The sequence below is a fragment of the Argiope bruennichi genome, chromosome 6 (genome assembly GCF_947563725.1).
Source record: "Argiope bruennichi chromosome 6, qqArgBrue1.1, whole genome shotgun sequence".
NCBI lineage: Eukaryota > Metazoa > Arthropoda > Arachnida > Araneae > Araneidae > Argiope > Argiope bruennichi.
This window is the reverse complement of record NC_079156.1, coordinates 103,505,365-103,561,076: the sequence shown is the minus strand read 5'-3', so window position 1 is coordinate 103,561,076 and position 55,712 is coordinate 103,505,365. Positions and strand designations below refer to the sequence as shown.

General features: G+C 28.9%; 1 protein-coding gene and 1 long non-coding RNA gene across 2 annotated transcripts; one reads left to right on the top strand and one right to left on the bottom strand.

Annotated features, from left to right (window-relative positions):
* The first annotated feature begins 15,885 nt into the window (after window positions 1–15,885).
* Window positions 15,886–20,485, top strand: LOC129973057 (uncharacterized). Its single transcript, XR_008784931.1, has 3 exons — window positions 15,886–16,275; window positions 17,409–17,663; window positions 20,038–20,485. It is a non-coding gene; the product is annotated as an uncharacterized LOC129973057 (long non-coding RNA).
* Window positions 20,486–27,550: 7,065 nt separating this feature from the next.
* Window positions 27,551–43,644, bottom strand: LOC129971882 (homeobox protein ceh-36-like). Its single transcript, XM_056085859.1, has 7 exons — window positions 43,636–43,644; window positions 42,584–42,743; window positions 40,531–40,703; window positions 37,002–37,242; window positions 34,819–34,893; window positions 30,845–30,979; window positions 27,551–27,882 (listed from the first exon to the last, which is right to left on the bottom strand). The coding sequence occupies exons 1-7, from the start codon at window positions 43,642–43,644 to the stop codon at window positions 27,551–27,553; spliced, it is 1,125 nt and encodes a 374-aa protein (XP_055941834.1).
* Window positions 43,645–55,712: the final 12,068 nt, after the last annotated feature.

The window sequence follows — 55,712 nt, the reverse complement described above, 5'->3', positions numbered from 1 at the left end:
AAGATTAATTCCTTCCTGTTACAGAATTACAAAATGAAGAATTTCTAAATATTAACTGCCGAGAGGAAAATTTAAAAAAAAAAAAATTCAAAGATTCAATAGCTAGTACAAAAAAAATAATAAAAATAATTTCCTCTGATTTTTATTCTTCTTTTTAATTCATTCACTTTTTGTGGATTAAGTTGTTATTCAAATACTGTGTAATAAACATTAGGAAATTCGTTCCTGAATGATGTTTACAATTCTGTTGCATCATTTTCCCTCTATTTTTAAAAAGAAAAATAAATGTGCCTTTACATAGGTGAATTTATATTATTCTGTTTGGTAAGACATTTATTCTTAGTAAAGCGAGTAATAAATATTGAAACTGATGTCCATTTTATCTTACTTTTGTGGTAAATGTATGTATTGGTTTTTTGAATGGGTCTTTAAAACGTCGAGTCATGGCCATTCATACAGTAATTTAAAGGATTTCTCCAAATATTACACCTATCTCGGAGTGAAATTATAGGCTAGTATTAGCTGACAGTAATGATGTTCTAATGTAATATTCAAGGTCGTATGCCAATAAAGGCGTGACAATCGCTGCATATTTACGTTCAGCCGACATCACGTGAGCTATGCTTATCGCCATAAATTTCGAACTTCTCATTATTCGCACTTTTCAGGGGATATGAGTTATCAGATTCGTGCTTTTAGCAAGAACCGAGTACACATGTTTCAAATTCAATCAAAGTGTGTGACTTAGGTTGAATTATGAAAGCAATATTTTGAAATATCATTTAAATTCTCTTTATTTTAAAAGGGATTTAAGACTAAATTATTGTTAAAAAGAACATCAAAATGATTTATCGTAATTAGAATTCTGATTTCCGACACACACAAAAAATATATATCGTTTGCATAATGAAATTGGGCAATTAATTTTTTTTTCTGCTTTCCTTTCGTTTTTCTTCTTTTTTTTTTAATTCCCGTAGGATTACGATATAAAATAATTTGTCTGGGAATATTGCAAATGTGAGAAAAATGGGCTAGAATATCATTATTATGAGATGATAGGTTCATTGTTATGAAAAAATAGTAGAGAATCCCATCAATTAAAATTTTTGATATTAGATGGACATAAAGTTTTAAAATGGATTTTTCTTGTAAGGATTATATTGTTAACGACATTTGTCTTCCATGAAGAATGGAATTCACTATGCTAACTTTTCTTTTAAAATGAATTTTAATAATAAAGACAAAAAAAAATCAATAATTCTATGACATTTTTTTTTCTGGGAACAATTTGCTCTGAAAATTGCCATTAGTTTGAACTAAATGTTTAATGCTCATTCAATTAGATGAAATATTTATTTACTCTGTGTAAATAATTTTCCCTCAATTCCTTTCCTGATTTTTAAAATTATATAACTAAATATTCTTCTTAAAGATGCTATACTTTGTTGAAAAGGGTGCATATATTTTCATATTTGAGGAATTTCTCATTTTTTATTGCATATTGATACCTTCCTTTGTATGATTTAAAGAGCAACAACAACAAATTAACACATAAGCAATTCCATTTCCAAAAGCGTTTGATAGCTTAGCCTTATGAAATTTATACTTTCTCTGTAGAATTATTTAAAATGAAACAAAAGAAATTGAATTTACAAATAAGATTTTTTTTTTTTTAAGTCAGAGAGAAATAAAAGTTAGAAATTGAATTTAAATTAAAGCGAGTGAAATATAAATATAAATTTTTTATTGAAAAAAAATGTTAGAGACAAAATAGTTTTACTAGAAAAAAGCATCAGAAATTTTTTAAGAGAAATTAAGAATATCTTAATTTTCAGAAATAAATATATTTTGAAAACAATATTAAAGATTATTGGATACATATGGATTTTATTATATAATTTCTTTTAGATGAATTTTTTAAATATAAATTTAAAAAGTGAATAAAGGGTAGTTTAAATGTTGATATCAAAGTTAATTTGTTTTCGAAATTGCATTACATTTTAATGAAAATTTCCCATTCTTTGATGCTTGAGGTGGCGCCATCTACAAACCAGACATGGTACTACAAAGATGAAGTAAGAGTATGATTCTTTTTAAAGGCATTTTTCATTCTTTTAATAGCAATTCCTTTATCTGCAAATTTTCGCCAAATGTACTGATTATATTATTGATCATAAAGAAATTTTTAAAATAATTTTTTATATCACTTGGTGCTCTATTTTTTTTCAAAGATGAAATAGTTATATTTTATATTGTTTAATATCTTTTATATATATTGTTTTATATTGTTTTTATATTGTTTAATATATATTAATAATTTGTTAAAAGAATCCACACTTTTTATCACAATAACATATTACATTATTGCCTTAAAATAAATTGGAATCTTTTCATTGAACTATAGAATCAGTACTTATATACTAAAATTTGTAAAACAATGTCTATAAGTAGAATTGATAATACAATAAAGCAGCGATTTCCAGACTTTTATAATTTTCGGCGTAATTACAGAATCTAGATTTTTCCAAGAAGCGCTATGCAGAACTCCAGTTAGGACATTTATTCAAAATATCCATCAATTTTTAAATATATTGAAGAATAAATACACAATTTAGGACTATAAGAGTAATGAACACATTCCAATAATATTATAATTAAAGGAATGCATGAGTCTGATGAGGAAAGTCTGATGAAATATCATTCAAATTAGAAATAAAGCTTTTTATGCTTATATGATTAGATAACAAAAATACCATTTCCTTACTTAATTGATCCCATAATAGAAGAATTAAAGTAACTTATAATTATTGCTGCCAATAATGTTTGGCGCTGTGCTTACTTTTGGCAATAGAATTTTTGTACGCCGAGGAGCACTGGAAATTCAAAAAATGGGCAAACCGAAATCAAACTATTTCATAACCATTTATTTTTGATAAAAAAGCATAACGAATGACATTGAATAAAAAATAAATAAAATAATGAAAATTATTTAATATCTCATGACTTTTTTCATGAAAAACTCGACACACTTCCAGATATCGCCGAGGAACTTTAGATTTTTTTAACGCCAGTAAAAGACAAAAGAGATTCTACGGCAGGTAAGTTTTATTTCAGATTTTTGATTATGAAAATTAAAGATTTAGATATTATTCGCTAACGTTGTATTTTTAATATGTAAACTTTGAAAAAAATCGATTAGTTAAGCTGTAAAATGAAATGGTTGGAAAAAAGTTATTCTATTAAGTAAATGTATGTACACTTCAGTAAGCACAGTAAATAGAGTTTCTAATAGTGTTAAGCAAACATACCAACATTATGAGAAAAAAAAGACCAAAAGTTTCCTTTCTAATACTCATAATTAAAAAGAACATATACAAAAACGAAACAATAATAGTTATTTTCTCCACGAAATTTTTTATTTCTGGAAACCTTATTTACACCGGATTTTTTCCAACACTGACGCAGACGTAATTGAGTAATTTTTATTCTTACAAAACTTTTATTTCTTTTTATATGAACTAAAAACATTGTTCGAGTTAAAAGTATTTCCAAAAAGAAAATAAATTCATAATGAAATTTTGGCTTTCTACCTTCTTGGCAAATATTATATATATAGACAAATCTATATATACACATATAGGCATTCCCAAAAATATAATTAATAAATTCGGCTTAAAGTGTTTTCCACATACTTTTGATGCAATACTTGATACTTTGTTATTAAAAACTTTGAGGTATTAAAGTTTTGCAGTTTTGCTTGTCTCCAATAGATGGCAGCACAATCAAGAAAAATTGGTAAGTGATGGAATTTTGAGTTGAAAATTGCTAAGAAAATTACTTCATTTCAAAGTCACTGCTTATTTTAGATATTGCTTTTCGTAATCTCATTTATATTAAAACATTCCTTTCAATGAAATTTCAGACAAAAATTTCTGCTCTTTTTTTTAAGATTAATATTATTTCTTAAAGAAAATCACAGAAGATACAAGGGCAAACAGAGCTTGGAATATAGAAATAATGCATCGTTTTCCATTGATCACATTTGTCTTTCATCATTAAAAAGTAAATAAATACTTTATATTACCCTCTTACCATTTTCTGAATACTTTTTACTTTCCCGCTGCTACATTTTTTTTCTTTTTAAATCATAATCTTCGCTTTCATGGAAAGGGCGCACAATGAGAAGTTGTTGTTCTAGTGCATTCCATCGAAGCAAGCGATGTAGCATATTGTTAATAATGAAGCAGATCAGTATTCAGAATCCTGCATATGAGCGTTTTGTACTTCGTAGTGAAGCCCATTATGTTAAAGTAAGTATTTTTGTCGCCCAATTGAAGCAGACTTTGACACAGAGGTACAATTTTAATTGTGAGACAAAAACTAAAACTCAGTGGCACGACAGTCCCATGTGAGTCAAGACCTGCTGCTTTCTTGACCGAGGGTCCTGGGGTGCAAGGCATATGTCCCGATTACGAAGCCAGCTTAACGCGGAACCCCCAATGTTTAGTTCTCAAGCATGCTTGATCCTCAGTTTATCAATCCAGTGAAGGGCTGAAAGGCTGAGTCGGCCTTGCCCAGTCGAGGATCGAACCTCATACCTGTGCGTAGGGACTACGTCACCGGGCTAATTGTAAGACCACAGACGTAATTTCCTTTATCGAAGTCACATTTTTCAGTTATTTCCTTTACATGTATGCGATTGTACAAAACGACAGACAGCAAACCCCTTTACATATCTGGTTCAAAATTTGGTACAGATTTACATTTTAGTTGCTTAAACTGTATATCGAATTTCCTTTGTATAGCTTTTAAGCTTTGTAGCTATAGTATTCGGATTGGCAGGTAATTTTACTCCAAAGAGATTTCGTTCAAAAACTAATAGAATTTAACACAAATTTAGGATAAAATTCATTCACTAAATTTCATCTTTCTAGCTCAAATCGTTTTTGATTTATCGTATTCATAATCAGTCAGATATATTTTCAAAAATGTGCTTTTGGAACTGAGAAGTTCTGTAACTTGGGGATTTGTCAAAATCTCGAGTTCAAATTTTTTGACGATTACAATACTTTATAAATACTCCATATGCCAAAAAGTAGCAAACTGGAAGAATATCAATCAAGAAAAAAAAATAATAAATAAATAAAGCAAAATTTAGATAATGATAGCAATTAAAAGTGCGTGATATATAAGTATTTGATTATTGACGGAAACATAAATGATAAAAATCAAGAAGTTTGTAAAGATTAGTGAATAAATAAAAATATTCAAGATGCATGTTTCATAACTTTATGGAAGAACTCAAACCGTCCCAATATCTTTTGTGAACTAAAAAAAGTATCAATTATAAAAGCCAATTATTATTAATAAAGATATAGTTATTATGACTAAAAGGATGCGAAATTATTATATATCAAAACTTTAAAATAAAAAAAAAACGAAATTTATGCGTATAATGCTTCCAGAAAGCCCTAAGCGTTTGAGCCCCCAATAAATTTAATCCACCCCTGTTCCCCATTCTTCTATTTCACTTTGAAAACTTGAAACTCGGTTTAGTTTAGTTTAGTTATACTAACGTACAGTTTGTAAGCAACACGAGGACTATTTTGGGACAGACCTCATAAATTTGAACCTCGGTCTGTTGATGAGGACTATATTCTAGCTGGCATCTCCTTTCCAAATTTCCGAACCGACATTGCATTTGGTCCACGTTGTCAGATTTAATGTGTATCAGATCTGCATTCCCGTCAGAACTTTAGAGGAAGTGGGTGGGACTTTAGAAAACTTGGGAGCCTCCATCCAGCTCCGAAGCCGTGAACTTACCACACGAGAAGGCCACAGCAGTTCTTGAAACTCGGAAATCCATTAGAAATGTTGACTGAATTCAGTTATTTTAACTTCCCATTTTAAAACAACATTAGGGCTTTTTTGAGACGGATCTCTAATTTCGAATCGTGGTCAGATGACAAGGACGATACCTGTGCCCCCCCTACAAACTTCCACACAACACCAGCAGTAGAACGTTTGGTCCGGACGGATTTAACGTGCATAAAACCCGCTTAGGCAACAATTCTGCAGTGGAATCAGGTCTGGGACCTGCAACCCTCCGGTTCCGAAGCCGAGACCTTATCACCAGGAAATGTTGAGGTAGAATATTTTGATTATTATTATGCTTTGCATCTTTGGTATATGAGTAAAATGACTCAAGGTGACCTGGAGTTTGATTCCAGCTGTTTGTTCATATTCTTTCATTAACTTCTACGATTCTGAAGTACTTTTAACCTCTAGCAGAAAATCAGATGATAATATTTAGGGTCATCACTGCGTCTGCTGCATTGCTAAAACGGATGCATTGTAGATAACCTGATTCTCCATTCTCCTGTCTCTCTTTAAAAAAAGAAAGATTTATTTTTTATTTTATCACTAAAAATAAATTTTAACATTTTTTTCATGTTATGCCCAATAAAACAAGATCTCTCAGAGTTAAAACATACATATCTTCCTGATTCGAATCTGGATGTTTAGTTTTGTTTAACCATCCCGCCCTTCAAGCTGCTTCTTTGCATAAATCTTTCGAAAAAGAGATTGAAGGTTATTTGCAATCACACGGAACGATACGATTAATCGATTTTAATTCTAAACTTATATAAGTAACTTGGATGACATAATCCGTACTTTTCTTTCTATGTTTAAACTTGGTGTTGTGGGCCATTTATTAATTCGTACATCGACATTTTGAATTATCTTTGCAAAACCGCGTTTGTCTACTTGCGTTTGCTGGGTTTTAGAAAACTAACAGCCTTCATATTAAAACTAGGTAAGCTATTTTGCTATTTCGTTTAGTTTAATATCTTGATAATTTTTTATTGGAGAATTAATTTCACTTGAAGGTAGCAGTAATTTTTTATATGAACTGTTAATTTTTTTTTTTTTTCAAACAAAGTTTTGCTTTGCAGAACTTGGAAGTGCGAAGTTTTTAATGAAACCTCGAGTACATATTTTAGAACTTTTCTTATTTTCTTTCTTTGAATATGTCAGAGATTTAATTTTTTTTTTTTTTTTGGTTCCTTGAACTTATCTACAATATAATGTTAAACTCTAACTTATTTGAGTTCTACCGGGAAGCTGTAAATTCGTTCTTCTATTGGTTTGTTCTCGTTAAAGTTTTTTTTAAACTTTTGCCCATGGCAATAGAAAAACTTTAATATTTTAGGATTTTACTGCAATGCAACATAAGCTTCAAAAAGTCAACAAAAATTTTCGAATTAAAAAAAAATCTTTCGTCATGAAGAGATTGTATAAGTTGTACTGTTCATTTTTGAAGTTGCAACGCAGTCGTTGCATTTAAATTGCTAAATATTTTACTAAAGTTATTTGCTTTTTGAAATTATAATTTCATTAAAATTATTTATCCCTTATTTATTGATAAATTGACAAACTTTAACTTGTTGTATAAAGAAATCTTTACTTCTATATTAATTTAAAAAAATTTTACGTATTTAAGTTTAGACCGAATGATTAGTTTTTAGATAAATTTTATTGTTATAAGCTTTGACTTGGCAATCTTTCACTACATTTGAAAATTGTTTACTGAACAAAGTCTCGTCTGCGTAAATGATATAGGTCTTTTGCTTGGTAATTATGTTTATTTGTGTAGCAAATGTTGTATATTCTTCAATTTAAGATAATTGCTTTCCTAGAAAATATAATTATTTTCGATACATTTGAACTTCTTTACACTAAAATTGAAAGATCATGGGGAAAATTCAGTGCATAGATATTTCAATACTTAAAAATATAAGTTGAAAATAATTCATACTTTCCTTGCTAAAGGCAATTCTACTTAGTTAATTTTTTAATACTTAAGAAAATTTAATAATAAAATAGTTTATTTAAAAAAGAACATGCAGTACAAATGTTTGCTATGTGCTAAGAGTAAGCTTCCAATTTTCTAATACTCTTAAAGGTTCTTATAAGCAAATCACTTTCTTAAAATATTTATATCGTACTGGTCGAAATTCCATTTTTATGCGTCTTTAATTTTTATACCAATTTTAACATCTTGTATTAACCCCTTGACTACGAACCTACCCTAACTATACTACCTTAAGCTGCCCTAACCCCCTACGAATTCATTTAACTTCCTAATTATATGAGATATCATATTTTGGACATTTATTATCTTGATTCTTATAATATGAGAAGAATTTACGATATTGAAAATTTAAGCGATTTTTGCTCTCTAAATGCTTAATTCTGTCACTTAGTTGTAGAATTAAAAATTCAGTAACTCGTCCCGTATGTCAGACATGTCATTGTATGTGAAGGAGTTAACCTGAACTTTTATGATTCTTCTCAATTATCTCAATGCAAGACTTTAAATTGAGTTTTGCTTTATATTTTAAAAGCAAAAATATCGCTTTAAAATGTGGAAAATTCTTAGTTCAGAAGTACGAATAAGGTAATTCATTGTAAGCATTCAATCGCTATTTTGTTCACATCACTTCTGTAAAATTTGGGAAATTGGTATAAGAATTGATTTTTTTGTAATAGATATAACTTTTCAGCATCTTGTAATGTGAAAAATTAATTATTCGGTAATGGATGTATATTTTCCTCTTATTACAGAATTTGGAAAATTGAGGTAAATGTGTTTAATCAACGGTGTATATCGTTTCACGAACAACGCCAAAAATGCATAGTTGCCGCGGATAGTTACTAAATAAGCAAGTTGTATCTGTATTCACTCTTCAGTATGAAAACACGTTTCGGATCATTTTGTGCGTTTTAGCAAATTATTGACAACATTTTGATTCAAATTGGTAATCTCAGTGCAACGTTATTTCAAAGAACAAGAATAGTTCAAATCTTGGGTGCCACGAGATGCTTGAATATTTCCCCATGATTCATTAGCAGTTCATGTTGCCGAATAATTTCATCTTGTTGTACTTTACATATTGAAAACTACTAAAATTTTTTCTAGTATCTTTGTAATGTGGAATATTCTTTTCAGCTGCCTTAAAGAAAGCAAAGTCTGGTAAAAAAACAAAACTGGATCTTCATGCCTTATTGTCCAATACACCTGCAGCCATGGAATTCTGCACTGTCAAGCCATTCTTTCTGTGCTGGTTCAGAAAGCAAGAGTGGAAGCAAGTTGCCAAAGATATGTTCCATTGTGCATAAGTGCATCCACTTACTGACGATGTATTCCGAAATTTCCTGGTTTCGCCCCCATTAGCAAAGGACTACAAGTAAGATCAAATGATTTTGGAATATCAGTAGAACTGTTTCTACAGAATATTCGAAGGTTTTTCAAGATGCCTCGGTACTAGATCCGGCTTTTATATAAGTTAAATGGTGGTAGAAATAAGTTAAATGGTGGATTATACATAAAAATGAAAGTAATTTTGATGAATATCCGTGCAAAAACGAAACAAGGTCTCCCCATTTTGAAGTTTTTCGCTTAACTAATTGCTACCCTAAATTTTCCAAAATGAATCTCATCTCATTAGAAACGGTATTTAGATTCATTTCCATTTGTTAGTTGTAATATTAATCTTAGATTGGCTGTGCGCGAATGAATTCTTATGTCTAATAAATATGGATGTTTCGTTTTATCGAAACCGTTAGTTAGCCTGGAATAATTTATGAAAGAATATTTTTAACGGGACTTGAATGTTCCATACGATACATTTACAATTCCAAGGTTTCTATCATTGTTTGAATTTTTAAATCATTTAAATCAAGAATATTCGAAAATGCATGTATATTTAGTTCATGTGGTATTTCCTAAAACCGTTGCCAAAACATTTAATTTATCCAAATTAATTACGGGAATTGTATTTAAATTAACGTCGCGTTTTGGCATCAATCCTGTTTTAGGCAAGTTCCATATTTAAATGTTTTTTAGATAATTAAATCATGATTTTTGATGCCTTTTTATTTTAATGGGTAGATTTTTGGATTTTAAGCAAAGGCATGAAATCTCGAAACTTATTTCCGAATCGACATCGTGTTTTACGTACTCGCGTATTTTCTGATTTAAAGCGAATATCATAAAGGTCATAGCAATGTTACGAGTTTTATTTTATACGTCAGAATAATGGGGGAAAACTCCAGTTAATTATTAAGTTGCGTTTTTAAAATCTGTGTTACTCTAAAAAAATTTCCTGGTGTTTAAAAGTAACTTTATATAGCTAACATCAAAGGGAATTCCTTGCACATATTGAACCATTTAGTACTTTCGCGTTTCTAGCGACATAAAAGTGGAAGCTAAACGTCAATCTTTTTGTATGAAAGACCACAAATCTTGTTAAATTTATGAAACTATTTTGGGATGTTAAAGTAGTAAGTCAATGTTGACAATCTGCATTTTTCAACTAATCCATATTTTTCTTGACGATCCATACTTTTCTTTCACATCGCAAGAGAAAAATAAACCGTAGTAATCAAACAATTGCGTAGAAATTCACATGACTTTGGCAGATGGATAGAAAAATGTATAGATTTCGAATTATTTGATAATACATATTTTTCTCCTTGTTTTCCCATTAAGAGTTGTCGGAAATTGACTGAAGAAACTGAAATTATTACGAGAGCAATAGATTACATTACCAAGATAAAGTTTATATATTATAAAGAAATCTACAAGTCAATGTTTTTTAATGATTGCTAAAAATTTACTTTGACATGGTTCGTTTTACCTGGTGAATCTGACAGTATCAAAAGATACTGCAAAAGCAATCTGTCATTACATGTACTTATATTTAAGTGATGGTATGTCGAATATTTCAGTACCATCAAAAATAAATTACAATTTAATTGATGAAAGAGTAATTAGAGAAATTTTCTAATATGAATTTTTAAGTTCAGTCAATTTTAATAATTAAATCAAAGATTCTAACAAACTTGACTTGTCGCATAAAACGAGTACTCTTCGCTGTAAAATTGAAATCAAGCCCACAAATTGAATTCTTAACATTTAAGGCTTTGAACCTCTCAGCTTTGAAGTAGACTCCCCTACCCTTAAATACTTTTTATGTAGGACATATATTTAGGAAAGATATACATCTAGATTCCATTTGACATGTTCGAAATTATCAAATCTTGGGTGCCTTTCTTATGGTCATTCCTTTAAATTCATGATACAGTGCTACAAACTTAAATCTTCTCGATTTGGAACTAAGATATTTCTTGTAGTTACAAAAATAGTTGCCCCGTATCTTCCAATTTTTTAAATTTTAAAGCATTTGAATTGGCATCACAAAGCGTGACAGTCACTTTTTTAGAGGACTAGCAAAATACAAATGAGTAAATCTTAATATAGTTCTGTCTTTTAATATTGTCCAATTCTCTTTTGCCAATGTAAGCTTCAAAACTGTCTTTAATATTATTGAATGTTCGGGCATTTTACAGATTTGTTGAAACCCTGTTAGACATTTGGTAGTTCTAGGCGAATTAAGGGCTAATGGTTAAAATGTGAAGTTTCTCGTAGTCTGAAACATGTCGGAGAAAACGGTTTTAGTTAAAACGCGGTCGAAAAAAATTTGGAAGAGATTCTTTAGTTTTTTGGCATTGTATACCATAAAAAATTTAAACCTCAAATTGGAATCTTTTCCCTTTTTAAGTTTTGAATTGTGGGCCACATTGAAAGGGTTTTAGACGTATAGAGCATAGTCAAATATATTTTGATAAGAATGAAAGCATTGCTGTAATATAAAGATTAAAGCTGGTTTAAAAGAAGGTAGTCTTGAAAGGTATAGACTTGGTTTGCAAGGCTTGACAAGTGAATAAGGCTTTTATAAGTTGAATTTATAAGGCTATAGCGTGACTACGTTCTGAAAAATTGGTTCAAATAACTTGAGTGATATGTATAAAAATTGTTTTAAGGCTTGTTATGAATTTCAGTAATTCATGTAGAGATATGAACGAAAACCGCGAGTTATTATGGGGAGGGGGAGGGATAAATTATAATTTGTGAGTAGAGAATGTTGTAAAAAACGGGTCTGAGGTGCGGCGGTGAGGTGAACCATATAAGGGGAGTGTTAAGAGTGAGCCGTGGCGGTGGACAATGCCTATTGCGACGCGATTGTGGTTTTAGAGAGCATGGAAATTTAATTGGGTAAAGGGTGCCAGTGAGCAATGTATATGAAAAACTAGGTTTTTGCAGGGATTAATTTGTGGGAAATGAGAATGTAACGGAAAATGGAAATCTCGGAACAGAGACGAGATGGTAATGAGTTATGTGCTGAATGGGCATGCCAGTGGGTGCAACAATGGGAAAACTTGATGCTAGATTTATGGGTGATAATATAACTTTGAAGAATTTGCACATACGCTAGTGAAAAATAATTGTAAAGTTTGTCAAAATTCTGGAACATGCGTGGAAGAAAGCTGTATGACGGGCAATGCACGAAAATGTGAATTCAGGGGCTTTTGAATGGGCAGTCTGCGGAAAGTGTGAGAAATAGAGAAAGTTAGAATGGACAATGTCTGGACTTCCAGACATTGTCCATGACAGCTGTGGATTCGGTCTTTTGGAATGGGCAGTGGGTGTGCAAACGTGGGCTCGGTTTCTTGGAATGGGCAGTGTGTGTGGAAGTGTGTGCAAATGTGGGTTCGGTCTCTTGGAATGGGTAATGTGTGTGGAAGGGTGTGCACATGTGGGTTCGGTCTCTTGGAATGGGCAGTGTGTGTGGAAGGGTGTGCACATGTGGGTTCGGTCTCTTGGAATGGGTAATGTGTGTGGAAGGGTGTGCAAATGTGGGTTCGGTCTCTTGGAATGGGTAATGTGTGTGGAAGGGTGTGCAAATGTGGGTTCGGTCTCTTGGAATGGGTAATGTGTGTGGAAGGGTGTGCAAATGTGGGTTCGGTCTCTTGGAATGGGTAATGTGTGTGGAAGGGTGTGCAAACGTGGGTTCGGTCTCTTGGAATGGGTAATGTGTGTGGAAGGGTGTGCAAACGTGGGTTCGGTCTCTTGGAATGGGTAATGTGTGTGGAAGGGTGTGCAAACGTGGGTTCGGTCTCTTGGAATGGGTAATGTGTGTGGAAGGGTGTGCAAACGTGGGTTCGGTCTCTTTAATGGGCGATGTGTGTGGAAGGGTGTGCAAACGTGGGTTCGGTCTTTTGGAATGGGTAATGTGTGTGTGTGGTAGGATAACAACTATGAACAGTTGCGTAATGTGTGCGTGTGGAAGTGTGAGATCGTTGGAATGAGTCGTGTGCGTGTGGAAGTGAGTATTGTGGGATTGATGGAAATGGCAATGTTTTTGTGCTGGAGAATTATGGATTCATGGGAGCGGAGAATTTGTGTATTGAAATGTGGAGTTTTTGAATAAGTTGCTTATCATGTGTTCAACATCAACTTCCAGATGTTTGTTGGCTCAGAGCCTGAAGAAACTTTTTGTAAATGGATAAGGTTGCCGGGGACAAAGTTTGATAAGGAAAGTGTCCTAAAAGTCCTATGGGAAAGTAACTACGGGTAGAAATGGAAAGTTCTATCGTAATACGAAATCTGTTTGAATATAATTTTTTTTTCGCTAATTATTATGCTGTGTGAAAATTTTCAATTTCAAAATCATCAAAAACAAATCCTATCAAAATCGACCAACTAACCAATTATAAAATATTTATGAATAACTGAACCTTTGTTATTGTCATTTTTATTTTTAAGAATTGTAAAGTTTTTCTTGCCAAGAGAAATATTGTCGCTGCAGAAAATTAATTATGCAACAAATTTACCCCTTTTTTAAAGTGCAAATAAAAAAAATAGGGAAATGAATAAAACGTGATGCCTATTCGAAAGCCATAATTTTCGGAACTTTTAATAACTTAGATTTAAAAAATATGCTTTCGGGAACAAAGAATAAAGATTCAGGATCAAACCTGTATAAAACAGTTTGATTATCGGAATATAACTTTATCGATGGATTGCAGATAATCCGCGATATTATTACAATTTGGAGGGAAAATCTCCGTATTTGGTAATTTAAAGCAAATCCGATCTATGCAAGGTTAGACAATGTACATTAGATCTCCGATAAAATATTGTACGAATTAATGTCTCTGGCCTTTCAATTATTTACTTTCAAGTCGAGTACTATGGTATTTTCCAATTATTCACTTGTCCTCCCTTCCATATTTGGAGTACTTTACAATATGAATACATTTACTGATAAATGCAGATTTTTAATTTCTATTCCCTTCCTAAACATTTCGAAATTCCTTCAGAAATGTAACAAATCTGTAATCTTTCTTACAGAAAAATTATGTAGTTTCAACTTTTGGTTCTTCAGAATTGCAAAAAATGGATTCAAATATTTTGATTAGTCTTAAGCAGTTTCCTCATTTTAACTATTTTGAAACATTAACATTTTTTTATTAATGAATGTGTTTGGTTGAAAGGGAAAGAGTTTAATTCGCACATACCAATGAAATTTATCTACGTAAATTTTCCATCCGTTATCTGCTGAGGCTACCCAACTTCAGGAAATTGTTGCCTTTGAATTTTAAACGGAAAATATCATAGGGAATGATATGTAAAACTAGGGTTTTACAAACTGTTCGATTTCTTCTATAAAGCATTTCGTGACTATTATTGACTAGTCTTGAATGCAAATTGATAACCTCCCAAATATTGTCATAGATTAAATAAATTATCATTTTAACTATTTTCCTTCTCGAATAATTTAACACGGAATTAATTAAGCATTTCCTATTTTTTCTATGGGATAGTCATATAATTGTGAACAGAATAAAATTCCTGTTAATATCAAGATAGGCAAAATGAATTGTGATAATGAATAGGTGAAGAGCATAAAATTCGATAACGAATATATTTGTTTCGGGATTACATGACTCGTCAAAATTCAATGTTTTAAAGTTTCAAGCGAAATTCGTACGATCTTGTACTTGATTTTAAAGCATTCGGCATCAGAATTCAATATCTAACTTGCCTAAAACGGATTGTTAAAAAGCATAGGCCCATATCTGAAATTATGGATTGATAATACATTACAATAGTTTGGAAGTGCTGTTCTCCGGATTTGTTGGTTTATTTTTGTGCCAGTTTGATTCGGTGTTAAGTGAAATAGGATCGTTTTTCCCAATTCTTTAAGGACGTCACGGCTACATTCACATTTTTTTTGTTTGCCATAACTTTCGATTTTTAAAACTTTAAGATTAAATTTAAATTCTTTTATTTTAAGGTCTTATCTCGGATTTTTTAGATATTTCCCGATTGTCCAATAAAACCACGTATCCATTAAAATATCCGGATACATCTCGAAAATCTGAGCCTCAAAATGAATACATATCTTTTGGCTGAAATGTGCGGTTACTTTTGAAAAGACCTAAATATTTTGTCAAAATAAACTTCTCATTGTTAACTTTTTTGATACTATTTTCAGTTTGTCACATGCCATCTTGTAATAAGAAAACAATTTAATTGCAAGCTAGAGCAGAGGTAAGGATTTCAGTACATGCTATTAGTCCGATACTAATGGAACTATAAATGCATCATATGAGACATTGGAGTTGTGTTGGAAATTTTCTTGCATAAATTTATTCCCTACCTTAACTGAAGCTGTTTCGATCTAACGAACATCCATATTTATCGGATGCATGAGGTGAATTCATCAGCAAGATGTCGTTTTCAAAAATTAGCTTTATTCAACTATTAATAATCGTTAATTTTTCTTTAGTCAAAATATCCGGTATAATTTGCGATCCGAAATACGGAAAACGATTAAAAGACAATCAAATCGGACTCTTTGAGAAGGTTTCTAAAATGTAGGAAAAACCCGCCTTACAGTTTTTTTGGCTAAGTAAGCAGGAAGGAAACTTCGAATATACTATAGAAACGGTTATTCTGCGGATTTCCTGAATTATGCGGTCATGCTTGATAGTCCAATGAAAGGAAGGAACATGTAAATGTTTGAGTCATCAGCGGGATGTGACAAAGATTAATTGTGAATTTATTTGGGGGGGTTTCAGAGAGAATGAAAAACTTCACAGGTTACTTCAGAGAAGAGAGAATGAAACTTCACAGGTTACTTCAGAGAAGAGAGAATGAAACTTCGCAGGTTACTTCAGAGAAGAGAGAATGAAACTTCGCAGGTTACTTCAGAGAAGAGAGAATGAAACTTCGCAGGTTACTTCAGAGAAGAGAGAATGAAACTTCGCAGGTTACTTCAGAGAAGAGAGAATGAAACTTCGCAGGTTACTTCAGAGAAGAGAGAATGAAACTTCGCAGGTTATTTCCGTCTGCTTTTGAAGGTATGGCTATCAATTTACATTCTTAAGTTCTGCAATTGTATTCCAATATTTCACTGAAATTTGTAATTGCTGAATAGAGTATTATAGGAATTGGCTATAAATATAGCCCTTTTGTTGCTATATTTTACATAAAAGCATTTGAATATTTTTTAATCGAAGACAATCTATCATAACCGTGTGAATTTGCTTTGAAACATTATTTAGTATAGGTATCTATAGGCATCGTGCATTAAGTTAAATAACTGCATTATTTCTAAGAAGGAAAATTACGCCACGGAAATACAGTTTTATGATGAAAAAGAATTTTTAAAAATTTTTTGAACTAAATGAATGTTTACTGTGTGATCACCATTTTGAATATTCTAAATTCTTTGAATTAAAGAATTTTGAGAGGATAAAACTAGAATTTGAAATCTTTTCTAGGGAAGCAAAAACATTTTTAAGCTTATTACCGACACTGTAGATTTTATGATCCAAGGCTCGAATCTCAATTTCATCGATCGCCATGTATGTTGCATTTAAATCGGTTGTCATGGATTTTCCAAATCTTACAGAAATAGCACTCGCGTTGCCTCAAAACGAACATAAATCTAATCTAGAAATGCCAAAGAATAAGATTTAACACTACGTTTAATAGAATTCTATTACTTTAAGTGATTGAGAAATTTTATTGATTAATTTTTTTAAACGAGAAATATTTAGAATTAAAATTGTCCTTTTTCATTTAAAAATCAGTTGGGACTGAATATCGGAATAGTAAACTTATGTCATTATGAATAAAAATCAACTTAGAGTTTAAAATACGAGTTTCTATAATATGAATTTAAAAAATAATTGATCTAAACATTAAATTTTGAATCTCTTTAAAAATTAGATTAATTTTGGATATTGATTAAATTGATTACAAATTAACATACTTGTATACTTTTCTATCAACTTCATAAAATTCGCTCTTTCCCATTCTAACTTTTAAACATGGATTTAATCTTGTTCTATATTTATGAGTTTCTAATAAGATTCATGTCCTTTTTTAGAATTTCAAAATTAATCGGTCAAATTGGGACTGCAATTCTAGAGACTGAAATAGTATTTTGATCAATAGCAAAGATTTTTGAAAATTACAAATATTGCAGGTACAGATTTTTACGCAAGTAATGAGGATTCTTCATCCCGTGGTTCTGCTCATTTTGATCAAGATACAGCAAGAAAACTAGAATCCATCAGCAGTTGCAGATAATAAAACAGTGTTGCATAGAAGACGCCATTCCTGTGGATGCAATCATGCTTCATCTTCGGACTCGACACTGATGGACCTCTCGGCTTCAGTTGCATCCTCGATAGGCACCAACTCACAAAGTCTACAGAAAATGTTTGCTCTAGGATGATAGGTAAATTCTGAATTTTAATTATTCCGCTAAGATTAAGTCTGAAAATGATGTACGATACTAAATGTCGAGTCATTTTGTAAGGTTTCCATTGGTTGATCAATTTGTTTTATAAGCAGGGGTGGCTCGTGCGTAGATTATACAGAACTACATCTCTTTTCTTGTATGCGAAGTATATACAGGCTTTTAATGTGTTTCAGAGAAGTTTCAAACATGGAGAAACTCACTTTTGCAATTTTTTTATCTGTTAAAAAATAATTCAAACACTTTGAAGTAGACGGACGAAAATTGGCATGTGACCTTTGCACCAAATTTGTTTCCAATTTTGAATAAAATCCATTTAGAAGAAATTTGTAGTTAATGTGTAAACAAAATTTTAAGAGCCAGATTAATGAATTTCTGTATTGTCTCGGCATCTAAAGTATAGATACGAATCAAATTAAGATTTCCTTTCATCAACTGGTTGATTGCCTACGTTTGCTTTTATTTAAACGTGATAACTCGAAATTATTTCTACTTGGATAAATAAAATTTGATGTATGATCTTTGTTACCAAAATTGTAGTTCTGTGTCTAAATTTACTTTTAATCTGTCGACGACGAAAAGTTGCCCAAATTGCTTTCGCATCTTTCTTCACTATACTTTGAAGCAAAAAGGGGCTCATGTGGGGACTCTAAAAGCGAGTCTGAGCATCTGTGGAGTTCAAGACCATAATTCCAAATTTTTATTTGGTGGGAGAAGGATAAGATCTTTCGAGAAAGTTTCAAGGAGACGATTCACCTGATTAAAGTTTATGAATAATTTTGTATGATATGTCTAAATCTATCAATGTATCAATTATATTCCTAGAATCTTCAAAATTCAAAAGAAATGGTGTTCATAGAACTGGAATTTACACAAACCATAAATTTCATTTGCTTGCTTATATGCAGCAAAAGTGCGAAGCTTTCTTTCAACTCTGCATTAATGAAAGAAAGGTGCTGTTAAAAAAATAGTATCTATATCGGTTGCTGCGTAAGCGCTGTAAGCACATTCTTTTGCTTCGTTATTTGTAAAGAGAGGAAGGCACTGCTCCAAATATAGAATCACAATTTTCGGTGATAAAATCGCATTTTGAAGCACTTTCTACCACACGTCTTTCTAAGTTTAATAAATGAATATAAATGAAGAATAAGTACCAATGAATTAAAAAAAATATTGGTCTAAGTTTTTTTGTAAATGCGGAAGTATCATTCTTTCATGCATATTGGAACCATGAAGTTCAGCGATTTATTGTTTAGCTGCAATAGAGTGAATCTCTGGAAATAAGAGTAAGGAATGCAGAAATAATCGAAAGAATACTTTTGAATTTTTTATTTTTAAATGAAATTAAAATTTAGTCGCCTTTTTTAATTAAAACTTGCATATATCAAATTTTCCTATTTGTCAATAAATTATTGAAAATGTATTGGAAAAAGCAAAATTAGTGATGTCAAAAGACATTATTGAGGAATGTGGGATAAATCGTATCATGAAGGCTACAGGAATGAGCTACCGGTATTCATGACAAATACTGACCCATCAGTAGATTCAAAATGGAATTTGGAAATCTTAATAGAAAAATTACTTTGCTCTGCTTTTAAAACAATTATAGTAAATTATTTAATATTCTAACACAAATGGAATTGATCATTTGCTTTCGAAAGGCGTGCCACGCACGTCTAGGTGATTTTTCACAGAATCGCCGACGTGCTTCACACGTCAACAGGCAAATGCCACAGAAGTAAATGTTTGCGATATTTGCCGGATTGCAATTTATTGGAACATAGTCTTGGGGAGGAAAGTAAAACATTTAGAAGATATATTTTTAAAATTCATATATTTTTCCAATTTCTCCGATGTAGCGGATATTTTGTTTCGCTGCGAGTTGCAGTGGACTGTTGTGACAAGTTCGCTTGTGAAATTATCAATGTAAGTGGTTAATATGACGGTTGAATTATAAATATGAAAAGTTTGTAATTACTTGCAGCAATTGATGTAACAATTTCAAGCAAATTCATTCATTCCCCCTTTAACTTGTCAAAGGCACATGTATGAAGCAAGATTTGACGTCACATTAACAGTGGGATGATATTTGCAATTACATTTGTCCTGTTGCTTTGTCATCATAATTATGACCCTGTCAAGCAAATGCACAATGAATTGTGAATATTAGTCTGAATTTAAGAATTAAAGTTAATACTCAACACTTCGAACTGGAATCTATCAAGACCTCATGAATACCGATTCTAACATACGAACGCAAGTTATTTTCAATCAGTGACTCAATACCATGAATATACTCAAATTTTTCTTTAGTATTATAAGCCTGATATTTAATATTACCTTTTTTTTCCAGGTTTTCCTCGATGATACCCATGAAGCTTAGCCTGAGGAGCGTATCTTTAAAAGCAGTGTGCTGAATGAAATATAGTTTAGATTTTGAGCATAATTGGGGAAACATCCTGTGCCATCAACTCGTACTTCAAATTTCTGTCAAAGCAATGCAAGAAAAGGACAGTCAGCACCAGCGTTTACATAAAAGGGCAACATTAAAGAATTTGTACAGCTTATAACATCAACAGAAGTTGGAAGCACGTGACATTAAAAAGTTGGAAGGCCTAGAAGTTTTATGTCTTAAACTCATGCAGAGAATGAATATTTTAGCAATATTTTTATCAATATATATTTTTATGAAAATTTGTTCATGTTCGAAATGTTAATGACGAATTTTAAATTCAAATAATTAATCGTTACCTTTTACAAATTCATCTGTTAATTTTTTTTCAAATTTGCCCAATTTATAAAAAATTTAAGACTGAAACATCGGATAAAAACTACGGAACACTTTGTTATAGGCTATTGCATATATTGCAATCATCTGACATTTAAAACCTGCATCTGGAATTTCAAAACTATTTTAAAGTGATTGCTGAAAAATGTTGAATAGCATAGTAACAAAAATCAACCGAAACAATAGCATATCGAAGGCATTTTGAATTTATATGATGAATGTTTAATTTCGGAAAACATCGTTTTGAGACCGAGTGAACAAGTGATGGTAAACTTTAACTATATCATTAAGTACCTTTTATCTGATGAAATTTGGTTGCAGTTAAATGTATACATATTTCATATTTCTACAATATTTGCCTTACATTAATGATGTAGCTAATGAATAAGACTTGTTCATAAAATTCAAACCTTTTCAAAAAGTATTGCAACTACAGGAATATAATTGCAGGGATATACTTAGTGATTGTTACCCCTTTTGATTTTCTATATATTTTGTGCTTTTTCGTCATATGAACGCAACAAAAATTAGAAATTGCCTATAAATGATAGCAATATTAAGAATGTATTCATTTTGCTTTTAAAACGGTTACGATTTGATCATTCTAAAGAGAATTATTTAGAAGCTATCAATCGAGAGCTTTTACCAAAGGTTCTAGCTATTCATCTAGTTTGGTTTCATTTTATCGGCAGAGCTTATAGTTCGCTAGCATTTGTAATATTTGAAAGCAGAACTGCTATCTGAAGGTCTCTTTTCAACTTTAAATGAAAGCACAGGTCTGTAATCTGTAAAATTTTGTTCCAAACTAATTTTGCCTACAAAGCTCAATTCTTTGTTCGTATAGTTGTTAGAGTATTTAATTTGTATTATCCTTAATTGATTTGTCACATTTGAATCCTATTACCATTCAGTTTTCAACGCCATAATTTTTTTAAAATTTGTTTTGTCATTACAATTTTGAAACAATACTTGATGTTTATATTCCCTGAAATAGCCATGAACGATTCATATTGAAAGGTTAGAAATACCTACGTAAAGTATGCGAAGAAATCAACACAATACAAACATCCGATTATAATTTTGAGATGACGTTCCAGGTAATTGCATCTTTGGAAAAACTTTCAAATGTTAATTAACATGGAAGGAAGCTGTTGCTGTGAATTAATCAAATTTGAAGATTGTATTTTGACTTTATGTAGGATAGAAATGCTATATCTGCTGACATGATTAACTCGCAGACCTTCCTGGTGTGTGTGTATATCATAAAGATTTCGTTTTTGTCACGGTGCTAATCTGTTGATACTCTAATAACCATATATACAATATTACTTCCTTGTCTTATAGTGCAATATACGTGTTGGATAAATATTAGTGATAGATTTAAAATGACAAGTAATTGCCTCGACTAGCAGAATTGTAAGAAAATGTACTTTGTCTCAATTGGAAAGATCTTGGATTAAAGAAAGGACCTGATTTTGTTTATCTATAATCTCATTTTAAAATTCTGATTAAAAGTTGTCTTAAATTTTGTAAAATTGTAATATTATAAATATACAAATACTTCTGTTTTTAATTCGCTCAATACTACCGTTTTAATTTTCATAAAATTTCATTCCTTAAGATTTAGAAACCATTGAATATAAATTTATAGATACATTAATTTTTTGCAATAGCTAAGATTAAATATTTAATTTTAGAAATTTTCAAATACGTTTTCTGTAGTCTATATTAATGCGTTAAAATATTGCTCATTTATTGCATCCAGTAAGTTTTACACTAATAGACATTTAATTAAGTATTTCTTAATATTTTAAATTCTGAAACTGAAGTATTCGAGCTTCAGTTTTTAGGCGTTTGTTTTAACTTTAATTATTTATCTTTAACTTTTAAGAAAAGGATACTGATTGGTTTGGCCGGCCAACCAATCAGGGTCCATTAATTTTTAGCGAGCATTTTCCGATTACCATGCCTGATCAGCATGATAATTGAAAGGCTTAACGCGAATCTTATACAATTGATAAGAGCAAACGATAAGAAGAGGTTAATAAAATATCGCTATTTTTAAACTTTTATAAATGGATGCAGTGAATGGCAATGGTTTAGGCGTAATTTTTTAAATGCATTTCTTTTCATTTAACTTGAGCTGTTTTTAAAGGTGGAATTTTGTATTCGATTTTCCACTTCTAAAGTGCTAGATTTGATAAAATTAAAATTAAATTAATATTAATAAAATTAAGATAAAAAATTTTGCACACTTGAGTGAGTTACAATAGTGGTTTAGCAGAAAATCAAATTCTAAAAATGCTAATTAGTTGATTTAATTCCATGTGTTTCATTACTTAAATTTATTAAAGATTTAATTTCAAGAATCCATAGTATTTGCTATAAATTAGAACTTAAAAATTAGAAAATGATTGAAATAAATTCTGTTTTTTAGTATATTAATACGCATTAAGAATTTTAATAACTATGGAATCTTTTAATTCTTCTGAAGATTATTTTTTCAAAAATTTGTACATATAAGTCATTGAAATTTGCTTTTGAAATTATTTGTTCTAATTGTTTTCTTACAGATTTTTATATTGTTACTTGATTGTATCTTTCTTATGAGTATTTTACTGTAATAACCCTTTGAATGTTCTTTTCATAAGCGAACTATAAAAAGTTACATTTTACAGTGTTTACAATCCGTTTTAAACTAAATTTTGTATGTAGTATATGTATGTCTTAATCTTGTAAACCATGTTTTATAGTAAATTTGTAAATAAAGTGTTCTTGTTTTCCAAATTATTGCTGTATTTAATTTGTTTCTCTGTAAATTTAAATATCTGTGCTCTCTAAATTGAAAACGCTAGAAAAATTCAGATTTGTAAATATTAACAATATTTTCTGATTTTTTTAAATTTGCCTTATTTGTTACTTTTAGGGTAAAACTTTTTTACTATCTTATTTCGGAATTTTTCCCTGAAGTAAAGAAAAAAAATGGAGCAATTATTAATGTATTTTAATATTTTATATTTAAGAAAATATTTTTCGTATTGCTATTGAATATTGCTGAAAGCCTTTAGTATCGTGTCTCAGTTGCGAATCATTTCTACCCAGAAGGATTTAGATGAATCTTATCCTGCCAATTATTGATGTTAGTTACTCAGAAGTCATTCCGAGTCAAGAATGTATATCGTAAATGCAATGTATGGCCATATTATCAAATGCTCAAAATAAGCAAGTGTTTAAGGGCCCGCAACTTTAGAGGTACGATTTATTTTGTGGTATTTTTATGGTAATTTTTATTTGATAAATAGCACCGAACTTGTTAAACTAAAATCATGTAGCGTTTAACTCTCAGGTTTTGTTTCTCTGTTTTGAACATCCCAACTTATTTATAGATCTGTGTGCCTTTAGTCAGCAAATTGACTTCTACAGTTTAATTACCCATATTTAAAATTGTACTGTTTTGCCTACAATTGCAGTGAAATTTTCTTATTGAAATTAAATAGCTTTAAAGTGACCCGAAATTGTTTTCATTTGTAGAAGCGCTTGTAATTTAAAAACTTCTTATAAAGAAATTAAAATTCAACTTAGTTTAAGATGATGGGGAGGAAAAGAGCCCCAAATTTGATCTAACGGCCCCCTACAAAGCTTATTTAGGTATTGGATAGTGGGTATGATTGCAAGGGATAATATAGTAAAGAGTGGGTAGTTCTTAAATTAAATCTTTCTGCTTCAGATTCGAAAATTTAATATGGATTCGCGTCTTCTCGGTGGGGTTCAACAAGGCAAACTTCCTTCGATTACTCGTTGCATTTTTTTGATTATTGCTCGTGTGCACTTAAGGAAGCCTATTTTCCAATTTTTAAATTTCTTTGAGGTACCTCAGGAGTATGTAAAGTATTGAATTTCATCAAATTTCGTAGTTAAGTAGTAATCAAATTTCATAGTCGTGATTTTATTTATATGAAATATACAAGAGAAAACGATAAACCATATCATGTTTCTGTGTTCCTTAATTGTTAAATTTACATTTTTGTTTTTACCCAAAGATGGCGCCACTAGTTAAATTTCGTTGCGAGAAGAATGCTTGTTGGAATTGAACAATGCAATCAACTACAACAATCAGCTTGTTGTATATTTATAGAACATGTCTATCAGTTATCAACAAGTTATAATTTTGGTCAAATAGGAAATAAGATGATTAGAAGGAAAGAGTTTATGAAGCCTGGATTGTGGCACTGTAGATGTCTACCCGTTGTCCCGTGGTAGTCTTGCTATGAGACAATTTTGTCTTTTTCCCTCCCATTCTCTGTTCGCTTTGTTACATTTGATACAAGCTGACATTGGTGACTGGTTGGTTAGTTCACTGCGTTTAATGAATTCTAATAATTTAAATTAAATATTTTGTGTAATTTCGCTCCCACAACAAAATACTTTTACATTTCAAATTTTCTTAAACACGTTTTATTTTCATAAGCCTTACATCACTATGTCCATTGTGTTATGCCTTTCCCAATTTTTTTTCTCTCAATATCTTTATGCACTAAATTATACTATAAAAAAGAATGTTTAAAAATAGATGCACTTTAAAATATTTTCATCATTGTTATTCTGATGCTAAACTAATTTCGCAAACAAAGAAACTATAGAGAAAAATGGCGAATATTCCTATCTTAGTCATCAACAATGGAAAGAAAACCAAGATAAGGTATTGACCAATCCACTGGCAGGCAAATTTAGAGCGTCTTATCCTTGATGCCAAGGGCAATTTAAAATTGCTACACACAATACGAGATCTCGTAGTAGGTAGTTTTGGTAAAAATGCTTACTACGAAATATCTCGTAGCAAACTGTTTTGGAAAAATGCTTGCTACGAGGTATTTCGTAGTTGGCAGAGAATGGGTTAAAAACAATTAAAACGATTTGAATTTCACTTCTGCCAACTAATATATTGTTATAAAGCACGCTTAAAATATTTCATAAATTAAGAACAGTGAATAAATTATCTTTTTAAGAAAAAACTTTTTCTGTTATATAATTTTTTTTTTAATCTTAGGATTATCTAAAAAGAGCTTTAGTGCTACAGTATTTTCGTAAGTTTGTGTAATAATGACCAAAAATTTTCTTAATTAAAATTCTAAAATTAAATTGTTCCGATTACTACCTTAGGTCAAACGGTTTGACTGGTAGTGTGCCAACACGCAATGCACATTCACCTTTATCTTTATTGGCAATTAAGATAGAAATTGACAGGGATTTTTATTATTTATAATAAATATTAATCTTACCTTAATGAAAGGTTGCTTTAGAAATAGTTAATTAATAGAAAGAGATTTAATATTTAATTTAATGCATCTTTGGTTAACTATTTAATGGAAAGATACTTAAAAAAAAGTGCAAGGCAAAAATATTTTATTTACATATTCCTAATTACAAACTTAATTTTCAATCAAACGTATATGATACAGCAATGAATGAGAATTTCACGCATAGAATTTTTAATCACAGTTAAAAAATATTTCTACGATACTGAAATCTAATACAGTATGGTAGAAAAAATATTATAAAAGAAAAATTATTTAAAGCCATGGAATAAAGTTTTATAAGGAAGCCTAATTTATTTTCAACTAACTTGAATTCTCTCAAAAAGCAGATACGTTAACTTCTGGCTAATATGAAATAATTACAATGTATTTAAATGAGTTGAAATTAAAGACATTGGTGAAGGTTTTTTTTTTTATTTCGTAATGAAAATCGCACTAGAAGAATCTTATTTAATAAATTTGCCATTGCAGATGATGTGCGTGCGTGTTCCAAGTAAACAGTTCACAGAAAGTTGGCGAGCATTTGTTTCACCAATACGTACATAGTATGCATTTTTGTGCATCAAAATTCATGAATTGAAAAAGAAAAAAAAATCCTTTTTGTATTAGATTTTTAATTTATCAGTTTTCGATGTTCACTATTAAATTTTATTTCAATTGAAATACTAATTAATTGAAAAATTAGAATTACATTGGAGTTTATGTAGTTGAAGTGATGCGGCCGGCGTGGCCTAGAGGTAAGAACTTGGCCTCGGTACCGGAGGGTTTCAGGTTCGAGACCCGATTCCACCAAAGAACCGTCGTGTAAGCGGGTATGGTGCACGCTAAACATCCGGACTAAACGTTCTGTCATTGGTGTGGTGTAATATGGAAAGGGGGGTTGCTAGCTCAGGTGTCGTCCTCGTCCTCTGACCACGGTTCAAAATGACGAGGTCCGTCCCAAAATAGCCCTAGTGTTGCTTTAAAACGGGACGTTAATATAACCAAACTAAACTAAAACTAGTTGCAGTGATACATTGCTAACTTGATATATTTGGTGTGATTTATATCGCTTTAAGACAGTTAATTTAGTATAATTTTAAGATTAATATTTAAGCATTTAAATTCTGTTTTTAGACAGTGGTCAGGATACGGAAAGAATGGATAACAAAAAAGAAAGCTATGATAGATAGATATCGCATCATGATAGATAGATCTTGTTTATTATTTGGATAGTTCGCGAGGTAGAAAGATATCTCGCGAACTTAGATATCCTTGTCATTGAATGACCTTGGCAGTGCGAATAAGCTTACTAGAGGGTTACTATTCGCAACACTGAGCAATAGGTACTGACCCATAACTGATTCATTTGCCTACTTCTTCCGTAAGAGGTACGCTGCTTCTTCAGTGGAAACATAGCTAACTCAAAAATCGCTATATTGTTGAAGTTTCCAGGGAAGCGAGAACCCATTTATGTATCCGTGGACTCCTGGTCTTCATATATATTATGCTTCGTATATCCAGTAGGTTTAACATCTATTAGGAAGAAGGTATCTAATGGGAAAAAAGGAAGAATAACGAATAAGGTGTTTTGTGCACAATTCAAAATTTGTTATCTTTGTATTCTAGAAATACAATCAAATATATTTGTTTTGAGATAAACTGGTAAACAGAATTGGAAATAAATTAACACCTAAGGACAGTAACACATGACATATTGAAGTCCAAGGTAACTTTGGTGGTGGGCAAAGATAACAAACACAGAGGTTTAAAGTTTTCACAAATTAAGATTCGCTTTCATTGTAGCGAGGATCGGTAGTGCCAGTCCTGGTCAATGTTACACACTGTGGTTTATCATCGTACGGTACTTCGCTAGTGCTTGTGGAACTTCCATAATATGCGTACGGCCAATTGCCAGGTATGTGAGGGTAAAGAAATGATGAAACCATGGGTAGAAAGCGGCATTGGGGGTCAGTTGAAGGCGGGCTGATGTATGTGGGTAACTTCCCTGCCCAAAAGCTGAGAGGGTGGTGTTTGACGGTGTCAGATGGCTGAGGGATTTCGGAGGAGAGATCTTCATAATCGTTATTTTGGGGTTTAGGAGACACTGGAAAACCTGGAATAAAAAGAAAACAATCTTACATTTTAACATTCATTGTACATTGTTCATAGTTAATTTAATGATTTTTGTTGATTAATTTAATGGTTTTTAATTTATTTATGGGGTAAAGTAAAGAGAGAAAATCTTTTCATCTTTTCTTCAAAATGGCGATACTTATATTTAATTAATAATTCAATTATTCGCAGAAAAAGTAATTCTTTTTCTTGTTTACTGTAGAGATCCAGTGGGATCAGTCTCCCGAAAACTTTCTTGCATACTCTCTCATTAACTGGTCATAAAAGAGAATGCCGGGTGGATCCAAGCACAGCCCACCTCTTGGTGTCTTTTTGAATTCCCGCCAAACGAGTGGTGATAGCGTCGCCAATGTGGCAACCTAGGTGGATTTATTTATTTATTTTTTATTATATTTATTTTATTTTCTTTCTTTATTTTAGTATTATTATTATTTATTTATTATATTTATTTTATTTTATTTATTATTATTTCTGGCCTTCAAGTATCGTTTTTTAATTGAAAAATAAAGTAATAACAAATATTCAATTAGTAGTCAACTTGGCGAGATTTCAAATAAGTCGCCAAGAGGTGAGCCCATCTAGGATTTTAATGAGAATGCCTTGCACGGCATTGGCCTACAATAGTTACAAAATATCATCTTTTGGCATGCATTTAGTATTTTTAATGAATCTGTCGTGTCATCCTTGGCGATTAATCCCTGGCATTCCTTTAATAGTATCCGAAAATCGAATTTGTTTTTTCACATTTTTCTCAACCGATTGAAACAAAGATGCACTTGTAGTCACAAAATCTCATGCCAAATTTATATTTACGTCATTGCGTTTACATGTTTCTGAAAGTACAGACCGACAGACAATCAATCCTTTGTTGGATTTGGCTCAAGATTTCACAGGTGTCTACACTCTGGATGTTAAATCTGTATATCTAATCTTATATCTTAATCTTATCTATCTAGAGTTTTGTAGTTATTGTGTAAACTTATAATCGAACGATTGGCCAGGCAGACTTCCTCTGAGCATATTTCATTCAATTTGCAAATTTCTGTCAAATTTTATCGATAAAGACCGTATAAAAAATTTCATCAGACCAGCGCAAAGTGTTTTTAAGTTATTTTTATCATAAACAGACAGACGGACGGACTTCCAAAAAATGTGTTTTTCGAACTCAGGGCGATCTAAAATGTGGAGATTCATAATCTCGAGTACGAATTTTTTTGCCGATTACTATACTTTCTGTATACTACGTATATGAGAAATTAAAAATGAGCTATTTTTCTACTTTTCAAGAAAATAGCTTCTTTATAATAGACATAGAGTGGTAGGGATTTTGATTCCAGTTGGTTTACCAAATCTAACCAATTTCGTGAATCAAGGATTCAAAAGATGGAAGTATTTCATGCTCTGTTAGTAGAAATGATCGTATATAAAATATCATAGATAAAAGCCTGACTTTGATGCAATATTTGGAGATGTAGTGTTTTCTTAGGGGATTCCGGCATATATTTGAACCTCGCTTGACGAAAAATAGTGGAAAACTTCCTAAATTCAGACCGCTAGCAACGAGGAATTTGCTAATGAGGTTTAGGTTGGCTAATCCAATTTTTGAATAATAATAACCAAAAGTAAAGATAGATGATAGAGATCACAATATACCTAGAACTATCTGTCTGAATTGCTTTAGACTGCTTTGACCAATTGAAGATTCTATACTTCCCACTTAAATCTTTCATTCAACGTTTGACTAGATATATTAGATTAATTGAAATTAAAACCTCCAACATTATATGTAAAAATATAAAAGTTAATATTACTTGATATTGCTTCTTTTACGAATAAACAATGTCTTCGTGTTTTCAGAAGAATTTGTCTTGTTTCTGTCCTTTGAAAATCTAACAACTAAAGGGTACCCCAAAATTTGCCAAGATTTGAATTTGCCGCCATTCGTGCACTAAATGTTGGCAACCCTATTTAAAAAAACCATTTGACAGCTGATAATTTAGGATTAGTAAAAATGGGGCGTTGCACGATAGAACAACCTGTTTTCATTATTGAACAATATTTCAAAAATAATGAAAGTATGGAGGCTATAATTCGGAAATTTGAGAACTTACCCCCAAGATCGGGTAATTTAACACTATTAGATTTCTTTTGATGATGATGTCGTGTCCGCATTACCATGGAAAGGGGATGCAGCAGCTTCTGAGGGTAAATACCCCTTAGCCCCCGAGGGCAGAAGTCTGACTCCTAGCTCATGAAACTCACACACATTCGCTTGCACAACCCCTTTTTACAGGGGGGCACATTCACACACCTCACAGAAAGAATACAGATGAAGAACTACCATGCTTGAATCGGGATTCGAACCCAGGACTCCCAGATCACGAGGAAGACGCGCTACTCCTATGCCAGGACGCCGGCTTTGGATTTCTTTTTAATGGGTTATTTGAAGTCAAAGATCTATACTAACAATCCCACAAGCACGCGTGCATTTAAGGTGGAAACTCAACGTTACATCAACGTAAGTCAGATACATTTATGCAAACTGGTCATGGAAAGTTTCGTCAATAGAGTCCGTATGTGCGAGCAAAGCCATGAATGCCATTTACCCTATGTTATTCCATACATAATCCTATCTTGTGTGTTTTACAATTCAATAAAATTATAATAATTTAAAGAAAAAAACTGTGTTTTTTTATTTAATTCAAATCTATTTTCCCTAACCCTAAACTATCATTTGCTAAATGGTTTTTTAATAGGGTTGACAACACTTTACTCACGAATGGTGACAAATTCAAATCTTGCGTCAATTTTGGGACACCCTTTATAAAATACAGCAGGAAAATTAATTTTTTTTTAATGGAGGTACTCAATTACTTTCAACCAGAAATATTAATTATTAAATAATTACCGCCATAAATGAAATAATTATCATTAATGCTTACTTGAGTTTCCATTGGTCAGTTTCGCCTTGAAGTTCGTGCTTTCCACAGAAGCATTTTCGTATGTTGTTTCGGATGAACTCGGAATCGAGTTTCTGGTCAAAACGTCTTCAGCAGGAATCCGGTTGAAACTAGAATCTGAAAATATAGAGAAGAATATTTAGTAAAGGAAGCCAAGGTAGGGAAACCCGACCATCCAAAGTGGATATGTGGGTGATTTAGTCATTGCGACATTAATAGAACAAATCAGACACGCATAGCAAAGGTTTTCAAACTCGTTATACCTTATAACTTCAAACAAAGTCAATAAAATGCAATACAAAATTTGCATATGATAAGTGAAGATTTAGAAACTACGAAATCTATCATTCTAACAGAATTTTGAAAAGATAAAGTGCAAGAAATAAAAAAGTAAATTGCAGAATGACAAATATAAGATACAAGATAATGAAAATAAAAGTATAAGAAAAACAAAAAAGGAAAATAAAAGTAAATGAAAAAATATAATAGACCGTAAGTGTAAAGAAAAAGTATAGACAAAAGATAATTTTAAAAATTAATTATAACAAAATATACATATATACAATTAGTGTATAACATTTGGCAAAACATAACACTGCTCAAAATCTCAATCTGTAAGTATTGTACTCTGTAAGTATTGTATCTATAAGTATTGTACTCTGTAAGTATTGTATCTATAAGTATTGTATTCTGTAAGTATTGTATCTATAAGTATTGTACTCTGTAAGTATTGTATCTATAGGTATTGTACTCTGTAAGTATTGTATCTATAAGTATTGTACTCTGTAAGTATTGTATCTATAAGTATTGTACTCTGCAAGTATTGTATCTATAAGTATTGTACTCTGTAAGTATTGTATCTATAAGTATTGTACTCTCTGAACATTATTATGCAATAGATGTTTCAATACATTTTGTACAATGCTCTTCAGCCGGCATCCTGGTATAGAGATAGCGCGTCTTCCCCGTGATCTGGGCGTCCCGGTTCGGACCTGGATGTTTTTCTTCTTCTGTACTGTGAGGTGTGTGAAATGTGCCCCCTGTAAAAAGGGGTTGCACAAGCGAATGTGGGACGCATGAAGTAGCTAAGCTATACTCTTGACCTTAGTTGGCGCCACCGAAGAAACACAAGATTCTCACTCGGCTTAAATTGCTGACAGATAACTGTCAGCGGGCTTATAAAGTGCCATAAGGCACAATGCTCTTAATCGCAATCTTTCCAGTCTTATGCTGAATCTATCCCAAAATTCTCACGGTTTTATAACTGTTTGAAAACAATTTTTCTCTTATTAATCTGAAATTTAAGGATCCATAAATATAATGTCCCACATTTCCTTCATCAATATCGTAGTCACAATCTCATGATATCCAAAGAAATGAGTATGAAACGTTGAACAACCATGAAGTCAACATTTGGTTATATAAAAGTATCCTTGGCCTCTTTCCGAAATCACTGAAATCAACAACCCTCCCTCCCCTAAAAAAAAACAACTCCCATCTAGTTTGCCATTTTCGCATAACATAACTGTTTTTCTAATTTTAAGTTTAACCCGTGACTTAGAGGATTTTTTTAGATGAAAATATATTGTTTCTCTTTCACTTGCCTTTCTGGCTAGAGAATCTGCATATTCTTTACCCATTATACTCGTCTCGTTACCTTGTGGACCTTCATCCACTAAATATTGGAACATTTAGTTCAATCAAATGGAATTTTCCGTATGGGATTTGTATTCAATAAACAAACAAAACAAAAATTAAATTATATTTTATATCTTCGATTAATAATATTTTTTGAAGCTACATGATGGCTTGTTGTTTTGAATTACGGCAAGATGACGAAGACAACACTAGAGATATGGATGTTACTTCTAAAATTCCATAATACACCATTATGAAGGCTGTTCCGCAACGGTAAATTTCACATGCATTAGTTTTTAAATACATGGCGGATTCTCAATGGTATTGGATCTGGGATCTACGGTCTTCCGCTTATAAAATCCAGACTTATTATCTGTACATTATAAGAAGATTTCGAATTTGAAACTATATTCAGATTGTTCATTCTAATCGTAGCCTAGTAACTATTTTTTAGCTAGTTAGAAATGGGTATATACTTGCAATTGGATGAATGTTATAAAAGACGTAAGGAATTTTTGTATGCTTGTTTAGACAATTAATAAAATGCTGTAAAGATTACAAACTCTAAGCTTTATAAAATCTACCGGTCCTGTTAGTCATATTTATAAAATATTCTTGAACATAAGCATGCTAAACAAAACAAAAATGTTCAATTTTTTTGCGACTCATTGAGTTATTAATTAAGTCAAAGTGTTCGTCATTTTGTTTTCATTTTTGCGATAATGCAAGTCATTGGGCTGAAATTAAATTAATTTAGTACCATTTTTCTAAAATTCTTCTAAAATAATAATCTTAAAAAAGAACGAAACATTTTTTTGTAATTTAATTTTACTTTACGGTTGTTTTAATCATAGTATTTTTGACGGAGTTTAAAAGAGTTTTATTGAAATTTATTCTCTAAATTAGTTTCAATATTTGTAAACAAATACAGAATTTTAAGTGAGTCATTTTTGTTATGAGCCATGTGGCTATAAATGTATATCTTGCAGTTCCGCTCCAAACCTAATACAAAGCAAAAGTTTCAATAAATATTTTAATCCTTTCTAGGGCCGTGGGAAGTATGCTTCCCACCAAATTTATCAATCTTTGTATGAATTTATGAGGCTGGCATAAGTTCTGACAATTTTTTTTAGTAAGTCAGAAACTTAGATGCTTCAGTTGTTTATCTCACACAAAATTTTTTACTTAATTATTAATTAACCAAATGAATTAATTAATCAAATTAAATTTATCTAATAAGCTAAATGAATCCCTTTTCTTATTCTAATTTCAAGCCTAAAAATATTTTAGCATAATATGGCCCTTTAAAGAGTTAAGCTAAGTTTATGCTTTATTACTTTTAATAGTCCGATATTATTAAATAATATTTGGTAACATTGCATCGTTTAAAAAAATTTAAGAAAAATAAAAATAAAAACTTCATTTGAAACAAGATTTATATATAGATTTGAATTTGTTTGTAGATCAGTTTAAAGAATTCTCTTAACAAATTAAAAAAAATTTCTCACATAATATTCAGATAGACACTATTTAGACAAAGTGAGGTTTTGACTTGGTTGCTAAAATTAGTGAAATTGGTGATGAGAAAGGGACGAAAGAAGGAATCAGTAGCTATAAATAACCCTGTGTCTACTTGAGAAGATCGAAGATAAAATATTTATGTACATATTCAGCGTTTTAAGCCAATTATGGCAAAGAAACTTAAAAAAAAAATAAAAAAATCCGATTCCAGTTTCCATTTTTCCTTAATATGCGGCTGAATACAACAATTTTTTAGCTGCCATTACAAACGAGCATGTGAAATTATTTTTATGTTTGAAGAAACATAAAAGTAACAACAATTATGTTATTAAAGGGAAACAAGATACTGTAGCGAAGTGAGATGAGCGAGGATAGAACCTGGGACCTTGTGGTTCGCAGCTCAGTAACATGACCACAATACAAAAGTAATTGCTCGTGTATCGTAGCTGTTAACTGGCTTATAATATGAGCTTTTACTATAATACAATAAAATCTAGAATTGCAATGTCAATATAATTGGATCATATTTGAAAGTAAACACTTTGAACAATACATTTCTTACAGTAGGTATTCCGATAGAAATTAGAAATGAATAGATTTGCATCCTTCGCTGAAGCTACAGGTGGGTGCAAATACAAATTTACAAATTTCAATTTGTATAAAATAGCAAAATTTGATACAAAGTTTCCGTTTTGAATTGTGTTTCATAAAGATTGTGACTATTGAACTGGTAAACTTCTTTTCAAAATCTCAGAAGCAGTGGAGGGATATATGACTTGATTCAATATGTCGCTTACCAAACCAGTGTATTCGTCGTCTTTCTTGGAATCGGTTAGGCTGAGATAGTTCTTCGATCTTAATGTCAAGACTCTCTAGGGGGATAAGATTTAGTATAATAGTAATATAACTTTAGGATGCTATTTCATTAAAATATCAAAGTGCAAAATCTAGGCAATTTCGAGAAAAATAGCCTTTAAAGTTTTGCCATAGCTTAAATGTTGGTAATTTGTCTTTGCTTCCAGCAACCCAGTGCCGTGGTTGCCGAGGTAATCGCTCTGTAAGCAAGGGTTTATGGTTAGATTCTAGATGCCAGCCTCTTTTTTGCCTTTAAAAATTTTCAAGATTATTCAAATTAAATTAATTGTTTACGAACAATTTTAATTAATATCCCTTTACTTTTTATGAAAAAATATTTGTTCGCCTAATATTTGAATTGTAATTATATTGATAGTTAAGAAATATTGTTAAACGTTGGATGGAAACATTATTTCATTTTATTTTTTGTGTGGAATTTACTTTTTAATATCCCTTCATATTTGCATCAAATCGCATCATATTTTTCAAAAATATTTATTTTTTCTTGAATTTACTTTTCACATCAAATTATATCATATTTGTATCATGTCACAACATATTTGTTTTTTATGGAATTTACTTTTTGAGAGAAACTGTTTTCTCAAATATTTAATGATTATTTCTTTATTTTTAAAGTTTCTTATAAGCTTAAAAGTTGTTTTTAAGCTCGTTCTAGCCGTCTGAAAAAAATTGTCTTATTCTTTATTACTCTTTCTATCGATCTTCTCAGACTTTTGCATCCCTTAATAAGAATCTAAATGATATGTACTATTATAAAAGCAATTTCTACTCGAAAAATAATGCTTTCTAAATAGAGAGCTTAAAGTTTAAAAAATAAACCAATTTATTTTTTATTAATCATTTATATTTATGAAGATTTTTTTTTACATTTTAGCAAAATTTAAATATATTATACATTGTAGAAAGTAGTGAGTTATAATTCATTAATCCGATAATAAGATTTATTATTCATGAGGTAGAATGTGACGAATACATCTGTTTCATTGGATTCAATTTCAGCTTGTCAGGTTTTAACTTCATTAATTTTAATTTATTAATTAACTGAGATGATTGATTCCATTAATTAACTGAACTGGAATGAAGCTACGATTCATCAAATAAAATTCTTAGCAAAGTCTGTTACTCGTTATTGAGGGACGAATGTACCTGCTTCATTGGATTCAATTTTCATTTGTAAAGTTTTATCTTCATTAATTTAATTTATTAATTAACTAATTCAGTTAATTAACTGAACTGAAATGAAGCTACAATTCATCAAATTAAATTCTTAGCAAAGTCTTTTACTCGTTACTGAAGAATGAATGTGACGAATGAACTTCCTTCGTTGGATTCAATTTCCATTTGTGAAGTCTTATCTTCATTAATTTAATTTATTAATTAACTAATTCAATTAATTAACTGAACTAGAATGATGCTGCGATTCATCAAATTAAACTCCTAGTAAAGTTTTTATATTAATTCCAGAACCATAATTACCATACGGCCTGTCACTGTACTATAGTATACATATATATACACAATAATTTCAATTTTTTTTTATATACTAAAAATAATTTCCTATTTATTTGAATTTTGTCTTCAGTTTAACTTCTGTATTACGTCGGTTAATATTTTCCCACAAAACCAGAAACGCTATATCAGCAAACTCTTTTCTAATGCTATACAAATTCAAAATATTTTATAGTGATTGCTTTTTCATGCTTTTGCCTTCATAATCGGCTCGCAGCTACTGAGTTCATCATGACTTTAACAAGAAATCTTCATGAAAGATAAGGATTGGACTATTTTGTTAAATCACAGACAACACAAACAGTTAAAGAATTCTAAGTCAGCTTTTTCAAAGAACGTAGAATGTTTTACAATTATGCATACCAGGATAATAAAGGCTGAAACAAAGTTTTTAACAAATGTGTCAGTTTACAAAAATATTGAATTTTTATTTGAATATTTTATGTAAACATTGTACCACCAAGAATAATATATTATAGCATTAATCGTAAATATACCATATTTTGAGAAACTTTGATTTACTTTATACTAACATTTAATTATATTTATATAATTATAAACTTATTAATTCAAAAGATAAAATCTGATTCCTGACCTTTGACTTGAGATGAAGAACACTCCATTAACCTTGCATTTGAAATGTTATGACTAGGATCGCCGTCTAATCTGTTTTGGATATTGGTCGACTTGTTTCCCATATCCTTTTCGATTAGAGACCGTTGAGGGGACGTGGTCGTGGAACTTATAACGTCCTTGCACTTGTCTTGAACTGAAAAGTTTTTGTCATTGCCTTTCTGCAGCTTTCGTTGCTTAGCTCGCCTATTTTTGAACCAAACCTAAGAAGACAAATGAATTCATTATTATTCTTGAACCAAACCTAAGAAGACAAATGAATTCATTATTATTCTTGAACCAAACCTAAGAAGATAAATGAATTCCTTACTATTCTTGAACCAAACCTAAGAAGACAAATGAATTCATTACTATTCTTGAACCAAACCTAAGAAGACAAATGAATTCATTACTATTCTTGAACCAAACCTAAGAAGACAAATGAATTCATTACTATTCTTGAACCAAACCTAAGAAGACAAATGAATTCATTACTATTCTTGAACCAAACCTAAGAAGACAAATGAATTCATTACTATTCTTGAACCAAACCTAAGAAGACAAATGAATTCATTACTATTCTTGAACCAAACCTAAGAAGACAAATGAATTCATTACTATTCTTGAACCAAACCTAAGAAGACAAATGAATTCATTACTATTCTTGAACCAAACCTAAGAAGACAAATGAATTCATTACTATTCTTGAACCAAACCTAAGAAGACAAATGAATTCATTACTATTCTTGAACCAAACCTAAGAAGACAAATGAATTCATTACTATTCTTGAACCAAACCTAAGAAGACAAATGAATTCATTACTTCAGGATAGCTGATTGAATGAGTTTTGAACCGTAAAACCTAAAACAATCCAAACTGCTCATTGAAAATATACCAGTTATTGTAAAATCTTTGTTTTTAATTCAGTATGCGTTACATGAAATCATTTAATATAGCCAACATGAATGGTCTCCCCGAAATTTTCTCGCGTACTCTCTAATAAACTTATCATGCCAGAGAAAGCTTTGCATGACACTGGAGTACAATAGGTATGAAATTTTTTTTGGCATGAATTTAACCTTTTTACTGAATATATCGTGTCATCCTTGGCGAGTTAGTTGGCAATGAATCCCCGACATACGGTTAACAGCATTCGAAAATCGAATTGTGTTTTCGACACATTTTTCTAAATCGATTGAAATAAAGATTTGACACAAAACTGCACTTGTAGTCACAAAAACCCATGCATTTGATATATTTAAATCATTGCGTTTTTGAATAACCGCTTTAACATGTTTCTAAAGAACAGACAATCAATCCTTTCTCATTCTTATCTCAAAATTTGACGTGTCTATACTAAATCTGTGTATCGAATTTTATTTTTCTTGCTCTCTTTATTCTGTAGTTAGTGTGTTCACTTATATTCGAATTTTGGAAGGCCGGTCTTCCTCTTTTCATACGTCTAGCGCAAAGCGTTTTTGAGCAATCTTTGTCACAGATAGACAGACGGACATTTTCCAAAAGTGTGTTTTTCGAAGTCGGGGACATTCGTGAAAATCTGGAGTTCCAATTTTTTGACGATTACCATATTTTATACGCATTCGAGTAAGAAAAAAATGTATTGTACTATATTTTTTGCGAAACTTATGTAACAGTAAAAACATAATAAACATTATTATTGTAATAGTAACTTTTCATAATATGAAATTTATCTCATAAAACAGAAATTTAGAAACAAAATAAATTTTTTATATCATTTGCTAAAAACATTTTATATCTTTATCGTATTATTTTATTTCTTTGAGGAAGAGCAAAAATGATTATGCAAAAATGTATATAATATTTTTATAATTTTAAAAACTGGGGGAAATTTTATAAACTTTATCATTAGTCATTTCAGAGTAATTCAATTTGGCATTGGAATGTCTTTGTATTAATAAATTTAGTGATTACTGTTTTTAATTATTTAGCACCTCATTCTAGAAAGAAATTACGTTCCGAGTCCTCAGTTCGAGTCGCACTTTCTGCTTTACTTGTTTATTATGCATTTATATTTAGTATTTTGCCTTTTATAAGAACACAGTTGCCCAATATAGCTTTGACTGGTTTCAAGATTTTACATTATAGGAACTAGCTTTATACGAGAGCTTTCTATGTTTTGATATCACATGAATACTATTTTTATTAATAAAAAAAGTATATATAAAATGATAGCTAATCAGAGATTTTCATGTTCTTTTTTGCAAAAAAAATTTATTTCATCAAATGTTTATTTTAATATTCAGAAATATTATTAGAAATCAATTTTCAATATTTGTATTTAATAATTTATTTAATTTTATTATAAATAAAAATCTGACAAATTTTTTTCCATCTAGACTAGTTGTGTGTATGAGTTACTATATTCTTTTAAGCATACAGACATAATTCAAAATATTCCTTTTCCTATTTTAAATGCCGAAATTCTTCATATCTTGAGAGTGAATTTTTTTATATTTAATAATTTATTATGATAATATGTTGTAATTAAATAACGTATTTTACAATGTTATATATTTACTTATTTTTATAATATAATTCATATATTATTTTATTTTTTTGTTCTGATAACGTTTAATGGATTGAAAAGGAGCTTGAAAGTAAAACCTATATTTTTTTCTTAGTTATAAATAATGAATGTAAAAAAAATCTGTTGAAAAACACAAATTATAACAACTGAAAGGAAAAAGAATAAGAAGAAAAATACAAATTACAACAATTAAAATGAAAAAAAAAATGATAAGAAAAGTATAAACTGATACAGAAGAAAGGGGATAAAAATACAATTTGTCGCGGAGAAATTTAACAAAATGATTGAAATTGTAATTTTGTTGTGCCATAGAATAAACTGACACGCAATAATGGAACAAATTGTTAAATAAAAACTGTTTAAAAAAAACTTGATGACATAGGAAAGAAAAAGTGTCGCAGAACCACTCAAAAAGTGATATAAAATGCAAACTGCAACAAAAAAAATACAAGAAATATTGTAAAAATACAGTTTCACACAGATGAATCCATGAATTAACAAACAAATACAAAATGCCAAGAAGAAACGGCAGTAATGATAACAAATACAAACTACTACAAAAAAATACACCCATAGGAAATGATTTAAAAGTGTAGTTGGCACGGATGAATAGAATAACAATTAAATGCAAAAAAAAAGAAAAAAAATGATAACAAATACAAACTGTTACAAAAAAGAAATACTCCGAAGAAATGATATAAAAATGCAGTTACCCACAGATGAATAGAAGAAATAAAAAACAAATACAAAATGCCAAGAATAAAGGAAAGAAATGACAACAAATACAAAATGCCAAGAATAAATGAAAGAAATGACAACAAATACAAATTGCCAAAAATAAATGAAAGAAATGACAACAAATACAAATTGCCACAAAAAAAATGACAAAAAAATAAAAAAAAAGTGTCCAAATTTTTATTTTATGATGTTTTTTCCTCTCACCTGTATTTTAGGTTCGGGTAGTCCTGTCTTCCGTGAGAGGCTCTCTCTATTCTCCAAGTCCGGATACTGAGTCTTAGCGAAGGTCTGCTCCAGAGCTGCTAATTGTTGCTGCGAAAAGGCCGTCCTGTTACGTCTATGTTTTCCTAACGGAGCCGAGGCCGCATTCCTGAAATCTGTTTCATCAAATGTTATAGACTAATGTTACAGACGCCATAGTCGTCTTAAAACCATATTCAATTCATTTATTTTTTAGAAAAAAATTCGTAATATCAGTCGTCTAAAAACTCACTTAAAAATTGATACTCTATATGGATAACAGAAACGGTTACAAAAAAAAAAAAAAAAAAAAAAAATTGACAAATCGCTTCAAAATATTTCAATTTTGGTGATTTTACTTTAATTTTAGGTCTAGTCATATCATTATAACTTCCCTATGGAAATTGATGTTCATATTTTCTAAAACAATTATCTTACAAAAAAATGATCTTATCTTAAGTCACAAAAAAAATTATCTTTTTAATGATATCAATTTCATTTCTGCACAGTTTCCCCTTTAAATGAATATATTTTAAATTCAATTTGGTACATTATATGGAAAAATGCTTTTAAATGCTATGAAGGAATTCAAACTATACGTTAAAATATTCAGTAACGTTTTTTTACCAGTCATTTAACTCAGTAGTAGCATTTTCACCTCTGCTTTTATTTCGTAGTATATATACTTTTTTAATTTGAAGTATACTGACTGAATTCATGTTTTTCAATTGTATCAAATAATAAATTAATCATTTAAGAACCTAAAAAGTCTATAAACTGAGCGAACTAACTAGTCGCCAAAAGCAGCTAGTATTACAAAAAAAATCGTAATATCGGAGAAATTCGATAAAGCTTCATGCAAAATCACAGGTAATTTTTAAGCGCATAAATTTAGTTCAAAATAATTTAATTATCTAAAATTAAATGTCGCTAAAATAACAAATTGGTTTGGAATAAGTTGAAAGATATAAAAACCAAGTAAGGCTTTTACATTGAGGATAATTATTTTAACTTCTGTTTAAGCCAACAAAATAATTTAAAATAATGCAATATATTCATTGTTGGAACTGATATTTTTTTATATGTTCTTTAATGAAAGTTCGAGAAATAAAAAAAATATCCATATCTATACTCACTCAATATCAGTTATGACAGAAAAGTACTAGAATTATTTCTTATGTTAAATTGTTTAAAAGAATGTGGAATATTTTTAAAGTTTTAAAATATTTTAAACTATTTTCATTTTGTCTGAAATTATGAGTATAATAATATACTAAATGTTGAAAATTTTCATTAAAACAAGTAGACCTATACCAAAATATTGTACTATTAAAATAAGTAATTTATGGTATTTTATATCAGAAATTTTAAGTAAGGGAGATTTCACACCACATAAAAGGAATTTTGTTTCTATACTGCATAAAAAATAAAACTTAAAAATTTTTTTAGATTTTACAGTTTCTTGTGAATTGGATAATTACATTAATAAAAACTTAAAAGTGTTTCAAACATTGTTTTGTTTTTTAATTTTTGTTGTTTAGTAATTTATGGTATTTTATATCAGAAATTTTAAGTAAAGGAGATTTAACACCACATAAAAGGAATTTTGTTTCTATACTGCATAAAAAATAAAACTTTAAATAAAATTTTTAGATTTTACAGTTTTTTGCGAATTGGATAATTACATTAATAAAAACTTAAAAGTGTTTCAAACATTGTTTTGTTTTTTTAATTTCAAAAAACTACATTGTTTTGAAGTAATCAGTAGAACGCCATTCAGAAGAAGATTTACTGTAACGGATTTTTTACAAATACAGTACTGTTCTCAATGCCTACTTTCATAAGAGATAAAATAAAAATATGTATAATATATTCCAAGTACCATATATATATAGTTTTTGTTTTCTAGCGAAATTAAATTTATATTTATCGTCTTTCAAACAAACTGCAAAACATCGAAATTCAGCAAACAGTTATAATATAATGCAAATTATACTATTTATTCTTAATTACTTGCCTTCCAATGTGTACGGTCTTGCCATCCATGGTACATATGGCTGATAAAAGGGTGCCGTGGCTGGTCTGAACACCGAATCCAACGCTGCAGAAGGTCCTAAAGGTATGTATCTGGACCCGCTGAGGGCTGCATATGCACTTGGATAACCTTGAAGTCCATCCTAAAGTGTAATGAAAAGATAAGTTAAAATGATGAAATTTAATGCCATAGTACCGTGCTCTGTTTCAGAAATGGCATTTTGTATTACGAAATTAATACGACTACATAACTGTGATTGAATTTTTATACTTTCTATTACTACTATTTTATACTTCCTTTTATTACTATTTTATACTTTTATACTTTCTATTACTACTATTTTATACTTTCTTTTATTACTATTTTATACTTTTATACTTTCTATACTACTATTTTTATACTTTCTTTTATTACTATTTTATACTTTTATACTTTCTATACTACTATTTTTATACTTCTTTTATACTTTCTATACTACTATTTTTATACTTCTTTTATACTTTCTATACTACTATTTTTATACTTCTTTTATACTTTCTATACTACTATTTTTATACTTCTTTTATACTTTCTATACTACTATTTTTATACTTCTTTTATACTTTCTATACTACTATTTTTATACTTCTTTTATACTTTCTATACTACTATTTTTATACTTCTTTTATACTTTTATACTACTATTTTTATACTTCTTTTATACTTTCTATACTACTATTTTTATACTTCTTTTATACTTTCTATACTACTATTTTTATACTTCTTTTATACTTTCTATACTATTATTTTTATACTTCTTTTATACTTTCTATACTACTATTTTTATACTTCTTTTATACTTTCTATACTACTATTTTTATACTTCTTTTATACTTTCTACACTACTATTTTTATACTTCTTTTATACTTTTATACTTTCGCTTTTTATTTTATTTTCTCAAGTATAGAGGAAATTTTAAATCATCAAAAATTCCGAAACTTGGAATTTTGACAAATCGTTATGTTTCAGACCACCCTGAGTTCCAAAAACATACTTCTGACATTATATCTGTCTGCCTATGACAATGACAATTCAAAATTGCTTTGAACTGGAAGAAAAAAATTGATAGTGTCTTTACACAAAATTTTGAGATTTTTATCAAAGTTTGAGCGAAATCCATTCAAAGTAAATCTGATTGTCCGGCTGTCCGAATATAAGTTAACATAATAACTACAAAATAACAAAATTTGATAGTGTCTTTACACAAAATGTTGAGCTTTCTATCAATGTTTCAGCGAAATCCATTCAAAGTCAATCTGATTGTTATTGTCCGGCTGTCCGAATATAAGAACATAATAACTACAAAATAACAAAATTTGATAGCGTCTTTACACAAAATGTTGAGCTTTCTATCAATGCTTCAGCGAAATCCATTCAAAGTCAATCTGATTGTTATTGTTCGGCTGTCCGAATATAAGAACATAATAGCTACAAAATAACAAAATTTGATAGTGTCTTTACACAACATTTTGAGCTTTCTATCAAAATTTGAGCGAAATCCATTCAAAGTCAATCTGATTGTTATTGTCCGACTGTCCGAATATAAGAACATAATAGCTACAAAATAACAAAATTTGATAGTGTCTTTACACAACATTTTGAGCTTTCTATCAAAGTTTGAGCGAAATCCATTCAAAGTAAATCTGATTGTTATTGTCCGGCTGTCCGAATATAAGTTAACATAATAACTACAAAATAACAAAATTTGATAGTGTCTTTACACAACATTTTGAGCTTTCTATCAATGCTTCAGCGAAATCCATTCAAAGTCAATCTGATTGTTATTGTTCGGCTGTCCGAATATAAGAACATAATAGCTACAAAATAACAAAATTTGATAGCGTCTTTACACAAAATGTTGAGCTTTCTATCAATGCTTCAGCGAAATCCATTCAAAGTCAATCTGATTGTTATTGTTCGGCTGTCCGAATATAAGAACATAATAACTACAAAATAACAAAATTTGATAGCGTCTTTACACAAAATGTTGAGCTTTCTATCAATGCTTCAGCGAAATCCATTCAAAGTCAATCTGATTGTTATTGTTCGGCTGTCCGAATATAAGAACATAATAACTACAAAATAACAAAATTTGATAGCGTCTTTACACAAAATGTTGAGCTTTCTATCAATGCTTCAGCGAAATCCATTCAAAGTCAATCTGATTGTTATTGTTCGGCTGTCCGAATATAAGAACATAATAGCTACAAAATAAAAAAAAATTTGATAGTGTCTTTACACAATATTTTGAGCTTTCTATCAAAATTTGAGCGAAATCCATTCAAAGTCAATCTGATTGTTATTGTCCGACTGTCCGAATATAAGAACATAATAGCTACAAAATAACAAAATTTGATAGTGTCTTTACACAACATTTTGAGCTTTCTATCAAAGTTTGAGCGAAATCCATTCAAAGTAAATCTGATTGTTATTGTCCGGCTGTCCGAATATAAGAACATAATAACTACAAAATAACAAAATTTGATAGTGTCTTTACACAACATTTTGAGCTTTCTATCAAAGTTTGAGCGAAATTGATTCAAAGTAAATTTAATTGTCATTGTCAGGCTGTCGGAATATAAGTTAATATTATAACTACAAAATGAAGAGAGCTAGATTGATAAAATTTGGAACACAACTTGATCATCTAAACTGTAGATACCTTGCAAATTTGGAACTAAATCCGCCAAGGGTTTGACTTTCCGTCAACCTGTACTTTCACAAAGCCTTTAAATACGAAAACTGAAACGAATGACTTAAACATATGAAATTTAGTATGTAATTTTGTAATTGCAGTTTAGATATGTTTCAAAATGGGGTTTAAAAAGGTTGGAAACAAAGCATTTAAAACACAAATTGGATTTCCGAGAACCTGTTGCTCAATGCAAGATTATAATTTTCAAGTATCATTCGATAGATTATGTAAAAATTATAAATTAACGCCAAAACCCAAATTTTTAACTATTGTTCGCCAATGGAGACAAAAACCTTCGTCATCTTATCCAAGGTCAACAATTTTATCTATGGAAATTAAGGTCTATGGTGGGTGGTAGGAATAACGTCTTATGATATGTGAAATCTTACGTATGACTTTATAATATTAGAAAATACACAAGAAAGTTTTGGGAACCATTCCGGATAGTTTTTTTTTATTATACATTTCAATCGTTATAATTTATTTTCTTTCGATGCTGGAACGTCATAAATAAATTCATTTTAAGTTCTTCTAGGATATTGACACTATGAGTATGCATAGCTTTCTTCTAAATTAAAATAATTCTAAAGAAAGGAAAAATTAAGATCTATCGAATAAAAATTCAGAAGAATAAATTAATTTTTTTATTCTTCTCGGAATTGTTGCCAATATAAAATAAAAATACCATTATTAAATTTAAAAAAAATCGTGATGCCATTTTTTGAAGATTTTGCCTCTGAAGAGTTTAAATAGAAGTAAAAAATGGGAAACTTAAAGAAACTGGGGCTTATATATACATTCAAATTATGGAAACATTACTGAATGAAATACAAATGTGAATTTTTCGTTTAAATACGTTTTTGATTTCCTTAATCTAATACTTTTAAAAATCGTTTGCCGTTTGTTTTCTAGAATTTCTAATGTGTATTCTATTTCGAGTTTTTTTTAAGCCACAAAATATTATGCTAATAAATATATTAATAATGCACCAATAGTGTTAATTTAAAATAATAAATGATTTTGTGAAGTTTATAAAAACAATTACTTTAAAAATACTACTTCTTTTTTTATTATTATTGTTATAAAATTGCTTTCCTTATCAGTTTCACCACAATTTTTGCTTAGGCAAAATCCATGGAATAATCTGATTTTCGAACTGTATTAATTTCAATTTAATAAAAAATTATGATAATATATTTTCACTTTTTAAATACAGATTTTCTTTCATATTCAGACATATTGAAATTAGATATTCAATACCACATTTTATATAGAAATGCGAAATCTTTCAGGTTTCTATTTGTTTTCAAAAGTATGTGTATTTAACTAATGCATGCTTCCGTTTTCCTTCCAGTTTGAAACACCATTTAGAAAAGATTTTAGAAAATTTTCAAATACAGAAGCATGATCAGATTACACAGCTTCGTATTTATTATCCAATTAAGCTTTTAGCAAGTTATTAGAACGAATAATGTACTTTAAATCTTTTACTTATCTACCAATAAACATTCTCGATTTCCACTTTTAATTGCTAATATTTTTTAAATCTGCCACTAAATGGCGAAGATAAATAATTCTAACTTAAAGTTTTGATAATGAAACAGTTAATGATGTATTTATTAAATTTATATTATTTAGTTCTATCATTTAAATGCTTTAACAAATAAATGATTTTTAGAAAGGAATTTTCTGTAAATAAAGTCCTTTTCGTAAAATATTTTTGAATTTTTTTTTAAAATAAGGATGAAATCTTTAAAAATATCACACGATTTTTAATGATCGCATTTTTTTATTACATAGGAAATTCAGAAGCACATTATTTTATGCTTATTTTATAATAAACTGGTTTAAGGTGTTTTTTTTTAAGTCGAAAGGAGTATGCAACTTTTTAAACTGTTTCTCATTTATATACATATTTATTAAAAAGACAGTAGATTTATATAATTCTATCCCGAATTATATTATTTATTTTGAAATTAATTTATTAATTTAAATTTAATTTTTTTCTTTCTTTCTATGTTTATGAATAAAAACTAATTTTCAGTGGAATATTATTTGTTGTATTTCTGATCACTTTCTGCTAACAAAAAATAATTTGTGAAAATATTTTTTTTATTATTTGGAATAGTAATTAATTTAATGATTAATTTATTAATATATTTAATATATATTTGTTAGATGTTCAAATTTCTTTACTTTAGAAACAAAATTCAGCAATTTAGTTTTGAAATAAGTTTTTCAAAATTTTAGTTCTAATAAGCAAAATTGCGACATTTATACATCTAATTATATTTTAGATTAGAAGATTTTGTTATACCATCGTCTTTTTTTAAATATTTTATACTAGCCGCCTTTGGCGACCAGCCGATTCGCCAATCTTAATGTTCGTTAAAATTTTAATAATTAAATATTTTATGCATTTTCTACTTTAATAGCTTCTTCATCAAAATATTTTAAAACTTCAAATTTTGATTATCATATAATTCATTCATAATATTATAAAGACCTTCAGTCATAACGTAATATGTATCTCTCTCATTTTCTGTTAGCACCCGTAGAATTTATGCTTTAAATTAAAGTGGAAAGAATTTATCTTCAATTAATATAATAATATTTTTTACTGAAACAAAGCATTTTTTTATAATCTGATTACTGAAAATAGAGTCACTCAGCGTTTAAACTTTATGGGCACTAAAGTATATCTTTTTAAATTCAAGAGTTGGTCAACAAAATTTTCTTAGATTCATTATGAGCAGATCGATTAATTAACAATGTTTAAATTTAAATGCATCAAACACTAAGAAAATAAAACGAATCGTTTAAAATAAACGGTTGAAAACGGTAGAATTTATGCTTTAAATTAAAGTGGAAAGAACTTATCTTCAATTAATATAATAATATTTTTTACTGAAACAAAGAATTTTTTTATAATCTGATTACTGAAAATAGAGTCACTCAGCATTTAAACTTTATGGGCACTAAAGAATATCTTTTTAAATTTATGTAATATCTCAAGAGTTGGTCAACAAAATTTTCTTAGATTCATTATGAGCAGATCGATTCATTAACAATGTTTAAATTTAAATGCATCAAACACTAAGAAAATAAAACGAATCGTTTAAAATAAACGGTTGAAAACGGTAGAATTTATGCTTTAAATTAAAGTGGAAAGAACTTATCTTCAATTAATATAATAATATTTTTTACTGAAACAAAGAATTTTTTTATAATCTGATTACTGAAAATAGAGTCACTCAGCATTTAAACTTTATGGGCACTAAAGAATATCTTTTTTAATTTATGTAATATCTCAAGAGTTGGTCAACAAAATTTTCATAGATTCATTATGAGCAGATCGATTAATTAACAATGTTTAAATTTAAATGCATCAAACACTAAGAAAATAAAACGAATCGTTTAAAATAAACGGTTGAAAACGGTAGAATTTATGCTTTAAATTAAAGTGGAAAGAACTTATCTTCAATTAATATAATAATATTTTTTACTGAAACAAAGAATTTTTTTATAATCTGATTACTGAAAATAGAGTCACTCAGCATTTAAACTTTATGGGCACTAAAGAATATCTTTTTTAATTTATGTAATATCTCAAGAGTTGGTCAACAAAATTTTCATAGATTCATTATGAGCAGATCGATTAATTAACAATGTTTAAATTTAAATGCATCAAACACTAAGAAAATAAAACGAATCGTTTAAAATAAACGGTCGAAAACAGGTTTTAAAAAAACTACTTAAAAAACGATGTACTTAAAACTATAAGCATATACAAAAAATATATAACTAACATAAATACAATTTACTTACAAAAGCATGCAACTAACCCAAAAATAATTTAAATCATCCATTGATAACGTTGTCATGGCAACAATCAGAACAGAATGCGCATGCGTGAATTTTCTTCGCCAGTTACGTAACGCAAATACGTGATTTTTTCTACGCCAGTTGGGGTAACGCTATGCGGATTAGAAATTTTTAATTTCCTTTATTCTGTTTTATTTTAATTCAAAAGTACATCAGAATGAATCTGAAAGATTGATTCATTAACAATGTTTAATTTTAAATGCATCAAACATTAAGAAAATAAACAGAACCGATTGAAATAATCCGCCGAAAAATTTTAACCCTAGCCTCATTACTGTTGGGAGAAAAAAAAGACTGAAGCCTTTCTCGTTTGGCGCTGGGGATAATGGAAGATTTTTTTGGCGAAAAAGTTGGCGGTGGGGAAAATGGAAGATTTTTTTGGCGGGAAATTTAGTTTTTAATTAATAATTAAAATTCTAATTAAAAATTCGAAAAAAGAAACCCCAGGTGCACATTCCCAACCTCCAAGGTATACATGTACCAAATTTGGTAGCTGTATGTCAAACGGTCTGGCCTGTAGAGCGCCAACACACACACACACACACACACACACACACACACACACACACACACACACACACACACACACATTGAGCTTTATTATAAGTATAGATATAGAAATGCTTTATTAGATTTACTCATTGCAAAAATATCGTTTGGCCTTTTTATCTTTTCAGTATAAATGTTGATGAATTTTTAGAAAAAAGAAATTTATGGCAATATATATTTCAGTCTGTTCTTCATGGAGGTAGAGTACTTTTTCAGCTTTTTTATTATGAAGAAAATTTTACTAGTATTGTAATAAAAATTCCAATTCAAATTTCTATCTAATTCGAATTTTAACACCTTTGTAAGAAACATTTTATATTGAACCTATCTTTAATTGAAATTTGAATTCAATACTTTTGACTTGATTCCATGCTATTTTTACTGCAACCTTTTTTTCCTTTTCAGAAACCTCTTCTAATTTCTTAGTTATGGATACCTTATGCATCTTTCTTTTAATTTGTTGAAATAATTTCTACAAGCCTGATCTTGACTTTAATATACTTCAAATATTCTGTTAATGTAAGTATTTTATTTAAAAAATCTGAATTTTTTTGAAAAAAAAATCTAAAAAAATCATATTTTTAAAAATTTTATTAATAAATACAAGGAAATAAAACAAAGCAAAATATGCAAATTTTAAATTGAATTTTTAATTTTATACAGATGTGTAAAGCAAAATAGGTTTAGCATCAGTTTGTACACCTTAGTTAATTCGAAAAAATGAAATATATATATATATATTAATAAACTATATTCAAAGTCCATCTCTTCGTAACCACTGTCTGAAAAATCATTTAGATATCTTTTGTACCAAATCTCCAATTTTTTATAATTACCTATCTATCAGCCACCTTATATACAGTTCGGCTAAAATATATGTCTAACAAAACTTGATAAATTATCAATCAAAGTACAATATTTTCTTTCTTTTTAAGCTTCAAGCCTAGTAAAAAAGTCTTAAAGCAAATTTGTAAACAAAGTGTTTACAAATTCTCCTATGTCGGAATTTTTTTAGGGTAATATATACGAAGCCGAAATAGAGTAATTAGGAAGTGCGGTAATTTAATTTATTATTATAAGTAAAAATCTTTATTATTTCTAAAACATTAAAGATATGGCATAAATATTTTAATTTAATGGGTAGAAAAGCTAAACTAATGAGATAAGGCATTAGTCAAAATTCAGGTATTGAATAGCTTGAGCATTTTCAAACAAAAATAATTTTGATAAAATCCTTTTCAAAAAATATCATACCAAGTCATACCAACTTATTACTTTCCATAAATTTATTTTTAAACTTTACGAGCTCTTTGATATTTTATTATATTGCGATCAGATGGAGTATTCTATTTTGGAAAAGTTTATCAAATCAAATCAACTTGACTCCTTCAAATTTTTGAAAAGTAATCGGATTTCATACATTCTAGGCATCAAAATATAATTCTATGAATGGCGGGATTTTAAGCTATCAGATTAAAATTCTGAGCAAGTAATTTAGTAATTTTAAAGCAATCTAAGCAAGTAATTTTTGAATAATTCTATCAAGTATTCACTGTTAAATGTTTTAATTGTAATTAATTTTTCTCATTTATACATGCATCTGCCATTGTGAAAAAAAGATTTTTTTTAAACTTTAAATAATATATTATATTAATCTATTTAATTTTTAAAATAATACTTTTTAAATAATGATTTTTTGAAGCTAAAATGGGGGTTAAGATTAGATATAGTTTAATCAGTACTTTTTGAAAAATAAAATATCATAGCTATTTTTTAAAAATATCTGAGAATGCTTAAATTTTCATCTTTGCATAGTATTTTTATTTTAGTTTTCAGTTTAATTTTTTAAAGGACAATTTACTTGTGATTTTATATATTTATTAAAAGAAATATGATAAACTTAGCAATTTTTTATAGACCTAGAAACTAATTACTGTTTTCATTTCGTTTGTTGAAAGAAATTCTCTTTCTTTATCGTTTGCAGAAGTCGTTCACACAAATAATATAAACAGTTTTATTTTTAATTTATCGAAAATAATTTAAAAAATATATCAATCTAATATTTGTATTTTTTGTTCAGTTTTTCTCTTATGTAATATCTTCTTTTGTATGTAATATTTCTCTTATGTAATATTTTCTTAATTAATATCTTACAAAAAGTCTCTTTTATTTAAATTTTTTCTTCGGTATTTATTTATTTTACAGATATTTACTTTTATCTTTTAATAATATTTGTGTGCTTCATACCCATTTATATTTTCTTTTGAATTTAAAACATTGCTAACGTATACTATTTGTTCTAGATGAAATTTCGTATGATAATTGCATCATTCTAACATTTTACTCTCTTTCATTCACATCTTTCAATTATATTTTGATTTATTGTTATTTTAATTCATTATTATTTCTTCTTTATTAATTATATTGATTTCTCTAGAAAAAAATTTATTTAATACACTGACAGTTTTGTTTCATATATTTTGCTTTTATTATACTTGTATCGGATTTATGTTATAAGAGAAGTAGATGTAAGTCAATAATAAATGTTTCTCATTTAAAAATGAAATCAGTTTAAAATTAAAAAAGGATTTTTTAGGAGAAATCTTTTTATTTGAAATAATCTAGTTCATTTTTACTTTTTCAACTGTTTCAATTTTTAGTTTCTATTTACTCTAATTATATCTACGAATATTGGTCAATATTCCATAAAGACAAATTTCTTTGATATTCATTAAAATTCTTAACTTTCAGTAAGTTTCCAATCTATAAAAGTAATTTAAAGTATAACAAACGGACTTTAAAGTTTTATTACTTGTATATCAACCGTTGTATATCAAGAGATTATATAAAAAAAGATGAGTAAAATAATTAATAGGAGTATTATATAGATACATTTAAAAGCAGAAATTTCTCCTTTAATTTCCTTTTTGATAATTCCATAATAAAGGTTTTTAACCTATTTAGAATTCAGATTTTGTTTTAAAATTTAGTAATCAGATATCAACAATTAAAATTATTTCAAAACATATTTAAACTACTAAAATATTTCATTTCTTATGTATTTACGATGATTTTATTGCTGAAAATTGCGATTCTTATTTTCACTAAAATGCTTTTATCTTAGTATAAGAAAGACCTTTAAAGTTTTTGAAATGCAAATTTATGGATAATGAAGACAAATTTGCAACTTTTAGAACGTATTAATTTTAATTAAATATAAATTTTTGACTAAATACAGGTACATGACCCATATCTAAATATTTTTGTCACTTCTTTTGTATTGGTATAAATAAGAATATATTAGAAGAAAATTAAAATGTCACTGAAAGTATTTCACGAAATTTCCTGAAAATAGAATTTTACTAAACACTGGATATTCAGATAATTACATAATTTCAGTCATTATGACGTTAACTAAACATTATTCCGACAATTCCACTTTTTATATTATCTACGCAATAAAGTTAACATACCTTAAATAAATATTTAACAATATTATAAAGAAATATGAAAGGTTTTACATAGCAAAATACTTCATTGAAATATAACAAATAAGAAATAATTATACTAAGCAGATCTAATTAAACAAAGCTTAAGTAAATTAAGTCTGATGAAATCAATAGAAATAAACTATCTTAATTAAATTAAATTCAAATAAACAATTAAATAATTAATTTAATTCAGATAAACAATTAAATAATTAATCAAGTTAAATTCAAATGAACAATTAAATAATTAATTAAGTTAAATTCCTATAAACAATTAAATAATTAATTAAATTAAATAGATTTTAAATAATTAGAAATCGAACGTTATCAGGAATTCGAAATTGTCTATTAACAAATTTTAGAAGTGACTACGTTCATTTCCAATGTCTTACACTTAAAATAGGATATTCTTCGTCAAAAATTATAAGGTTATTTTTTAATACTCTATAATAGCTTTAATTCAGAAAAAAAAATTATTTTTCATTATCTGTTTCATTTCTATGATCAACATACCTTTTACTTTAGCACTGTTCTAATTATTTCATAAATTTTATATGAAAAATCGTATTAGTGTCGTCTTATTAGTCATATTGTATATAATGTTGTGTTTAAAAGCTGTTAAAGATACCATTAAGCAAAATTTTCCTCGGCACTATTCAAGATTTAGAGAAAAAGAAAAAAAATCTATTTAGTTCTGAAAATAAATAAACCTTTATGAAATTTGTTATTCATTTTTATAAATATAAATAAAATTAGTCCAATTTCAGAATTGCGAATATGAAAAAATTCTAAATAATGCAATAATTTTCAGTTAATTTAGGAAGAACTCACAAGCTTACTAAATAAAATATATTTCTAGAATAATTTGAAAACGATTTATTTTACTATTAAGAAAATTTCTGGCAACATTTTAAGACTAAACACATTATTGGTAAAGTATTTTTTTTTTCAAATTTCAACTACCGCAATTTAGAAACTGTAATTTTTTTTGCTCTGAGCTGATTATTGTAACATATAGAATATAATATAAAAACTTTAAGGAGATTTTTTTTTTATTTTTATAGATGATTCATTAATATCGTTTATTTTTAGAAATGAAATAATGGAACTGAAAAGATTGCATTGCTTTCTTCCAGAAATATTAGATGTAGATAGGACGAGGATTATTTTGAATTATTCATATTTTTAATCTTAGTAATATCCTAATTTAATTATAATAATTAATTTGAATGAAGATTTTTTTTCTATCTGATAAAACTTTTCATTGCTTTTTCAAAACTTTGTTGAGCTTGTTTCGTTTTTGATAAATTACATTAACTTAAATTTATGTCATTTAATGCTTATCGCATCAAGTTTCAATAACACGAATATCGGCTTTTTTTTACATTTATTTTTCATTAACTTCCAATACATCAGTTTAAAGTAGCGGTAAAGTATGAGTTAAAATTAAAAAAAAAAAAAAATACACACACTTCTGAAAAGTAAACTAACTTTTTCAGCAGTTGTACTTATGAAAGAATTAATTGATTTTACATTTCGAATTAATTATATTTTAAAAGAGAATTGGTAGAAAAGTACATCTGGCCGTATATATTTTTTAAACCATGAGTATAATAGAATTTTCTAAAAGAATACTGTCTGATGTGAAAATGGTTAAACTCAAGTTGTCACTTTTTGATTCAATGGTTCTTGATGATAATCACTAAATTAAAGATTTTCAAATCTGATGAGTCTTCAAACTTGTTCATTGAGTAAATACAATTTGGCAAGCAATTTTACAAATAAAGTATGTATCTAAATAGATTCATATTGATATATAATAATTGAAATTTGCTTTAGCTGATTTTAAGTTGTTTGTTTAACTATATTCATCAATTATGAACAACGCAATCATGCACATTGACTTTAATTATGAATTATTTTCAAATAAATGTTTGACTATATTAAGTAATATTTCTCAAATAAATCTTTTGATACTATTATTTTTATGCAATTGTAAAGGGATGATTCAAATTAAATGAAATTTATGCATTTATGAACAAAATTTCTATTAAAAATATTTATACATGAAAATATAATCAATTAAATAAAATCCAAAACAAAAATATCAGAATTTTTTCATTTATTATAATTTATTAAATGTTGATTCTTAAGTATTAATGATTCCATTATGCATTTAAAGTTGATTTTCTCATATTTTGCGATTTTAATTCTTTTATACACCACATAGTTTCTAATTAGGAACAAAATTAGACGCCAAAAAATTTAAAACGATCTATTAAAAATTATTAGTTTTATATCATTTAAAAGCTAATGTATACATTTAATGGATGCTTTACAACATATTAAAATATATTTATGAAAAACAAAACTTCTCATATATCTGATGAATTTGTTATGTTTAATTGTATCAAATTTTCGTAATATGTAAAAATTTGCAGTTATTTGATTTGA

Coding starts and splice junctions, on each gene's coding strand:
- LOC129971882 (XM_056085859.1), bottom strand. Junction 40,704..42,583: donor AAGACCGTACACATTGGAAG/GCAAGTAATTAA, acceptor TTGATGAAACAG/ATTTCAGGAATGCGGCCTCG. Junction 30,980..34,818: donor ACGACGAATACACTGGTTTG/GTAAGCGACATA, acceptor CTATATTTTCAG/ATTCTAGTTTCAACCGGATT.